The sequence below is a fragment of the Mus caroli genome, chromosome 12 (assembly GCF_900094665.2).
Source record: "Mus caroli chromosome 12, CAROLI_EIJ_v1.1, whole genome shotgun sequence".
Taxonomy (NCBI): Eukaryota; Metazoa; Chordata; class Mammalia; order Rodentia; family Muridae; genus Mus; species Mus caroli.
The window spans coordinates 98,100,304-98,170,466 of NC_034581.1; the positions used below are offsets into that span (position 1 = coordinate 98,100,304).

The window sequence follows — 70,163 nt, forward strand, 5'->3', positions numbered from 1 at the left end:
TCTTATGAAGGATTCGAGCAGGAGCTTGGTGTACCAGGGTTAGGGTGGCAGAAAAAACAAGAGTCTGCCGACTGGGGTTGTACTGGGAGTCATTTAGCATCTCTAGCAGCTGAGAGAGTTCAGCAAAATGGCCTTTCTCAACCATGCGATCAGCTTCATCTATGACCAGGCACCTACAGGAAGGAAACCTCTGTAGCACACCCCACTTCCACCCACTCGCATGCTCTCATCTGCATGCAGTGCACAGCGCCCTTCCATCACCACCCCACCATCACCACTGGGTACCCATTAACTTTTCTTATGCATGCTTAATTTTTGAGAATAGGGCCTGGATGGCCACATGATTCTTATTAGTGAGAAAGCTCTGCACACACCAACCATGCAGCCACCTGAGGCTCACTTCAGAGATGGTTAGGAGAGAAGGGGAAGGGGCCACCTCTCACCTGAGCTGCCGAAGGTTACTCAAATGAGGGTGTTTTTCTTTAACTAACTCCCAGAGCCGACCAGGGGTGGCGATCACAATCTCAGGATGGCGGTTCAGCATCCTTTGCTGTTTCTGTGTGGACATTCCACCAACTAAAATTGCTGTATTAATCCCTACAGGACAGAAAACAATAGATAACATTATTCCATCTGGCTGTTCATCCTATGGATCAGCACATGGTCACTAGCACAGCTTTCTATGCCAAGGAAATGCTGTACCATTTGGCTTGGCCTGACTCCAAGAGGGCTTACCACGTCACTCTATTTTGTGGTCTGGACCCTGTCTACTTTGCCATTTCTTTCCATTCTCTCCCCTAACCACAAGAGAAAGGCTGGATTTGAACTCGGTCACACTGATTCCCAGAGCTCTGAAGGTGAGCAGTGATGCCCACAGTGCTGGGAAGGATGGTGATGTTGTGACACACTTAAGCTCTTTAGGGTCTGGCGTTGTCTCCTCTCTAAGAGGGAACTGCTCAGGGGCCATGGGATAAAAGTGAATGCACGTGGTAACATAGCTGAGGCACTGAGCAAGTGCCTTGGACTTGAGGAAGATCTCAGCTATGCAATGTGATTTTTGTTAGGATAAACACCACACCACAAAAACACCACAAAAACAAGTACACCCAAGGCACAGAATTAAGCTTCCACCTTAAGGCAGGGATCAGCAAATTTGTTCTTAAAATGTCCAGTTACTCACAAACATGTTACAGATCTGGTCCCCTTGAGGAAACTGAACAACTACTGACTGAGTTCTAAAGGACATAATGCCCCACAGATGAGCACACTCCCCTAGAATAGGAGCCACAACTCTTCCTCTGTCATCTGGCACTCAGAGACCTGCTTAGAAACAGTTACTCAGTGAAATGAAATCTCACCTGTAAACTTGGCCACAGCATCGATGTGTTGTCTGACCTGGATGGCCAGCTCTCGAGTAGGAGTCAGGACCAGTCCGAGCAGAGGGCGCCTTGGGTGTACTTTATAAACAGCCATTTGGTCACATAACTCCTGTTTTAACTTTCCAGCCTGTTCTGCATCGAACTTTTCTTCTCCGTCCTCATTTTGCTTGGGGACAGGCTTTTCCTCTACTAAGGAAGAAGGTCCTTCACCAGCATCATCATCACAGACAAGCAGTGCCTGGGCTGAGGCAGAGGCACAGGCACTAGTCTCAGGTGTGGCCTGGACCCCAGAGTCACTGGGCTGTGCTTCAGTCTCAATTCTGGCCTCCTCAGGCAACACTCCAGATTCAGTTCTGTCCCTGCAAGGTGATCCAAGATGGGCTGTAGCTCCTAACCTCATCTCCCTTGGTGGCATTCCAGTGCTCCTTGGGATGGGTGGAGCCTTCATCTTATGCCACTGCAGCACTGAGTGAATCATCGGGATGGCAAAAGCCAGAGTTTTCCCGCTTCCTTGGAAGTAAAGCAAAAACACAGGAGTCCAACATGTGCATGTCCCTGGGAGTTCCTGCCTTTGCCTAGAAATAGGGAAACCTGAAAGCGCCATGGGCCACCCTGACCAGCCCAAAGCACCAGCACCCTGCACAGGCTCCTCCAGCGTGCAGCAGCTGGCTATCAAGGAAAGGCGCAGCAGTGTGCTGGTACTATACCTGAAGTCACCAGAGACAAAGAACAGACATCCAAGTGAGGAAATCATCAAAGACTGAAGGGACAGTCTTGTACTGTAGAGAAATCTGTACAGCACATGTGCCGAAGACCTTCTTCAGTGAAGGAGGGAATGAAATAATTCGTTCTTTTCAGAAATCTTAACATCTTTGTCTTTATGCTGAGTGTTTTCAAACTGACCTCTGAAGGCATATGGAGCCCACAACACCCAGGGGTCAAAACAAACAGGAACCCAACCTGAGAATCTGAAGTACAGGTTTTCTCCTTAACTGCCATTTTACTTTCTGCATTTCAGTTACTCATGGTTAATTATGGTTCAAAAACCTATTAAACTGACAACTCCATAAGTAAGCATTTCAAAAGTCTCAAGCCATCTATCACTCCGAGTAGTAGGGGTGGTCACTCAAACACGACCTGGCGCCATCCACACAAGACATGAATCTTCCTTCTGTCCTGTGTTTTCCCACCATACATGTTACCCTCTTGTTAGTCACTCAATGATCTCAGTTATCAGACTTTGTGCCGTGCTTAGTTTAGGTAGTTCTTACTTTACCCACTGGTCCTAGCACCTGCGAGTAGTTACCCCAGTGAGCAACTCAAGACAGGCTAAAGAGAAGCTCTCTGGTTGAAAAGATGGAAATTCTCAACTTAAGAAAAAAAGCCATTTTTTTTTTTATACATGGTTACTAAGATCTAAAATAAGAATGAATGTTCTTTCCCTGAAATTGTAAAGAAGTTAATGTTAGTTTTGCTGTTATATCAACCTGCAGAAAGTATGACCACAGAGCATGAATGCTTACAATATAAAACACATTCAATCTATAAATGTTCAGAAAAAAAATACAAACAGGGTTTAGCATCATCTATCTCATCTGTGTTTTGGGGATCTACTAGGGGACCTGAAAGGTATCCTTCCTGGATACGGTAAGAATGCCCCAGACAAAATCAATATACCATCTATGGAAGAAAAACAGTCCCAATCATAAGCTTCCAAGAGCTCTGATGGGCTTGTGAGATGGCTCAGTTGGTGCCGCTAAGCCCGAGCACCTGCGGTTACTCTCAAGATCTACATGGTGGGAGTTAGGAACTGACTCCCACAAGTTGTCCTCTGGCCTCTATATATAGGTCTTGGCTTTACAGAAATAAATGTTTTTAAAACTTTGAAAAACCGGAAAAAACTTTTATGAATAGTTTTTAAAGGAAATGACAGTTCTATGTGAAAAATAACCACACCAAGAAGCAAAAGGTTTACAAAAAACAAACAAACAAAAAAAGCAACAAAACAAAACAACAACAACAAAACAACTAAAAAATTTAAGGAAAAAAAAAAAAGACTTCATAAAAGTCAAAAGATATCTTAACAACACCTGTATTTAACAGTCTCAGAAAAACAAAACTGACAATCAGAACTACCCAGGAAAACAAATGCCTTTAAGACAAATACAAAACAAAGGCTCTTTAGACTTACAGAAGCTGAACCAATTCACTTGCAGATCTGCTATGAAGAATGCTAACTGAATGAAGTGTATCAGAAATTACAGAAACAGAAACTGTTTTCTTTTTAAACCTCTTTAAAAAAAATAATTGCTCACAGCAAAACAGTAAAAGCATATTTCAGAGTTTCCAACACAGAAACAGAAATATAAAACAAAAAGCGCAAAGGGAGATGGAGATCAGCCCTTGAGAGAGAGGTTCTTCTGACACATGTGAGGTACTGTTATCAATTGAGGGTAAACCAAGAAAATACATGTGTACAACTTGTGACATAGTCTGTGAACCCTAAATCAAACACTGAAAGATACAACAAAGCTGGCTAGTAACAAGAGAGGAGCCAGACAGTGTTGTGAGTATATTCTGGGCCTCCCTCTCAGTCCCTGAAATGAAACCCTTGGCACTTCTTGATAGGAGCATCTTTTGTTATAGTATTTAATTTCACCTCTACATTCCTGGTATAAGACACAGATGCTAAAAAACCTCAAAAGTAACAGGTGTCTTTTTTGTTAATTAGTGAGATGACCGTGAGCTAAAGACTAATTGTCTCTAGAAAAATGCCAGATGGGAACTGGTGAGAACTCACACACACACACACACACACAGAGCCTCCTGACCACCAGAGAGAGGCACTGAAGATTGAGTTCAATGTTCAGTGACAGAGGTTTTCCTCAATCAGGCCTACATAAAGGAGGCTCCATAAGAACACTACAACAATGGGATTTAAAGAGCTTCCAGGCTGGCGAGTGCATAAAAACGTGAAGCGCCTACAGTGGGCACATACAAGCCCTTTGTCCTCTAACTACCCTCAACGTTTGGTCGTGTGAATCTCTACCAGGCTTTAAGCCAGTAAACACATTTTCCTGGGCTCTGGGAGTCATTGAGAAAAGCATTAAACTCGTGTAATATACCATGAGCTCCTTAATTTGAAGCAGAGTAAATCAGGACTAGGGGCTGCTTAATAAGGAAATGGTCTTGTAAGACTAGGAGCTGAGCTTACTGTTTTGTCAGATGTGAATTGTGTCATAGGACATCTTAAGTTGAGGTAGAAAAGTAGCTGGCTTGGTAAACCCCAGAGAACCTGTTGATCAGAAGTGCATTGTGGGTACAAGCATCTTGAAACATGTCCTCTGTTGTTTTGAGACAACTCCCTGGGTCTACATCTCCCTGGCTGGCTTGGCACTTGCTGTGTAGACCAGGCTGACCTAGAACTCACAGACCCTTCTGCTTCTCAGAGGCATGCATCCATTCTGAGTGCCAACAAGACCTTTAGGCTATATGTTTAAAGGGTATATGAAATATGAGTTAATTTCATATATAGTCTTGAATCCTACCCCTAAGACATTCCATTATGTAGCTGCAAATATTAACTTCTTTAAAAATGTAAAATACTAAGTGTCTCAAATACTTAATCTATAATATCATATCACCAAAAATTTCAATCCCAAGTAAGATAACAAAGAACATATGAGATAAATAAATAAAGGCAAAACAACAGATTTAAACTCAACTGCCTTCCATAATCACATTAAGAACAAAACAATGAGCCGGGCGTGGTGGCGCACGCCTTTAATCCCAGCACTCGGGAGGCAGAGGCAGGTGGATTTCTGAGTTCGAGGCAGCCTGGTCTACAAAGTGAGCNAAAAAAAAAAAAAAAAAAAAAAAAAAAAAAAAAAGAACAAAGCAATGCTTGTCCAAAGGAAAACTACAGGAAAGTATGGAAAAGAACAGACCATACCAACATTATCCCAAAGGAGTTACAGTAATATCAAAGAGAACATTAGAACAGAGAAGTTCTGTGGGGATAAAGATGGTTATTTCACAATGAGAAGGGACCAGCTCACTCACAGATGTCACCATAATGTTGAATATATAAGTATTAGTGAATGCTAACAGACTGTCAGTCAGCCACATGAAACAAAAAGCTGGATGGTATGTTAGGTGGAAAACAATCACTCAGGGAAAAATGAATAAAAGAAAATAATGCTACTATTTTAAAATTTAAATCTGTATTTAAAAACCTTCCTAGAAAGGAAAGAGCAAGCCCAGATGAATTCTAACAAATATTTAAGGGTGAAGAAAACACCAATTATTTAAAACTACTTCTGATAGTTGAAAAGAGAACACTTCAAAAGTCACTGAGACCAGTGTTAGTTAATTCCAACATCAGACAACATTACAGGACGATTTTAAAATCAAAAATGCATGTTAAGAGTTTTTACAAGGGGCTGGAGAGATGGTTCAGCGGTTAAGGGCACTGACTGCTCTTCTGGAGGTCCTGAGTTCAAATCCCAGCAACCACATGGTGGCTCACAACCATCTATACAGAGCTCTAATGCCCTCTTCTGGTGTGTCTGAAGACAGCTACAGTGTGCTTACATATAATAACTAAATAAATCTTTAAAAAAACGTTTTTACAAATGTTCTTATTGTATGTATTCAGGTATGGAGGTTTTTGTCTGTTGATAAAGGCAAATTACATTGATTTTCAGAATGAAAACTAAACGTTCCTGAGAAATAGTGAGCTTGATCTCTGTGTGTTTATAGATTACTGCATTGGTCAAGTGCAAATATGAATAGTCATCTGTAGTTTTCTTGTAATGTTGTCTGGTGTTGGAATTAACTAACACTGGTCTCAATAACTTTTGAACCTGACACAGTCCAGCAATGCAGACATGAAGTAGTGATCTCACATAGACCTCAGAGATAGAAAGAGGGTACCAGAGTCAAGTGGGGCAGATTTCAGCCCAGAGCTGGATGTTTGCAATACATGGCTTTTGTGGTCACATTCCCAACAATCTCCTCTCCCAGTTTCTCAGCCTATGGACAATCAAGGACTGAATCCAGAAACTCTCATACCTGTGACAGACAGAACAGCCCTTACCTGTCTCAGCAGCTCCAAGGATGTCCAGTTTGTCACGGATGGCAGGGGCCAAAGTCAGAGCCTGGATTGGGGTAGGTGCAGAGAAGCCTAGGAAGCTGAGAGCGCGAAGAACAGCCTTGGGCACAAACAGGTCCCTCCAGGCAGACACGTCTGCCTTCTGGTCGTGCACCTCAGCCATCCATGTCTTCTTTGATTTTTTGGGCAATTTGGGGGAAGTGCTCTGAAAAGTATCCAATTTTTTTTTCCCTTTGTTTTTCTTCTTTCTTGGAGCAGCCTGGGCCAGGCTTTCTGATGTGGCTCCTCCGACCTTTCGATCAGAACAAGCAGTGACTTCTCCCTGAGCCTCTGGCTCGGACACTTTGAGTTCATACTCATTCTGGGCAGCACTGCCTTCGGCAGTTAGTGCCGCATCTCTCTGCTTCTTCAACTTGATCTTTTTCTTTGGGGAGCTGGACTGTCCTTCCTCCTCTTCTTCCTCTTCTGAAACAGCCTGGGCCTTTCTCTTCTTCGTCTCCTCACTTGATAACAAACGGGAGGGATTCTTGACTAAATGGTAATCTGTCAGCTCTTCAAAGCACACGAGGTCATCCATCTGTCCATCTGCAAACAGATTCGGGTCGATCGTCACTTGCTTCCATTTCCCCACAACCTTGATGCCCTTCCTCTGGAACGTGCCACGGCTTGCCAACTTTGGCTTTGAGTTTGTCTCCTTCACCTTCATGGTTGCTGAAAAGAAATGTTCTTCTGGGTTAGTGACTGTGGAGCACAGGCTCTAGGGCAACACACGCTTTCCTAAAACGTACTAGACCCTGCAAACAGCCAAGGACACAGAGATGGCTTAACTTACATTAGAGAAGATGCTCAAATCCAGAAAATAAAACACACCCACAGAATAGGTAGTTTGGCTTGGAGTAGAGGGGACACAGGCAGTAGAGTAAAGGACACATGAGCTATCTCTGGTTAGGATCCTAGCTCCAACACTTTGTATGCAACCTTCAACAATACCCCCCCACCTCCTCTCAGAATTTAGTGTTACAATCTTTCTAAATGAGAAGGGTGTGGTAATATCTAATAATAACTAATTTTACACTGTACACAAAATAAGTGAAAGTATCAAAAGAGGCTTGATAAGCCATTTTGAACACGGAGTAAGAATCTGAGATACGGTGTGCTTTCTTCTCTGGTAGAACAAGACAAGTGCCATTTCCATCATCTTTGCCTTGGCCAGATAGGTTGAAACACGTCAAGTCCTAGGTTCCACCCCCCTAGCACTGCGTAAAACCGTACATAGCCGGTATCCTGCCCTCAGGAATGGAGATAGAAGATTAGGAGCTCAAAGCCAGCCTTGGCTACACAAGACCCTGTCTTTAAAGTCTGAGTAAGCACGACTCATCTGTGTGGAAGTGGCGCCACATGGGCCCTCTCTAAATGAAAAGGGATATTGTGGAGAGAGTAAGGCAAAACTCGATTCAAATCTGGATCCTGCTGGGTGTTTGCTGCACATCTATGTGCTTTAGTTTCCTTATCTACAAATTGAGGATAATGAGATATTTGTCGCACTGGGTCCTCATCTGAATACAAAATAGTGACGCACGTCAAAAACCGCTTAACATGGCGTCGGCGAGGAGGGCATGGAACGCACGACGACCCCCCGACCCCCGCCGCACCTCGGCCCCACCTTGACAAGGTGAAGGGAACGTCACTAGAAATAGGGCGCGGGGGAGTGACCTGTGCCTTCTGCCAGAATCCCACAGGAGCTTCAAGGGAGGTTGCCGGGCCTTGATGCCCACAGCAAAGCATGAGCCACCGGCAACCAAGGTTGTGGGGACACCCGTGAGCCACGATGCTTCGAAGACATCGGGGAGCCCCTCCGCAGCCGGCCAGGGCCTGCTCCGCTCCGAACCCACAAAGAGCACTCACCGCCGCAGTCACCTCACACGCCGGGCAGTCTGCGCCAACCCGACCCGGAACTGCAGCAGCTTCAGTACTGCAGTTCCGGGGCGGAGCTCCGGGCACGCGTGCGCGCTAAGGAAGGAAGTCCCGCCTCTGTGCGGAAGCGTCTATCTGATTGGCACTCTCTCAGGACTTGGGCCGGAACTCAGAGGGCTGAGCTGGGGGGCGGGCCCTGCGTGGCCTAGGTTACGCTTCCTGTTTATGGCTTAGGCAATGTTTCGGAGCTCCTTCCTGGACGCTAGGGAGCGCAAGCGCCCGGGTAATCTCTATCTGGTTTGTGTGCAGTAGCTGTCCCACATGCATGAGTAACTGACTACCTGGAGCCTTAAAACATTTCCTTACCTAATTTACAAACCACCTAACCCTGGGTTGAAAGAGCCATGTTCTTTCCAGTTCCGTAGTGCCTTTCCTACTGCACAGAGCTGATCACAATACATCTGCCTGTTTAGTTTGATTGTTTTTTGATGTTTGCGCTGGAGATTTAAACTAGTCTTCCATGCATATAGAAGCACGCTTCCCACTGAGCCATCTCCGCAGACCTGAAAATGTATTCTTTTATTTCTTAACTTAGATCAGTTTTTTTTTCCCGTGTCAGCATTATGAGATACACACCTAACACTGAATTAGATAACAGAGTGTTGTCATTGTCAAGGGACTTTCACCTAGACGCCAAAAGGATAGACAAGAGCAAAAAGAGAAGCATGAAATTTTTATAAAAACAAAAATGCTTCCGCACACCACTCTGTATAGAGAGGGAAATAAAGGCGGGCTGGAGAGATGGCTCAGTGGTTTCAAACAGACTGCTCTTCCGAGGGATCTGTATTCAGTTCCCAGCACCCACATAGCAACTCACAACCATCCATAATTCCTGACCAGAGGATCTGATGCCCCCTTCTGGCCTCAGTGGGTGCTGCAAACATGTGGTGCACAGACATACACCTAAACACGTAAAAGAAATATCTTGTTAAAAAGAATAAAGGAGAGGCTGGTGAGATAGCTCAGCGGGTAGCGCACTGACTGCTCATCCTAAGGTCCTGAGTTCAAATCCAAGCAGCCACATGGTGGCCCACAAACACTGGTAATGAGATCTGACGCCTGCTTCTGGCATGTCTGAAGACAGCCACAGTGTACTTATTTATAATAATAAATAAACCTTTGGGTGGGAGCAAGCAGAGCAAGGGGAGTTGATCAGAGCAAGCAGGAGTCCTAAAAAAATTCAATTCCTAACAACCACATGAAGGCTCACAAACATTTGTACAGCTAAGTGTACTCATATACATAAAATAAAATAAATCTTTTTTTTTTAAAAAAAAAAAAGAGTAAAGGAAATCCTACAAACTACACATCTGAATGTGGTTAATAAAGCAGGAAATACAGAATTCAGAAACTCAATAGTAAAAGGATATGCTTACAAATGGGCAATAAACCAAAATAAGCATTTCTTAAAAGGTACAAGAAAACAATGCTGAGGACAGAAGGGGGCAGGTACTTAGTTGGAACCAGAAGTGAGAGGTTCCAGTATGAACTGCACCACAGGGTGTCTACAGATAATAAAGAGTCACTCACATTATTTTCAAAAACATCACTAAAACAGAGTTTTAATATTTACCCTTAATAATGGTAAATGTTTGAGGTCCTAGGCATGAATGCCTAATAGAAACATAATACAGTCTGCATGAATATCACCATACCACGAGGGACACTGCAAATGTGTATAGTTGTGGTTTTTATGTATCCACTACAATAAATTATTTTCATTTTTCGTGTGTATTCATGTGGCATGTGTGTGTACGTGTGTATGTGTGGGTGCACATGTGTGCACATGAGTGGAGGCCTGAGGTTGACAAGTCTCTTCCGTGATTGCTTTCCACTTCATTCTTTGAAGCAGGGTCTCTCAAATAAAGCTGGAGCTCTCTAGTATAGGCTCCTATGGTTAATTATTTTTCTCTGAGATCGTCTGTCTCCCCTATCTGAAGGCTGAAATTACAGGTGGACTACCATACCCACCCAGTATCCTCATGGGTTCTGTGGATCTGAACACTAGGTCCGTTATGCTTGTACATTGAACGCTTTTTCCCCTGACTTATCTCACCAGTCATGTAGACTTAAAGTTCCAAAAAGAAAGGGAAGAAAAAAGAAGTTCAAGTTTACTTAAGGAATTGGAGGCAGGGATGGGAGCACACAGCTTTCCTCCACACACTGAGCAGGTGAAGGCAGGAGGATCGAAAGTTCAAGGTCAACCTTGACCATACAGAGAGGTCCAGGCCAGTCTTCGTTACCCTACAACTTATCTTGCAGAAACAAATACAAAACCAACAACAAATACCCAAACCCAAAACAACCCAAGTGGTAGACTTGAGGAAAGGACAAGCACAGGAAAGCTGTAAAGAGCTACAGAAAATAGCCATGGGAGGTTGACTGCAGAGGGCAGAGAAGGATGACTACTCACAAAGCCTTCAACCACCTTGGCATGTGCTGAAATTGAACATAACAAGCCACACAACACCTTCCTGTTCTCTGTTCCATCAACTCCTGGCAGACAGTGCTGTCTGCTCCCTACAATTTCATTATCACAAACCTCAAATCCATCAGAAAAAAAAAATCTCAGTTTTAACCAGAAAAGAACACCTTTTAAAGAGTCTTGGAAATTTTTTACTTGTTTTTATTTTGTGTATGAGTGTTCCACATGTAAGCCTGGTTTCCAAAGAAGATGGCGTCTGTATGTGCTGAGAACTGTTCATGGATCCTCTAGAAGAGTAGCTAGTGCACTTAACTGCTGGATCATCTCTGAAGCCTTTATAGAGTCTTAATGAACGCCTTTGAAGTGTTTAGCATCGGTCATTGTTCAAGTGTTTTGTGTTTCAGCATACTCTGGAAACAGTATCTGCAGAAAAATTACAGTGGTCAAGAAGGATGGATCCCGCCACCACATTAATATTTTGTACTAGAAAAACATATTCGAAGCCAGGCATGGGGCGGGGGGGGCATATCTTTAATCTCAGCACTGAAGAGGCAGAGCCAGGTAGATCTCTGAGTTCAAAGCCTGAGATTGGTAGGTCTGCAGAGCCCATTCCAGCACAGCAGGGCTGTAAGAGAAACCTGTTCTAAAAAAAAGCAAAATATAAAAACAACAAAGAAGAAAAAACTTTTGTGTTCTGTAGGGTGAAAGGAAAGCTGTATGTGTGTGTTAATATTAGTTTATCATGTACACACTATCAACAGCTTATTTATCTTATGTTAACCTCTCCCAGTCTAACACCCCTTGAGGAATATCAAGCTGACCCCAGTAGACACTAATGAATTTTTAGCATTTCGAAGTCTGGGCCCAAACATCCATGGAGTCCAGCAAGAGCACCAGGGATGAGAGAGACACAAACATTGGCCATCACAATCTCAGACTGTGACTGGCCATCTGACCCTAGGGCCATGATTGAACTCCAAACTGACTGCCTTTGTGCCAGCCCTACCCGCCCATCCCCAGCCCTGTTCTCTCACACCTCCCCATCCTTTCCAGCTGTACTGGATGTTGCTGACTGGAGATAAGATATTAGATTTTAGGTTTGTGTGTGTGTGTGTGTGTGTGTGTGTGTGTGTGTGTGTGTGTCTGTGTGTGTCTGTGTGTGTCTGTGTGTGTCTGTGTGTCTGTGTATGTGTACTTGTGCAGGCATAAAAGCTCACACATGTGTGCATGTGAGAATCCAAAGTTGCCCAGGGTAAGTGTCTTCTGTCTTTAGATTTTCACTCAACACAGAGCTTACCGATTTGGCTACCCAGATTACTCTAACTCCTAACATATGCCTTCAAGTGCTGGAACTGCAAGAGGTTGCCAGACATGCCTGGCTTTCATCTGAGTGCTCGGTTCCCAACGCCAGTGCTCACACTTGCATTACTAGCTCTTTAACCAATGGCCTAACTCCACCCCCACACAACCCCAGGTTTTGGTAATTGAATATTTGACCCTTTTTTTTTTTTATGTCAATGTGGTATAGGCTAGAGAGATGATGGACCAGCAGTTCAGAGTATTGGCTGTTCTTCTAGATGACCTGGGTTCACTTGCCAGCACCCACAGGGCAGCTTACAACCAACTGTAGTTCCAGCCCTGGGGGACCCAATGGCATGCTCTGGTCTCCATGGGTACCAGACATACTGGTGGTACACAGACATACATATACACAAAACACCTATACACATAAAATGAATAAATGAGGTGTTTTCGTTTTATGTTAACCTGCTATTCTCTCATATCTTCAGATCTCTGGATCAAAGGTGGCTTACAGATTGGAATCCTGTCCCTACTCATTGGCTTTTGTAGTGAGAGGCATATGAAACTCTGGTGCTCTCCTTACAAAATTCCTCTCTTTCTTCCCAGTGGTGAGGATGAACCCTGTAGCGGCTATTCCTGGCTGTCAACTTGACTCTATCTGGAGTGAACTACAAACCAGAATTGGAAGGCTCACCTGTGATCCTAATCTGGAGGCTGGGAGATACAAGTTTCTGACCTGGATCTTGGCATGGAGATCTTGAGGCATAGTTGCTATGGATTCCAGAAGATTAAGACAGGGAGATCTCTGAGTTCAAGGTCATCTGGGACAAAGTGTGATCCAGGCATGGTGGCACACACCTTTAATCTGGACCATACCTTCTGCTGGTGACCTACATAAGGACAGTGGAAGAAGGAAGATTTACTCTCTCTCTCTCTCCTTCACCTGCTTGCCTTGTGGGACTGAACAACTGCTAGATCCTTGGACTTCCATTCACAGCTCCTGCTGACCACTGTTGGGAGTTGGACTACAGACTGCAAGTCACCAACAAATTCCCTTACTATATAGAGACTACCCATAAGTTCTATGACTCTAGAGAACCCCCACTAATACAAACCCTGTCCATGCAAGGTAAGCAATCTACCACTAAGACACATCACTAGCCTTTGGCTGTCTGATAGATGGCCCTGAGATTAAAGCCAGGTTGCCCCTGACCTCTACAACTTCAGGCTACACATTGACAAGCACTGGAATATCTGGGATACATGGCCATGCCCACTGCACCTTCTAACTGTCCAATCAAATACATCACGCCAGGCATGGTGATGCACACCTTTAATCTCAGCATTCAGGAGGCAGAGGCAGGTGGATCTCTATGATTCAGAGACCAGTCTGGTCTACCCAGTGAGTCCCAGTACAGCAGGGGCTCTGAAGAGAAACAAAAGACAAAACCAAACCAAAAATAAAGAGAGAAAGAAAGGAAGAAAGAAAGAAAAAAAGAAAGAGAGAGAGAGAGAGAAAGGAAGGGAGAGAGAGAGAAAGGAAGGAAGGAAGAAAGGAAGAAAGAAAGAGAAAAAGAAAGACACAAATCCAAATAATCTAATGATTAGGAAAATAATACTACAGAAAACCTCTTCTAGGCTGGGGATGCATCTCAATGGTAGAATGCTTGCCTAGTGAACACAGAGCCTTGGATTTTGTCCCCATTATGGAAGAAACCAGGCATGGTGATACATGCATATAATCCAGCACTCTCCCGGTGCGAGCAGAAGATTCAAGATCATCCTTAGAGGCACGCTTAGTGTAAGGCTAGCCTTAGCTAAAATTCACTTATTCTATCAAATTTTACAACATTTATTGTTGACATAACCCTCCTAAGGGCTAACGTTCTGTTTTAAGTTTAAAGAACTGTGCTTTAGAGATAAATACTATATATTATATGTGATATCAAATAATCCTGTCATCTATAAACCCCACTTGTCCAAGGTCAGACAACTTCCTGGAAGGTCTTGGTTGATATTTATGGAAGACAACAAGCCACGCGTGTTCTCACTTCAGTAAACAATACTGGTTGCCCTAACTGCACAGGCCATTCTTGATTGAAGTTAGGCAGGAAGTACATAGAAAAGAAGTCTGGATGTGTGCCTCCCATGATTGGATGTACACTTGCCCCTGATGGAATGTATGCTTGCCTCTGATTGGATGTACGCTTGCCCCTGATTGAATGTATGCTTGCCTCTGATTGGGTGAAAGTGAGAAGGACAAAGCTCTTTGCCTTTATTGTCCTGTGTGAATATTCTGTGGTTATAGCAATTACATGCCTTCCCAGTGAGGAAAACATCCACACACTTGAGGATTAGAAAAGAGAAGGTGGGCTGGAGAGGAGAGTTGGCTCACGAGTCAAAAGCACTTCTTGTTGCACAGGATGCCCATGGCGCTCCCTGCCTCTTCCAACACCAAGCACAGTGTGGTGCACAGATATATACACCCAGACACGATACTCATGCACATAAGAGAGTAAAAATAAATATACATTTTTTTTAAGGAAAAGGCTTCCTACTAGGCCTACAACTAGTAGTTGTAGTAACAGTGACAATAATAGGCTCTGGCTAATGTACAAAGATAGCTGGACACAAATGGAAGATTTTACTAACTTATTGACACCATAGGCTTAGCATTCGGCAGGAACTGTCACCCTTCAGACTCTTTCAGACCCAGCCCCAGGGTACACTTTGAATATTTAACCAGAGACAGGAGACTGAAAGTCAGGCAGCTTGGGCAGATGGGAGATTTCTACAGCAAAGGTATTGCCGGAATTATTATTATTATTATTATTATTATTTTATTTATTTATTTATTTATTTTTGGTTTTTCGAGACAGGGTTTCTCTGTATAGCCCTGGCCGTCCTGGAACTCACTTTGTAGACCAGGCTGGCCTCGAACTCAGAAATCCGCCTGCCTCTGCCTCCCAAGTGCTGGGATTAAAGGCTTGCGCCACCACACCCGGCCAATTCAGCCCTTCTTAATAAGAGGTTAGGGGGTTTGATGGCAGACTAGGACTTAAAGGTGGCTGTGACCTTGAGGTGCTCTGTTGAGATGCCCTTTAGAGCCTGTTCTTTGATATGGGGAGGGGATTAAGGTCTGACTATGAGTCAAGGTTGTTGCCCGTTGTTACAGGAATGGAGCCAGATTTGGGTTCATTCTTGGTGAACAACAGCAAAAACCTTCTCAGCCACCCTAAACTTCAATCATGGTACAAAATTTTATTTTCTACAGAGTATAAGTGTCTTAGTCGGGGTTTCTATTCCTGCACAAACATCATGACCAAGAAGCAAGTTGGGGAGGAAAGGGTTTATTCGGCTTACACTTCCACACTGCTGTTCATCACCAAAGGATGTCAGGACTGGAACTCAAGCAGGTCAGAAAGCAGGAGCTGATGCAGAGGCCACGGAGGGATGTTCTTTACTGGCTTGCCTCCCCAGGCTTGCTCAGCCTGCTCTCTTATAGAACCCAAGACTACCAGCCCAGAGATGGTTCCACCCACAAGGGGCCTTTCCCCGTTGATCACTAATTGAGAAAATGTCTTACAGTTGGATCTCATGGAGGCATTTCCTCAACTGAAGCTCCTTTCTCTGTGATAACTCCAGCTGTGTCAAGTTGACATAAAACTAGCCAGTACAATAAGAAACCAAGTGATATTTCACTTTCATTCCTTTCATATTGGAGACATTCCACTTTGTGTAACTTAATATTAAATTCGACTTCGTGCAACTTAATATTTTCTAAGTGACATTATTAATAAATGTTTACAACCTCAATTTTATTACTTCAAGTTTATCCCACAGCACTGTCACTGGAAGGGAAAAAACCCACTGGCAAACTTGTAATATTTTACAATACTTTGTAAACCGATTAACAATCAGAACCCTCAGTAAAAGAATAGTGAATTTTTCTTCCCAGCCAAAACAGATTTCGACACCGCAGTGGGGATGGAAATCTTTCTCATTGGCTGCCTTCCATCACTGAGTGTATCTGCAATCTGAGTGGATTTGTCATGCCTGGAGAGAGCTGGGGAATTCGAAACCTATCTTATTGGCTGTCTTCAGTCAGTGGGTGTATCTTCAGCTAGAGTGGATTTGTCAGGCCTGGAGAGAGCTGGGGAAATCGAAACTTCTCTCAGCCGCTGTCTTCAGTCACTGGGTGTGTCTTCCTGCACAGTGGACTTGTCAGGCCTGGAGGGAGGAGAGGAAATCGAAACCTATCTAATCCTCTAGTTTACATCATTGGGTATGTCTTCTTTGACCACAGTAGAGTTTTCCACTCTGAAATGAACTGGGTTTTCCAGAAACGAACCCAAGATCCAGCTGTTGGTAGTAGTGTGTGTGTGTGGGGGGGGAGGTGTCAGTTGGGGTCTTCAGGAAATCTTCAGTGGGTAGGTCCAGAACAGAGACCCTATTCAGATGCCCCTAGGCCTAGGAGGCAAAAGTCCTCAGAGGCTGAAGGGAGGCCAATGTACAGTCGCTCTCAGAAGTCGTCTAGTTCTTGCAAAGGCACCTATCTGTAAAGGTAATAGGTTATTTTTCCTGAGCTGGCGCAATGAGATAATTCAAGTCAGATTAATTCTATATAGGCAGTTTTATGGGGAAGCTGCTCTCAGGCAAGATCACTGGCCACAAGGACCAAGTTCTGGGACCTCATTATGGGGATAGGAGGATGAGACGGAGACATGTGCACACACCAAGAGAGAACAGAAGTCCAGGAATAGACAGTTAGACACCAGCGTGTCTGGACCATTTAGGGAAGAGGCCTGGGCTTTTGGCAGCCCAGCCTCTGGGCTGGACAGTTAAAGGGTTGGGCCAAGGTATGCCAGGGAGGGACTGAGGAATGCTGGGAGAACCTGGAGGCCAGGTCTGGAACCTGGAGGTCAGGTCTGCTTTGACATGTCAAATATGCACCTCAGTCTCTTGTCCTTGGGTCTGAAACCAAATAATGCGTGTGTTCCTAGAAGGAAGGGACCCCAGGCCCTACTAGTCTCTGAAGGCTAGAGGGTAGTTGAAGTGAGCTATAAGGGTTAAGAGTAATGTAGTCAGCCTGCCACCCGTAAGCAGCTGGACCAGGCTGGTTTGGTGCCTAAGGTCTTTGCTATGGAGCCTTCTGACCTGGAGTGAATCACTTGCACTGTCTAAAATGGCTCCTTAATCCCTACAAGAAGCAGGATCTCAGACCTTAGGGCTAGGGCCAAGCCCAGTGTGGCCACCCATTTTGAGCAGCCTCTCTCTCCAGCTGGGAGCCATTCAGTGTTTGCAGGTTCATTGGTGGAATCCAGCTCTTGGTCTCCAATCTCGTCAAAAGTCCAATTCACTCCATAGATTCGGTTCCTGTTTGGAAATTTAACTGGTCGTCATGGCATTTTCGGGCACAGGGACACTGGTGGCTTCCATTGTCTCCAAGGTGACATCTTCAGCAGCCATGGTCAAAGCTGGAGGGGCAGTCTCTGGCACCATTCTAGCTGGTTCGAAGGGTGAGTGCCCATGGAAGAATGGAGAGTGGGCTGGGGGATGGGGCCAGGGACAGCTATGGAGCATGTAGCATCCTGACCTCAGAGCTGCCCACTGTCTCACATCCCATAGTCTTGACTCTGAAAAATACCTGAGGGAGCCAAGACTAGTGTATGAGGCTGGGTCTGAGTCCCTAGAAACTCAGACCTACCTGCTTCACAGGGTCGTCCTCTGGAACTTTGGGTCCCCCCCATCTCTTCTCACTGATTCACCAACAAGGTTCACCTTTTGTGGAACTGTCAGTCCTGCTGGCTGTACAAGCCGTGGTACGGACTTAAATAAAGATAGCTCCTTCCTCCAGCTTGTGAAGGCCTCTCTGATTTTATTTATTTAATTTCCTTGCACGAATCTTCTTTCTCAGCCCCAAATTTCCAGCCTGCTGTGGAGATTTTCTTTATCATTTGTCTGGCTGAAAAGGCAATGGATAACCTTCTCAATGGATAGCATTAGGGCATCCTGTTACTTTTCTCACACTTAGAAACGAGGCTCTTAAAAACCCACCCTAAGCCGGGCAGTGGTGGTGCACACCTTTAATCCCAGCACTCAGGAAGCAGAGTCAGGCAAATTTCTGAGTTCGAGGCCAGCCTGCTCTACAAAGTGAGTTCCAGGACAGCCAGGGCTACACAGAGAAACCCTGTCTCGGAAAAAAAAAGAAAGAAAGAAAGAAAAAAAAGCAAACAAACAAACAAATAAACCCAAGAACCAACCAAACAAACAAAGCAAAAAAAAAAAAAAAAACCCACCCTAGAAGATAAAAAATCAGCCGTCTAAATCTATACAGAATCTTTGTGTAGCTTCTTTTTCTTTCTGTAGCCCAGTGGAGATACTCACAGCCCCCCACAGCAGTCTTTTCATGATGGTTTGAGGGATGCATTTCTGACCCCTCTCTGATCTGTGATTTTACCCTCCAGGGCTCATCCTGTTAACACAGAGTGCCCTGGGCTCTGCAACATCTGCACTTGGAGCACTGAAGGTTGGCACCACTTTATCCGGGTTCTCTGCCTCCACCTTGGCTGCTTCCCCCATTGGAGGTAACTGGCCCTGCATGTCCATCCCACACTCCTGCTTTGGGACCCAGGTCTACATGGAGAACAATGACAAGCCACCTCTTTCTTTCCTTTGTGCTTATCAGGAATTCAGAGGGATAGGGAATTTATCAGAGAAGGTAACTTAAGATCAGTAGAATGTCAGAGAATAGAATTTTATTGCATGCATTCACATCTTAATTGCTAGCCTATTACATTAGTTGGTTCCTTGAGTTTTTCTAGTGACCTCAGAAAAGGGTAACATTCTCTCTCTCTCTCTTTCTCTCTCTCTCTCTGCCTCTGCCTCTCCCTCCTCATCCCCTCCCTCTCCCCCTCTCCTTTTCTCTCTCCTCTTGGAATGGAGGCTCACTCTATAGCCCAGGCTAGCTCAGAGAGCACTATGGATGTAGCCCACCATGATTGACCTTAAGCTTGTCACTGGTGTGGCTTTGTTGGAGAAGAAGTGTCACAGGGGGAAGTCTTTGAGTTGCAAAAGCATCACAACTACTTGCCTGGTACCCTGTACCCTGTCACAATGATTGCTTATCCCTATGTCAGTCAAGCCCTCAGCCCTAAATTCTAGAGCCAGTACTCTGTGCTGGGAGGCTACCCACGTGTTCTATGTGTCCTACTTGACTACTGGTCTTTTTCCTTTCTTCATAGAAGCCAGGGCAGTCACCCTACTACCAGCCTGTACCTCAAGCCTCTGCTTTTGTCTGTTTTTTGTTTTGCTGTAGAGGAACCTGCCATGGTGGGCAGGGAGAAGAAAAGTGACTTCAGACTTTCCTTCTCCACAGCAGGCAAAGCAGCAAGAAGGCAGAGAAAGGAAGGACAAAGCAAAATCTACCTGAAGGGTTTTGAGTTCTCCAGAGGCCAGCTGTCAGGACCTGCTCAGGGCAGAGCTATGCCCTGGGGTCTCTCTCAGGGATAGGCACACAGGGCTCATTCCTTCCTGTGAGCTGGGTGGGGGAGGGGATAGTGACCATTCTCACAGGATTGTTTTTTCTTTCTAGCCAAGGCTGCTGTGGCTGTGCTTGGGGGAGGTAAGTGACTTCATGCAATGGGTGCAGGTTCCCTTCTAACTCTCCCTGTAAGCGTCAGAGTCAGGACATGCCCCATCTTGTCCCAGTTGGCTTTTCCAGAGGTAGTGGGGCAAACATGGTGATGAAATAGGGAACTGGTTGAAAGAAGGTACTAGAAAGAAGGAAGGAGTGTAGTGGTCTAGAGGCAGGAGAGGCCACACCTCCCTCAGTGCCCATGTCCTCCTGGGAGAGCAGTCACCTTGGGACCTGGTGCATGATTTGAATTCCTTTGAGCTCCTAATTTTTAACCTGAAAGATAAAACGGAACTGTTCATCCCATTTAGTAATTACCAAGGTGGCTCTAGGAAGGAAAAAGCACTTGGAATGTTCTAGAGTTTGCTGTGCGTTGGAGTCTGAGAGTCGCCACACATACCACATGAACACTGATCTTACTTGGAGAAGGCTACTGTGTTGAGCATTCACCCCGGGACTGATTGATCATGGCCTCAGAGAAGACTCAGGATCTAACTGCTATCTGCAACTATAATCCTACAGAGCTCTCAAGCCTGAAATCCACAAGTATCTGCGCCAAGTTATTTTACCAATCAGGATTGAGGGTTAGGAGACTTCCCTAGGAACAGGTCTCTGTTGTACATTTATCCCTTTCCCATTGGGTATGGGGAATCAAGTGTGGTAGGAGACTTGCCTTGCCTAACATTCACGTCGTAGTCTTGGCTAAGATGCCAACCAGGATGTCAGTTACTCATGTTCATGGATATTTCTGTCAGTAGGATGTCAATTCTCCAAGAGGTCTTGGGAACTTAAAAGTTTTTATAACCCCCGACTCAAGGTGGAAGTCTTATTTCAAATGGCTACTTATATTGTGCGATGTTCCTATTATGTTGGGGTCTATACCCAGAGCAACTTATATTGGCAAAACCCATAAAAGCACATAGCCATGTGCAGGAAGTGTGCTGTAGCTTATTGAGGCTACTTATACAAAGCAGTTCTACCTGCCTTCCATTGTGATTGCTTTCTAAAAACATTGAAGCATAGAACATTACAGAATATGCAAAAATTGGGCATGAGAAAGTACTACTAGTAACAGCATAGTAGAAAATTCCTTTGCTACAGTAATCACAGCATAGGAGAAAGCTCCCTTGCAACATTAGGGACAGCTTAAAATGCCTGGCTAGACAAGCAGCAGTTACTCAGGCCTAAGCACTCAGCAGGCACTGTCAGCCTGGTGGGTTCTGACATGGACCCAGCAGGGCTGGGAGATGCCTCCTCCAGTCATTCCAGTTGGGTACCACTTATGTTCTTTGTCTGAGCAAGATGTTCTGTAGAAACACTCACTCAGGGCTGCTCTATTCTCCCCACATTACTCCAAGATAGACATTGAGCCCAGCAAGTGCCTTTCTGAAGGTCTTACTCCAAATCCTAGCCTGGCAAGAACTCCACCCTCATTGATTAACATCTTCTCTCCTACTGTGCTCCCTGAATCCTGACTACCAGCACTCTAGTTCAGAGAGGGCCTCTTGTCTTTCAGAGATGGCCTCTTGCCTTGCCCTTCACCTTTGCTCTCTAGGCTTCCCCAGAGGAGGAGTTACAGGGAAGAGGAGAAGCCCTGGCTCAGTCCCCTCTGCCCATCCTCTCCTTCTCCAGACCCCTGGGAGTCCTTCAGGTTTAACAGAGTATAAGGGGGGAATGGGGGATGGGTGGATCCCTGTCGTCAGTCCACTGACATAGTTCCTCTTCCCACAGCCATGACAGTAGCTGCTGTACCACCTGCACTGAGTGCTGTGGGCTTCACCTCCTCAGGAATTGCAGCCTCCTCTCTAGCAGCTAAGATGATGTCCTTGTCAGCTATTGCTAATGGGGGTGGAGTCCCAGCTGGTGGCCTGGTGGCCATTCTGCAGTCTGCTGGTAAGTGTCATGGCAGGAGGACCAGAGGGAGGACAGGTCATAGCCCACTCTCTCTGTTTCTTTTCCTTCTTTCTGGTGTTTACCAGAGGAGGTGGAGGAGGGAGAGGATAATTGCAGGATGGTTTACCTGGGCTTAACTCTCCCCTTAGGCCTAGCCTTTTCCCTGCAGAGGGGGATGTTATCTAGATGGACTATTACCTAGTGTTCGGGTATGGAGTGTCCCCTGTAAAAGTGATAGTGCTAAACACAGACTCCAGAAACTTTGGGAAAGAGCAGGGATACTGTGGAGATCCCGTTCCTCCAGACATCCGGGTGGTCCTGGCAACTCTGCTGTTCTCTGAGTCCTTAGTTTTATTTCATCATACATTGGTCATCGTCTGTGTCTTCCCAGGAGCTGCTGGACTCTCCATGCCATCTACTGTCCTCGTGGGCTCTGCAGGGTCTGCCGCTGTGGCCAGTGTCATGAACATCTGTGAGAGTATCTACCCTTTTCTCATGGGATCAGAGGTGGCAGACATGGCGACAGAGGTGGCAGACATGGCGACAGAGGTGGTAGACATGGAGACAGGGGTGGCAGACATGGAGACAGAGGTGGCAGACATTTCAACAGAAGAGGCACTGCCCAACTTGTCTAACACAGAGAAGGATTAATTGCCCCCAGGCGACAATCTCCTAACACATATTGCCTAGGTGGAAATAAGAAATAAAACCAAGTTCTTGCCAGTCTCATTGTTCCCCTTTCTGTGTGCTACTTACACAGTCAAGGTGGGGGCCTGAGCTCTCTGCTACCTGGGCCTGAGGTCGGCTAGGCTCAACTCTTCCTCCCTCCATGTTGTCCCAGACCAACATGGTGTGGGTGCATGCTCGGCTGGAATGCATCTAAATGTGAAAACAGAAGCTGCTCTTTGCCCTGCTACTGATCCATAACTCTGAGCATGCCACCTCCTTCTTATGCAGAGGATAATGAGGAGGTGACCTCCCTGACATCTCAGACACCAGCCAGGATGGGGATCGCTGAATCCCTGTGAGTTTTGGTGGCATCGTTCTTTGAACCACTATCTCAAAGCCAGATCTGGTTTGCATTCACACCCTCCTGTTCACACTCTCCTATTCACAGCCTCCTCCCCCCTGTGTATCCAGGGATTATTGCTGGTGGCCTAGATTGAAACCTCTGTCTGAATGAGATGACCCAACGCAATGCCAAACCTCTGCCTATCCTCCAATTCCACAGCTCCACTAAGGATCTTGAATGACGCCCTTTGGATCCCTCCTGCACAGCCCTGCACAGAGATTGACGAGAAGAAATAGTTTCCCAGTCATGCTGGTTAGGGCTCAGTCTCCACTTCACACATGCAGAATGGCTCTAGCTCTGAGGGCTGTGGGAGGAATTTCCCTGGGACAGACACAGTCTTCATCCTCCCTCTAAGAAAGCAGTCCCACTACAGCAGTGTCCTCAGACCCAGAGGTTCCCACTCTCCTTTTCATGATTTATGTCTCCTTCTCAAGCAGTGATCCGGATAATAGGATAATTCAGAATCCACCCTTCCCAGAAATCCTCAGGCCCTCATCATTCTCCTCGAGACAGGATTTTGTACCCAACAGCTGACCTAGAACGAATGCCCACAGATTCTGAGCACCCACCTTTGGGTCTGGCAGAGCATCACTGCCAGACAGTGCAGCCCAGTTAAAGTGGGTTTTTTCTTCTTTGTGTGTGTCCTGACTGGGATTTTAATACTGGCCAGGACAAAGAGGCTCTGAACAGGTTTGTGCAGACCCTTCTACAAATATTGAGCCTGCTGCTAGGCAAACCCCTAGGATAAGATAGGCAATACAAGAGACCCAGGAATTCCACACTGGGCTCCCAGAGTGTGTATGTGAGTCTTACCATTGTTTACCTGAGATGCAGACACCATAAAATCAGCAAGCAGTCATCTTTGATATTGCCATTCAGGCACCCCAGATAGTAGAAGGATACTTCAGAAGTTAGAAGGGTTTGAAGATATGAATGGGTCCCAATAAATATAGATTGCTCAAATGTATCCTCCTGCCTCAAGACTTCTAGGTGTCAGTGTGGACCCTGTCCATCACTGCAGAATGTGGCCGATGAGCAATGACTGTCAGGCTTGAGTAAGGGAGTAGTCAGGAGGCTTCAACATAAGGCAGGGATTTATGCCTCCTTTCCATTTGATAAATATTATAGATGATGGTGACCTGTTTTGATTCCATCTTGTTCCTCGGGTACCAGTGCATTCCCAGTGAGCCCAGTGAATTCCCTCGTGGTTTTCTGTCTGCCTCTCAGCAGTACAGTGAGGTAGCTACAGGCTGCTTATAGCCCTGGATGTCCACAGCCAATGATGGGGAAGGACCAAGAGCTCTGGGGGTCACTGTCTTGGGTACCACTCAGCGTAGCCCCATGACAGAAACCTCTTGTTGCCCTACCTTGAATAAGTGATAAAGTGAGGTCCACAAATCCCCCCCACAAAGCCCTCATACCACACAGATTATTTCCATTAAGGCATGCTACACTCTCCGTCGAGTCAACTGGACAAGCCGAGAGGCTTAAAAGTCATTCATGAGGCAAAGAGTTTCAAGGAAGCTCTCCTGGAGTCTAGCATTCCCTACCCATACATTAATTTTCCATTCCCAAGTTAGTCTAGTGTATGGATCCACGTGCTCTCTTTCAGTATTTTCCTATTATAAGTGCTTTTGAAAATTGAATTCTGACATGGCTAAAGCCTCCCGCCAGTGTTCCAACAGTCCTAGAAATGTCCTTGAGCAAGATCATGGGCTTGGAATTCAGTAAGATTGTAAAAGCTAAATCACTCCCTTACACAGGAATTTACCATCACTAAAGAAGAAGGAAGTTTCAGTCCAAAGGAGAAACCAGAATAGATACTTAGAACTGTAGCAGAGTTACACCCATACACACGTATTTACAATGGCCTAAGGGGAAGGTAGACTATACAAGAGACTAAAATAGGAACTATGGCAAGGGCGCAAAGCCCTTGACCCTGGCTTCTAAGATTAGTGAATCTTAGGTGGAGCCCTTGTTGATCCCAGCTGTTATCAATGTATTCTATCCCAGGTGGTTCCTGTTAGACCTTTTGTGTTTGCATTCCTCTGTTTAATGTAAGATTCCAGTTACCTCAATTGTACCTTGCGAATATGTCACCCAACTTCCTTATTGTCCTCTGCATAAAAATTCTGATGCTCGATTTGAAAATTACACTCAGATTCCACAAGATCTCTCCTGTGTGTGTCTGTTTGTCGTTCATCCACGCTTTGCCTACCCGCGTGGAGAGACCCCGTTCCACACAGACACAGGGACCCAGAGGGTCTGCGACAAAGGCAGGGTCCACCTACATCCCTCTGCCTACTGACTGTGTGCCTGCCAACCTGTTACCTCCCTCTGATCTCCAGGCTGAGGCTGACTGGGAAAGTCTCAAGCCTTGAAAAACTCCCAGCCCAGAACCCCAATCAAAGAGCCACCACAGCAAAGTTAGGAACACCAGCCCATATACTTTATTTTTCATCATTCTTTGACATCAGTGAGGGTTCTGAAGGTGCCTTTTGGAACTTCATCTCCTGCATAGTCTGTACAGGCTTTGAGTTGAGCTGATAGAAGTGTCATCTCCTAAGCTCAGAGCAAGGCTCCAGCAACTGCCCCAACAGCCCCTAGGATGGCATTTGTTGATGTGGAGAGTCCAAGGACCCCTGGGAAGAAGACAGTGCAGTGACAGTCAGTGGCCTGATGCTCAGAGATGCACACCCAATTTCTGTGGGAACCGTAGGGCTGTGCTTCAGCCAGAGCTATTTAAAATTAACCAGAAGGAGAAGACAGATGCGGGCCAACTGGAATACAGGACAGAGAGCTATCCACAGAGATGCTCTCTCTATATATAGCAGGACAGAGGGGTACCCATTGTAGAAAAAACACTCAGGGAAGTTTCAGAGGGCAAGTAGCATGCCTCAGACTCCTCCCTACTTTAGCCATTCAGCACCTTTCACCCAAAGGCCACACCCCCCACCTAACTCAGAATAAATCAAAAAGTAGGGACAGAACTAGAAGACACAGGTCACTTAAGAAGGTGGGACTGGAGGGAGAGGAAAGGTGTCACCATCCTTGTCTTGGACTCTGGTCATCTTGCCTGGCCTGACACTTACCTGCTGATTGGAGTGTAGCTACCAGGCTTCCTGCTGCAACTCCACCTCCATTGGCAATTGCTGCAGCAGACATCATCTTGGCTGCTATGGAGGCAGCTGCAATGCCTGTCCCAGTGAAGCCCATAGCAGCCAGGGCGACAGGTGCCCCTACCACAGCCAGAGCTGTAAGGAGAGGATCTGGGTGAGGTAGGCTCAAGGAAATGACCCACCCAACAATTCCCTGACTGTTTCTGGGGACTTTCTATTCCTAGGAGCATGGAAGGGGATCCCAAAGTAAAGAAGGGGAGGGCAGGGAGCAGGGTGGAGGCAAAGGGGTCCGTGGAGAATGTGACAAAGCCGAGGTGTTTCCAGGCTTGAGAAGAATCATCCTTCACTGGGCCTGGGGTTGTGAGGGGTAAATAAAACCCTGCAGTGTTCAGCAGCTGCCCCTTCCCATCCTTCACCAATTCCATCTACTTGCTGCTCATCATATATGAGGCCTGGAGGGGCAGCTGGGCAGGAATCTTAAGCTCATCCCTGGAGTAGAGTTAGCACAGCCCTGGCCCCTGCTCTGCACCCAGGCAGCTCCAGAATCCAGTGGCAGTCAAGTAGTGGGAGTGGCACCCACCTCAAAGTACAATGCTCCTACCACCTTACCAGCTTAGCGAGAAACCAACCTCCTCCTACAGCAGCGCCCAGCAATTTTTCTAGGGAGAAATGGGTAGATAGAGAAGGTTAGTTTGTTGATGGCAGTGAAATCTTGGCGGATTTGGGTCAGGCAGGCCAATTCCTAGTCAAATCCAGGGGCTACTAACTCTTCATGATGAGTTGTCCTGGTAGCCGGTGAGTTGTCCTGGTAGCCGGTGAGTTGTCCTGGTAGGTAGCACAGTGCCTACTTAGACAGTGACTTAAATCTGAGGAGAGCAGGAGAGACTTTTGCCTGTGGACAAATAGGGTCATAGTCCATTCCTTTAAATGAGTCAGCTTCTTCTTGGAGGTTTGAAAGCAAAAGACCTGCCCTCCACTTATCTGTTTACCTCCTGCCTGATAACACACACAGGAGAGAGAGAGAGAGAGAGAGAGAGAGAGAGAGAGAGAGAGAGAGAGAGAGAGAGAGAGAGACTTAACAGCTGTTTGATGCTAAATCAAACAACACACCCCAAAAGTGCAAACTCTGCAAGAAGGAAGAATGTTGGCACAAAAATCATTACTCTCACATGAAGGAGGTTTATAGTTTACTGTGGAGCCTTGGTTGTGTGACCAGGTAAGTTTATGCAAGGTGCCATGTTCCCACATGAAGAGTTTTGATGAGGGTTTTGTAGTGACAAAGTCATAAATCAAGGCACTTAAAAATATATATGTATGTAAAAACAATCGTGTGTGTGTGTATTCGTGAGGACATTAAGTGAGGGGGAACAGCCAGTGGAGGAGCCCCTGTCATAGGCCTGGTGTGCTGCACACCAGTATCCCCCCGTTTGCTTGGCAGGAGCCAGGTATTTGTATATTCCAAAGGATTTGCCTAACGTTCCCAAAGACTTTAGACTGTGACACTGTGTAGACATTGTTTAGACAGGAATATTGAATGGCCATGATAAGGGCCAAGGACGTCCTGAGAGAATTCAGCTCTGAACTTTCAGCGTTTGAAATTCTCCACAATCATGGAGGTTCTAACGAGTTAAAACCCCTCACAGAGGACTCAGCCAAAGATACACAGCTTCTTTCCCGGAACGTTGGTCAGCAAAAATGTATCCGATTTCATCACTGTCTTGCAGAGGGGACTGTTTGTGTTACTCCGAGAACTCGGGGTCCCCACAGACCACCAGAGGTTCAACTCCTATGCAAAAGGAAAGCAGCTTTATTCATCTGGAGATTGGAACCCTATGACTTCTCCATTGCAGTGGGCAGGTGTGGAAGGTGCCATCTTTGACTTTTATACAGATTATGCAGGGTGAGGGCTTTTCAACTGGACAGTTACATGATTAGTTGATGAAAGAAAGATGAAATTTCAAGACCTGTAAGTCATATAAAGTACTCAGAAATTGCTGGTTGTTTGTGAGCCTAGAGGCTGACTGGGGCTGAGAATAAAGAAAAAGAAACCCAGGTATGCCCCGTAGTTAAAACATTCCTGGGAACAGCTTGACCATAAGATAAAGAGGAATGTGAGGACATAACAGGGCTATCTGAACTGAGTCAACAACTCACAGAACTCTGACACCCTGCATGTAAATGTAATTTTTCTGCTGATGTTTGAATAAGCCAATAGTGTGTCTCTATGCTGAATTCCAGACCCCTAAGCCCCTTATCCCATAAAAACCCCTAGCTTTTCAGCCTTGTGGCCGACATTCGTTATCTCCTGTGTGGGATGCACGTCAGTCCAGATCTCCATCATTAAACTCCTCATGTGATTACAGCAGGATGGATTCTCCTGTTTCTTTGGATGCTCTCTCACTCCCGAGACTAGAGTAGGGGTCCCCGAAAGGGGGTCTTACATTGACACTTCAGAAATCATAGCTTGCACAAAATTTTTAACTAGTGACAAATTTAACTAATATAGCAGTGGTGAACTTGAGTCATTTAACTTTGACAATAGTCATTTCCCTTTACCCAGGGTGAAGTGGCTATTGCTTGCTGGTGTCTTGGTTGCTGGAACAAGTTGTGCTTTTTCCAGTTACTAAGTTCACACTAAGGACATGGGAGACATAAGATGGAATCTGAACACAAAATGGATTTAGTTACGCGTGGTCCTTCAGTCTGCACATCCAGGAGCATTTGTTCCATCTCTGTCCCTCCTATGACATGCAACCAATAAAGAGAGTAGAAACTTAAGGGCTCTTTGGGAAGTCAAGTGTGTTGGCTGGCATTTTGTTGGGACAAACACATGAAAGAGTGTTTTCCTGAAGTGGACTCAGGTGAAAGGATGTTTTGCTAAATCCAGCATGTGAAAGGACACGTGATGAGGGATTCTTTCTCTAATGACATGAATGTGTAAGTCTGCCTCATATAGCATAGTTTCACTCCTTTTACTGGGATTCCAGAGAGAGAAACACATTCAAAAATTTCTGGTGGTATGCTGCAGGTTCTTGCTTCTTCCTAGGACTCAGTCTGATTGGCAGAGTGATGTACAGATTCAGGTGGAATTTTGCTAAGACTCACATGCTGAGGCAAGACCTGTGGAGGACATGGGATGTTGGGAGGGAGAATAACAAGACTCAACAGACTGTGAGAGGGACTTGCTAGTAGAACTAGCTGTGCAATGCTTCTTGGTGTAGCATCATCACTGATCTTCTTACAGAGGCACAGCAGAGAACTTCTCCTGGCATCCCTGCTGGTCTGAAACCCTCCTGCTGACTCCTGCCAATGAGTCAGCCATAATGGCTGAGGCCAGGCTGTCTCTGCTAGGTTTTCCCACCAATGATGCTATCCAGACACTATTGCCCTGGAGTACTACCATACCCATCAAGTATTTGCTAATGGACTGAGTTGCAGCTGCTGACCTGTGAGCTGAACTGCTGATTTCCTGACAACATAGATGGGACTTGCTCCAAATAACAATTTCTAAACAGGTCCACCCCGCCCCCTTATCTGTTCTTTCACTAGAAGGGAGGTTAAGGTATTTAAGGACCTTCATTAAAAGTTTGCTTTGAAAAATTAGAGGCTACAAACCCATCCTGATTACCTTGTGGATGCTGTTTTGCAAGAACTTCCTTTTACTGGACTGGCTACTTACACTTACCCAACCCCACTGATTCCCACTTAATCTTCTTACACTTTCCCTTCCACAGGGCCCCTGTTTACCACCTTAACTTTTACTCCGTGGACATCTTCTGGCTTTGCTATCCCAGGCCTCTCAGTTAAGGGTGTGTATTCTAACTCTGGCTTTTGTACCATAGCCAGGCTGAAGTGCTGACACCACAGTGGCACACCACTAGCTCCTGGTGATGTCGTCCTCTAGGAAATCTGTATCTTAGTAACCTTGTTCTACAGAAAGTGTGGTAAATTTCTGTCTTAGGCTGGGTTACCTATTGCTTTGATAAAACATAATAACTAATAGAAATCTAGGGAGGAAAGGGTTAACTTTGCTTGTACTTCCACATCACAGTTCATCACATAGGAAGTCAGCACAGGCTGTTGTAGAGCAGAGACCTCATGGTGAAGCTGATGTAGAGGCTGTGGACCAGTGCTGCTTACTGGCTTGCTCTTTCCCTGTAGACCCACAGTAGAATGAGCACTGGTAATCATGCAACAGGATCAATATTAGGCTGTCTTGAAATCTCCTCTGCCAGGGATATTAGTTCAAAACTTTCTAGGCTTGGCCTTAGGAATTTTCTTAGGACAAGGAGGAAAGTGCTTAACCCCTTTGCCACAACATCACAAGAATGGCCTCTAGCCCAGCTCTTAATAATACTCCTCTCTGAAATCTCTGGAGCTGTGTCTCTATAATCCTCATTGCTCTCAACACTACTGCCATCCAAGCTCTTACTGCAATGGCCCCTACCCTGACTAAAGCATTCAAGAGCTTTCCTAGGCCAAAGTCTCAAAGTCTTCCACGTTCCTCTCAAGTCAGCCCCTTCAGGACAGTCAGAACAAGCAACCAGGTTCTGACACCAACTTCTGTATGACTTACTTTCCTATTTCTGTGAGGAAGCACCATTAGCAAGGCAATTTATGGAAGACAGAGTTTATTGGAATTATACTTTCAGAGATGAGTTAAAGACCATCTTGTTTGGGAGCATGCAGGTCGTATGCAGGCACCTATGCAGTTAGATATGCAGGAAGAAAAAATGTTAAAGCTCAAGTATTGTTCTGTGTCGACCATACATTGTACATACATGGTACAAGCCTATTTTCCAGGTGTCATTGTCTCCTTTGGTTGTGGTGCTTGTTTTGTTTCAGTTTTAGGCAGCATTTTGCAATGTAGCCCAGGTTATCTCCGGATTGAGATCATTCTAGGTCAGCCTTATGTGTGTAGAAATGATCAGTGTGTGTCCCAATGCCCAACTTGGGTTTTTTGTTTGTTTGTTTGTTTGTTTGATTATTCTGTTGTTGATGTTATTGTTTTAACATAGAAATTTTTATAATAAGTTTATAAACTGACTATGATTGTACTCTATTTTTTGGCTCCTAATTTAAAAACAAACTGTTCCTGCTAGCTAGTTTTGACATTTCCTGTGATGGTAAACGGACACATTTTTAAAGGATGAAGGTAAAAGGTATTTCATATGCATCCATAGAGATGGCTCTCCAGTTAAGGATGCTGGATGCTCTTCCAGAAGACCTGCTTCATTCCCAGCACCCACACAGCCGATCATAATCTTCTGTAACTCTAATTCCAGGGAATCTGATCTCCTCTTCTGGCCTGCAGGGCAGCCGGCATGCACGTGGTGCACAGACATACCTGGAGGCAAAGGACCCATGCATATAACATAAAGTTGGAATTAAAAATAAAGATTATGCTTTAATTGCTGTTGTGTGACTTTTCTGGGGACACAAAAAATACACCACAAATAGGCTGTGATCTGATATACCAGAGCAGAGCCAGTCAAGTTCAGCTTGTTGAAAAGTTCAGTTTACTGAGGTATTGACAGGACCATGGGCCATTGACAGGCAGCTGTACCAAAGAACAGGCACACTTGCAGGCAAATTTCTGCTCATAGATCGCTAAGTCCTACTAGGATTACACTCAGCTGGGGCAGGAGTGGGCAGGGCAGGCTGCAAGAATCACCAGTCTTCAACAATTCCTGGACCCTAGCATAAAAAGCATCAGAGCTGACAGGCACAGGACTTTCTGAAAGGTGAACCACTCTTGGGACAGTAGGAGAGAAACTAAGACCCGGTCTTTCCCTCTCTGGCTATGTGGCATTTTTTTTTCTTTCAGGAAAATTCCATGGGCATGCCAATTACACAATGGATACCACCTGTATATCAGCTATGGTCTGTGTCCTTATCTGCTGAGCCATTGAACCTGCCTTCAATCTCTACTTCAAAGCCAGCAGAAAGTCCTGAATGAAAGATCTGAGATGCCCAAACCCTGGAGGAGTAATTCCTTCTTAGCACTGACAGCCTGAATCTATTTAAAGAAAATTATAGGCTATAGAAAAAAGAGTTTAACTCATACTCAGAGATAATACCACTTGATACAAAGTTTCACGAATTATCTACATGGCTGAATTATTAAAACCCTTTGATCAATTATTTCCACTATTAAAAAGTATGTGTAAACATAATGGTTAGGGAAATTAGAAACTGCCGAAGAGGAAAAGCTACAACTACTAACTCTAGGTGAAGAGACTGAGCCAATGACATCTCGTCCTGACTCATGTTTGCCAACACACTTCTTGACCTTCTACACCCTGACAGACACCTCTGCCTTGGCATCCCACTGGGATTTCTATTACTGACCATAGCCCGCTGTATTGACCAGAATGACCAATGTTTATACAACCTAAACATAAACTATGATAGCTGAAAAAGGTATGAATCAAAAACGTCACGTTGTGTCAGAAATAACTAGCTTCTCTCAAAACAAGAGCTGCGACACGACCCTGCCTTCAGCTAGCACTGAGGCAATCATCACAGTTGCCTTTAAGAATGTTGTAATCTCTGGCCTTCTGCACCAAAAGATTCCGAGGCATGAGCCTGCTCTTGGTTGCTGATCGAAAATAAAGAACTCACATGCATTGGCTACACCAGGGAGGCTTTCTTTATCTGTCTCAAGTGGATTGCTTCATATGGAAATGAGGAAAGTGGAAAATATCCCACAGGTGAGATTTTAAGTTATAGGAGGAGATGTGAATACAAGAAAGAAAACCAGAAAAAGTTACTTGAACAAAGTACTAGAAAAAGTAAAGAATCATTAGCATAGTAAGGAAAAGGTAACCATCAGGAATAAAACCAGGCAGCACAACATTAGCCTGGATAAGGAAGGGATGGCATCAGAAAGTACGACCTGTAAACTTGATGATAGGAAAAAAATGAAAAAAATCATTGAGAAGCTCTCATCCTGACCGAGGGAGACAGAAAACCTGAATTCGGTGGCTGTCTGCTATCAGAGACTTCCTGCTCCACACAGTCTGGAAGCACAGGATGCCCATGCTGTCTAGCAGCTGCGTGTACCAGGGAATTTTAATTCATAATTAACTTGTGATTGGCCAAGGAGATTCTAAGCCCTGGGGATGAACATATGAAATGTACCAGACATTCAGGGAAGAACTCTCCTACTTTTTCTATGTGTGCTCTTTTAGAAAATGAGAAAGAATGTTTCTTGTTCATATTGTGATGTCAGTATGAGCCTGACACCCATATCAAACAACAGCCCTTCATAAATAGAGGACTACACTTTAAGATCTCTTACAAACACACACGTAGCCAAGCAAATATCACAAACACAGATTAAGGAGGTAGGATCTGTCCATGTATAAGGGAGACAGGACTCAGAGAAAAGGGCCATCCCGAATCTCCAGGCAGGCTATGTGATGTGAGATTTGAGGACCAAGCATTGGGGAGTCTTAGAGGGAGGTCAGGAGAATGTAGGGTAGATGTATAGAGGGGCATGGCCCAGGGTTAGACCCACTTCTCTCAAGATACAAGTAGGTCTGCTCCCCACCTGTCTCTAGCCATCCCAATCATGGACCTGGGACAGGTTCTACCCCTTTAGGCAGAAGCTCTCCCCAGCTTCGGGTCCTCCCACCTTTGAAATCTCCAAGCTGTGTGCATTCAGACTGAGAGGGGGAACCGTTCCCATGTGAATCCACTCATGGTTGAGGCATGGTATAAGAAGCCTCAGATCACATGCTTGAATCCTCACTGAGAGAGTTCCCTTCGTATGTCCAGGTGGATGAACATCTGGTGAGATGGTGGCAGTCCACCATAGACTCCCCCTCGGGTCAGACCTGGGAGGGGTCAGTCCAGGGAGGGGCCTTCCTGGCAGAGGGAGACTCCTGGGGAGCAGTTCCGGGGCAGAGAGTCCTGGGAACTGCTCTTCCCATACATGGAACCTGGTCTAGACTTTGTCTGGACCTCAGCTGCCTTGAGACTCTCACAAAACCTAGTGCCAGGGGTTTGGAGTACTGAGAGGCCATCCAGTTCATAGCTTGCATGTCACATTGTGACTGGTTTCTATTTGTGCCCTCGTGACCATGGAGGTTTCTCTGTGCTTCAGCCTTTGATGTTTTCGTGTGACCGCAGGGATCAGTCCTTCTGCCATTCAGTTTTCTCACTTCTCTGGAGCTGGACTTGAGGAGCCCATGGACCTAAGATGTAACCAGAGGAGTGTCTGCTTCTCTCACCTGTACCCCTTCCCCAGGTCCTCCCATGCTGAAGTGCACGGATGCTGGTGAGAAGCTGATCTTAGCAGCTCCTTTCTCCTCCATATGGTACTCTTTTCTCATGGGCTAGAATTGAGCTCTTTAGACGGTGAGTCTCCTCTTCCAAGGTTCTTTCCACCCCACATCCAAGACAGCCCAGAAAGAACAAACCTCCTCCATGCCCCCTTCAGTTTTGTCTGTCCCTTCCTGGTGAAGGTCCCTGATCCTACAGAACATCTTGTTCACGGCTCATAATGCACAGTGTGTGGTGAGAGAACAGCTGGAACACTCTTCTCCATGTTGGGGAGCACGGTGTGGTCCTCCACCTCATACCATCTGAGTTTTTGTCCTTCCAGAGTGGGACACACAGCAGGCCTTTGACAGTGCCTCCCTGTGTGGGATTCAGCTTCCCTGTCATGGACCATCTAGGTCTCTACATGCATGGATCTCCCTTTATCTGCTTTTGACCTTGGAGCCCATGGCTGTGGACTCCTGAGAGCTGGGTCATGACTGACAATTCTCAAGCTCAAGTCTTGCTACCCCAGGGGGATCATCAGGAGGTTGGGTTTGCTCTTGCTGTTCATAGGCATCAGCTGCTCCCTGGAGCTTCTGTAGGCTTGGTGGGAAAGGAGCTCACTGAGCACTGCGTCCACCCCATCCCCAACTCCAATCTAAGGACCCTACCTCTGCTCTCTTGGCCTCCAGCTTCATCTGGGCAACCTCCCCAGGATTACTGTATGCTCTTACACACTCCACCTCCCAAAGACTCTAAGCTCCCCTCCCTATCACTGGTGCTTCTATCACTTTCTGTTTCCACCTGCTGGACAGCTCCATCCCTGATAGCTGTTTTCTTAAGCAGGTGAGGTATCTCATCATGGTTATCTGGCTTGAACCTGGCTATGGGCCATCCAGTTCTTTATAGACTGGAGATCTGCCAAGAGGCCCAGGGAAGACCTGCACCCAGACAGTCTTAGCTGAGGATGGTACCTTGGACTCAGCATGGCCTGTGGTAGGAAGTGGGCATGCAGACAGGCAGGTAGCCAGGCCCCTGAGGAATTAAGAATACTGCATTTTGGGCTTTCTACCTAAGGATGGCCGATTCACCTGCAGTAGGCTAGACTAGGGAGCAACATTCCTCCACCTCTTCGTTTCTCTCCCCTTTACTCCATTCCCTCTGTAGCTTCCTTGGCTTCTGGATGGCCGGGACCTTGAGCAAACCTTCCTCCTTTCTTCCCTCTCACCCTCCTTCTACCTTGCTCTACACCATTCCTTCTATTCCCTACTTCCCTCTCTCCCCTCTCTCAGCCTCAGTTTCCCCATCTGAAGTCATGGGTAGATTAGGTCAGTTTGTTACTGGGACTAGAGTCAGGAACCCACTTAGATGCTCAGATGCTCAGCTGATCATTATGTTTGCTCCATTGCCATTTCTGATTAACTTGTGATTCACAGTGTTGGGGCTGGATTCACCAGAGATCATCTGCAGAGACTTCTTGGACAACCCTGGGCCCCTCTTCTATTCAGAGTCCACAAGATTCCCATTTTTTTTAAAATTGACCCTTTGTTCTGTTATCCATCCAGCTTTCTACCTCTGCAGAACAGCAGCTGTGGAACCTTGTATGTCCCAGGCCCCTTGCCCATGAGACTGATTGGTCTCCCCACCCCTGTACCTTGTAGATGAGTCCCCCCCCCCTTCCCAGTAGGGCTCCTTCCACTCCTCTAGCATTACTTGAGCACTCTGAAACAAGGACCTGCCTGAAGCTGTTGAGTCAGTATTTCTAAGTCGACACTATGTCCCATGCCCCTGCCCATGGAGCCACTAGGCTACCCCGCCCTCTCCATCCTGTTAGGGTCCTATCCTGTCCTTTTCAACACTGAGCACTTATCTGTGGACTCGAGGCACTCTCTTGAGTGACTTCTACCTCAAATCCCAGGCTGTTCCTGAAGGCCTCTGGATCCTTACTGGAAAGTCTGTGTTGAAGAGGAGAGGGGTGTGTGTGTGGTGGGGAAGGAGTGAAGTTATCAGAGTAGAGGTGAAACTCACTCTCCAGCTCCTACTCTGACCATGGGTCAGCCCTCACCCTCAAAGCCCAGCCAGTGACCTCTATCCCTAGTGTCACAACTCTTGTGAGCTGTGATAGTCATGCCAAGCCTTTAGCCCTTTTTGCTTTTGAAGGCTTAGGGGCACCGCAAACGAATTCTTGTGCAGGGATACATGCTCTTAAGTGCCTGTGTGCTCAGGCCCCTGCTCGGTGGCAGGAATGGAGAGGGCCAGCCTCTCTGAGGCATTCGTTGCTTTGTTCGTTCCCAGATGAACAAGACATGCCCTGTGTAGTCTGTGAGCCTCAGTTAGAGCAGTGGTTCTCAGGCTGGGGGTCTCAGGCTGTGATCATCTGGGGAGCTAAGGACCCGTGCACATGGGTTGCACATAGATATTTACAGGATGAATCATAACCATAGCAAAATGACTGTTTTAAGGTGGCAAGAAAACTGATTTTAATGGCTGGGGGTCACTCTAAGATGAGGAAGTAGAAGTTTGAGAATCAGAGGATTAGAGGGTCAATGGGTGGTGGTCTGGAGTCTTCCTTGTCACTACCCTGAGGGCAGAGTAAAGGTAGATGGACCTATATGACCCATTTGCTCTAGGAATGGGAAACTGAGGCTCAGGCATCAAGATCTTACTCAAGGTCATGGCATGGGGTATTGTTACCCCTTTCTATTTTCCTATGATCTTTAGCCTCCTGTAAGCTGCTGCCTCTCTCTCTACCCATCCCTTCCTCTTCCATCCTCCTGCTCCTGCCATACTCCTCAGGCCCCTCCCCTCCTTTCAGGAGGATGCTCTGATGCTTGAGGAGAGGGGCTGCTTTGCAAGACCCCAGCTTTACCTCTCTGCACCCCTTCAGTCTAGAGGCAGGAAGCTATGGTTGTTTGAGGCAGCAGTGGTCAGTGGGGATGACTGGCTTAAGGGCTGTGACCCCACTGCTCCTTCCTTGAAGTAAAAGGGGGTTGTGTCAAGCTGAGTCTATAAGTTTGAGCCTTGGGCAGGTAGAGAATGCCTGTTCAGAGGCCTCCCAACCTGTTTCTGTAGAGAAGCTCCTGCCCTGAGCCTGGCCCAGGTTCCTGAATCCCAGCCACCCAGGCCCAGAATCCCCTGGACACACTCCCTCCTCCTCAGCACTCCTCCTATATCTGGCTCTCCCCTCTGACCTCCAAGTCCTGCCAGTTATGGCTGTATCAGAGTGGTAGTTCTGGAACTTTCCTATGCTAATTTAATCTGAGCCTGTCCTGCTGTTGACAAGACATGGGGAAGACATGCCAGATAGGGTAGCGGCCATGTCTTCCAGGAAGGCCTTCTGTGGTGATCTCCTTGGAGCCCATATTTTCAGGCATCACAGACCCCTGTCCAGGTTCTCTTCTGTCTGCCTGTCAGCTGCTATGTGTGTACAGAGTCTTGTTGTCCAGGTATCTACCAAGGCATTCAGATCTCTCTTCTTGTGTCCCTATGTGTGTTTTTCCCCCCTGCTGTCTCCTTTGTGGAGAGAATCCTGACTTAGAGACTCACGGCCTGCCTTGCAGGAACCTGTGCCCACCTAAGTACTTTTTGTTGGGTGAGAACCTAGGCCCAGAGTGATCAGTGATCCTGATACCAGCATTGGATTTCTGATCATGCTGTGGCAAGTGTTCCTATCTGGTTCTATCACCCTATTGTCACTGCCAGGGGTTGGCTCTTTCTGGGGACTTCATGGAGTAACTGTATCCCAAGGAGTCACCTGATGATGCAGCAGGCCTGCAGAACTGGACCCCATGTGTGTCTACTGAGCATCCCTCTTCCCTGGAGGGCCATGGAGTACCTAATGGGGGCCTATGGCTACAGTAAGGGACTCTGGGAGCAAGTAGGTATGGGAGAAGCTGCTCTCCTCTCCAGAATGCCTACAGTAGCATCCAACCCAAGTCTGACGGATGATGACTGCTCCTGAGTCTCCTTTTAGGTAGGAGGACCAGCACCTAACTACCAGGTATGCCCCAGTTCACACCTTACAGCCCTGTCCCTACCACACAGGAGCCCAGGTAAGCCTGAACCTCTAATCCCCTCAAGGATACCCTGAGCTGAAGCTGTATATCTGCAGTGCTGCTAGGCCTGCTGAGGTAGTATGAGGACATTGCCCGATGCTTGAGGTTAGGCCAGCTTTTCCCAGGTGACAAGAAATCCAGGGCCTGAGGGATTGGGTTGGGGAGAATCAGGCCATCCCCAGGACTGGACAGCTTCTAAATCCCCATTGTCTCATAAGGTCTGAGCTGGTCCCTAACCAGCTTCCTGTTCAAGAACAAGCCTTAAGTGCTTTACAACACTTACCTGGAAAATCCTGGCTTCATCAATGCAATGTTGCTGCCTCTTCCCATGGCAGCAAGAGGCTAAAGTATGTGCCCTATATTATATGAGCAAGGCATTCATGTGTATTCCGTGGGAAACCTGTCTGCTCGTGTTTATGCAAATGCTCAGCACATACACTTGGGTTACTGTCTCCCTCAAGCTTGTCCATCTTTCAGGTTGGCCTGAGTGGAAAATTGACAGTAGGTGGGACAGGGGCAGAGAGGCCTATTGAAAGGATAGAAGAGAAGTGACTCACTGTGTCTCTAGTCTAGGTCAACTCCTGCAGAAAGTCTCAAAGTCCAGATAGAGTGTGACATGAACCCATTGGCCTAAAGGGTAAGGCCTGGATGCTTAAATGTGACAAGGTCCAGAGTACCTTATAGTAAGGAATTGTTACATTAGGCTAGGGCTAGAACAGTTTCATCCATTGTGTTTTGGGTCTTGGGTGATAATAAAGCAGAGTCCAATTTTGAGAAGAGAGAGGATTTTTTCATCTTCGAGATAAAATTTCTTGACTATAGAGCCACAAGAGTGGGCTCCATTTTCTTCCCATCACTGCCTTGAATCTAAAATGGTCCAACCCCAGACATTGGCTCTTGTGTGCCTGTCTTTTGGGGCTACCTCATTTGGAGGGCAGATTTATAAGGGTCTCTTACTTGACTTGCTGGCTGCCTGCAGCCGTGGGAGCTGGTGTAGGGATGGAGGCTCATGGGAACTTCTGTATTGCCCATAACTGCATGGAGGGACTGGGATTGAGGTATCAAGTGCTCCTTGAGAAGACCTGTGTGTCCTCTTCACGACAGCGATATTCCTGTGGATGTGTGAAGGTCTCTATTTTATTTTCTGTGTGTGTTTATTTTTGTTTTGTTTTAGACAATCTCTCCACAATGGTAGCTCATGTGGGCCTTTCACTCCTCCATCCTGCCTGAGCCTCCCAGTGTTCCCGAATCTCAAGAGTCAGCCCCAGGCTAGTGCCGATTCACACTGATGGGATAACCTCCCTAAGCAGTTTCTAGGTTAAGATGGCAATCAACTGCTGACAGTTGTGTGTTGGAAACGCCTGTCACTTGTGTATACTCCTAGTGTTGGCTTCTAGGAGAGTCTCTGACACTGGCCACAACAGCTGCTGCACTCAAGGGAAGCCTCTCCTGTCCTCTTGTAGCATGCCACGACTGTCATTGGTCTCTGTCTGCGAGTGGCAGCTTTTCCCCACCTAACCTTAAAAGCCTGTGCTTAAGCTCCACATGTGAACTTACCATCTTTGAGCTGGAAGGGGAGAGCCTCTCAAGGCTGCCCATTGCAGGAACAGCAAGCAGCCTGTATGTGGATGGGCTTGGGACAATGTGTGCTCAGTGCCTTTGGTCACCACACTCTGGAGAGACCATTCCAGGAGGACTAAGATGAGCCTCCCTTTTCTGATGCATAGGTCTTTGTGCCACATGTAGAAATGAGGGCTCAGAGGTGCTTGTAAGAGCTTACCTGGCTCTGTGCTGGCCCTTGGGATGCCAGCTGATGGGAGGAAAGAGCCCCTCAAGCACAGGACACTCCAGGTTGGGGGATACCACACACCCCACCCCTGGCTGTGAGAAGGATTTAAGGAAGGGCAGACAGAAGAAACTCCAGATTTCCTTGTTTGAGTTGACCATTTAAAGTCATGGAGAGGCTGGAGAGATGGCTCAGAAGAACACTGGCTGCTCTTTCAGAGGACGCAGGCTTCCTTCCCAGCACCTGTACAGTGACCCACAATCATTTGTAACTCCAGTTCCAGGGCATCTGACTGTAGTATGACAGTCTTGGTTTTGCCATACATTCTGCCTCTGAATGTTTGGGGTATGATGGTGTGGTTGCCTAGGTAACTTGAAAATGCTTTCCTATGTGTGTATACATCTCAAGCAGGGTGGAAACGTCAACCACGCCCTATTACGTTTTTGTCCTCTTTGCTAGTTTAGCCCCCTCAGCTTGGCACGCACACACATTTGCCATCTGAGGAATCTTTATTCATAATTATCAGTGTCCATACCCCAAACTTCCTCAGGTTGTCAAGATGGAAGAAATGGAGTCAACAGATTACAAGCTATCCAGGAGCTAAATGTCACCTTGCTGGGTGTGGGTGTGGGGAGAGAGCTGCCAGCTTTCATAATGTCTTGTTCCAAATCCAGAAGCAACATTTACAACCGCTGGTCAGTGTCCCCAGGGTCTTTTCTGCTTACTGAGGGGAGCTGGGGGGTTTTGGTGATAGCCTGCTATGTGTTGGTTTGCTGGCTTTCCAAATACATCTTTATGCTTGCCCCAACAACCTGTCCTTGGGTTTTTCAGGTTTTGGATTTCTTTTCTCACCAGTGAAGACATGGACTTGGCTTTGGCAAGTGGGACAGTATGTCTAGCCAGATGGCTCTGTGAGGGCTTTGCCTAACCTAACTCCACCTCCTCCCATGAGGTCCTGTCATAGCCTCCTTTCTCAGTAGGAACTCTGGCACTTCTCCCTTCCCCTCTCTCCAATGGTCAGGGAATGGGTCCCCATGAAGGTAGCTGCAGACACTCCTCTGGAAAGATGTCTTTGCTTCTGTGGAGAACATGAATATCTCCAGGAGGAGGGCCCATGGGTTTAGGAGACTGTCTACTCGGCATCCACTTAGCAAAGATGGATAAGCACAGCTCCAAGACCCCCTCCTAGCTGTTATGTTTTTATGTCCATATGACTCTCTCAGAGCAAGGAGAAGTAATGGGGTTAACTCCTTTTAGCCTTTATACTGTTGCTTATCGAGGAGTCTAAAAGTCCAGGTTAGATCATGGCCCTCCTGTCCCTTGTGCTGTGGTTCCCTTTCCTGGTACAAAAGTTCTGGTTCTTAAGGTCAGCGGGTGTGTTCTAAACAGAAAGGGACTGCCAAGATCTCAAAGCAGGCCCATAAGAGGAAACAGCTGTGAATAGCCTGAGCTGCGCCAGCAGAGTTGGCCACCGCATTTCTCAAAATCCCGTGACTGATGTGGGGGTGAGGGGAACGCTTATCAGCTAATCACTGTTCTTTAGAAGGTCATCCACCACAGACAAAAGGACACCTGCCTAGAAACCGGCCTGACTGTGGCAGACACAGCCTGGGGACTCTATTTTACCCGAGGCAGGAAAAAAATCTGAGAGGAAGAAATCTGCCCTTTAGCTTTCAGGATCTGGCACAGCCATACTCACTGGAGAGAACCCTGTAGAGTCATGAAGGCAGCACCTCAGAATGGATTGCTACAATCGCAGTTCTTCATTCTCTAACTTGTGGGTTTTGGTCTCTATGTGTTGCATTCTTGGGAGCCCCCTGAAATATACTTTATGTCTTTTTCCCTAAAAAAAAAAAAAATTGTCTCAGTCTTCTTAGGAAAATCCTAAAATGAACTTTATCTGGCCACTATTTGGAAGTCTCCCTTGTGCTCTGGAGATCATTGCACATCGATAAGCACAGAGCTAGATCAGGAAGCCGTTACTCCAGGGACCTTCTTGGGGTGTCTGCCCTTGAACTAACTCAAACAGTATAATTGATGCAGGGCAAATAAAGAAAAGTGACAAACTCCGACTGGCCAGAACATTAGGCTCCAGGTCTCTTCTAGGCTTAGCGGTCTCTAACTAGCTTAAGGGGTCCTACAGGGCACACTCCTGAAGGGGTAAAACTCAGTAAATTAGAGAGATTGACTAAAGTAAACTGTTCCTGATAGCATCCATGGTGAAACATACAGTAAAGGACTTAGGTGTTAATATTGTCTAGTCCTAAAAAGACCAGTGCAGATATCTTCTGTTTGTCTGGAGTGCTTTCCAACAGCAAACATTCCCAGCCTAAAAGCAGGCCATCATATGTTAAGTGTGTTTGCTCTAGAGAAGACATTCTTTCAAATCTTTACTTTGGAATTATATAGCAATTAAGAATAATCTGGCCGGGCAGTGGTGGCGCATGCCTGCAATCCCAGCCCTTGGGAGGTAGAGGCAGGCAGATTTGAGTTCAAGGTCAGCCTTGTCTACAGAGTGACACAGAGAAACCCTGTCTCGAAAACAACAAAAAATCTGGGGTGAAGAGATGGCTCAGCAGTTAAGAGCACTAACTGCTCTTCCAGAAGTCCCGAGTTCAATTCCAGCAACCCCATGGTGGCTCACAGCCGTCTGTAATAGAACCTGATACCCTCTACTGGTGTGTTTGAAGACCGCAACATCGTACTCATATATAAAACAAATTGTTTTTAAAAATCTGTTTTGTTTGCATTTTCTATTTGTGACTGAATTTGTAACCCTGGACATGTAATAAAATATCAAACATAAATTCGGTGCCACTTGGATAGTCATCTGTATGTCTTTGTTCTGTGGAACTTGTGTACCTAAAGAAGCACCTGGTTGCTAGTTTAGTTGCGAAACTCCCCCTGACCATTGATATGTTTATAAGAAGATAAAGAGGCATAGAATATGCTCTATGAGGGTGTGGTGAGGTATGGGGGAGAGGGAGTACCTCGGCGGGCCCATGCCAAGGCATCCCTTCCCATGAGGGACCAGCCACACGACAGTATAGCATAGAATGGAGTTTATTCGGGGCATGGGAGGGGAGTTAAGAGAGTAGTAGAGGCAGAGAGAGAGGAAGAAGAGGAGAAGTAGAGGCCTGCCATGACCACGTGGAGAAGGGGAGAAAGGAATGGAGGGAGAGCGGGAGCAAGAGGCAAGAAAGAGAGGAGGGGGCAAGCAGTCCCTTTTATAGTGGGTCAGGCCTACCTGGCTATTGCTAGGTAACTGTGCGATAGAGTTTAGACAGAATGCTAACAACCATAGCACCTGGCTCTAACTCGGTCCTCCGGTTAGTCAACGGGGTCTGCAAGAGAGAGAGAGAGAGAGTGTGAGGATGTAGGGGAAAGAGACTCGAAGAATAGAAACAAGACAGTCTGATCAAGTCTCAAGTCTCGTTTATTGGAAGGCAACTATGGGTATCTAGGCACTCGCTGGGGAGGGCAGCTGGAGACACTTAACCACTGGTCCAGGATGTGTAGGAGAAAACAAGATGCTATCAGGGTGTGTTCAGCTGTGGTGGGATTCTTGCAAAAACATCATGCTAGGAAAACAAGTCTCTCATCGGGGTGGAAAAGTACATAGCCCGAGATGGCTGCAGAGATGACAGCCGCTTTCTGCTAAGAGTCGGCTCCCAACATGGCTCCTCCCTCCCCCTCTGACTCCTTATCTCCTCTCAGGCCAGGGCTGTCCTATCAGCAATTAGTCCCAGGTATTTTACAGCAGGAAGGGACAGAGACACTGGCCTCTTGTGTGCATGGTACTTTATGAAGAGAGCATACTCCCTCCAACTCCCCACTCTGTGACCCAAAAGGTCCCCTGGGAAGGCCCACGGCAAGGATCTCTGTAAAAACCTATGTATCTCCCTGGCTAGGTTGCTGCTCTCTACTCTAGTGAGACAGCCTGGAAGTTTGGGCCCAGTAAACCTTTTCTCTACTCCTGGAATGGTTCTGTTTGGTGGTTTTGCTGCGCTCACTTAAAGAAAAGGTAAGAGGGTCTTTGAGTTTTTTGCTAGCAACACAGTTTTCAACACTTTGAATATTTTAAAATATTGGGAACTGAGAGTGTCCACATATAAAATTCAATGACATGAAGTTTAATGTAGATTCATGATAAGAACAGCATCATAAAGTAATCCTCTTAAACTCACCAACCCAAGGTTAACTGTTTCCCATCTGCCCACTGGCCTGGCGGCAATGGCCCCACCACTTGCTCCTGTTCCTGTCCCCAGCATTAGGTTTCTAATTGTCTCCCACAACAGGGACTTCTCGAGGGGTATTTCACTGGAGTTTGAGAAAACTAGAGAGTCTCTGCTGCTAATTTTTTTTCATCTCCAGAAGGCAGCCAGGTGACTGGGGTTGGTCAAAGCAGCAGAATTCAACTAGAAGGTTTTGTAGTTGAACCTTCCGGAAGGTTCTATAGTTGGTTCTGGGCAGTCCCAGAGGATGACTGTCAAACTTGACAGATAAAAGTCTTGTCTCCAGTGGACTGATAGGATGAACACACGGATAATAGAAAGGGCCTGGAATTGAGAGGTTAAGTCAGATCTGGGAGGAGTTCCAGGAGGGAAGTGTGTGATTAGAAAATATTGTATGAAAAACGTTTTATTATATTTTTTTTATTAAATCAGATTTTAAGCAGAAAGAAGTGTTGGAAGAGGCCGTCAGGAAGGCATGCAGTAGGAAGGCACTCTGGAGCGTCTCTCCGGTAGTCACGCTTACCGATTTAGTGGTTCTGAAGTTCCAGATGAAGAAGTTGCTGAAACCTTCTTCTCTCTTTTTGGCTAATGATAACATAGGGTCTGTAGGGGTGGGATTATAATCTGAAGGCATCAAACTAGGAGCTTTTAGGTTTGCATGATAGGTTAGGATGAGTCCTTTCACTGTTAACTGGGTTGCTGGTAGTTTCCAGAAAACATCAAGTCTGCAGCTTGGAAGGGAGAAAGGTCTTCTGGTGACCCAGAGTCCAGTGTAGCCCAGAGGAGACTTTGGGGGCATTCTCCTAGCTCTGCGCTCTTATGCTCTCTTCATAAAGTAACATGCACACAAGAGGCCAGTGTCTCTGTCCCTTCCTGCTGTAAAATACCTGGGACTAGTTGACTTATAAAGAGCAGCAACATCTTACAGGGCAGATGCAGGATGCTTAAGACCAAAGTCTAAAGATGCCCCACAATCATGCTGCATCTGGGTAACCCTCACCCCCGTTCTTAGGCAGGAGGGAGGATGTGATCCGCCCTAAGCCAGTGGCATTCATTTCTACATACAGCCTTTCACCAGGTTTGTCAACCTGGGTCCCTCACAAGTGGAGACTGCTAAAACCAAGGACCCAACCACAGCCACCAAGGACACATGACTGGACAAGCGATTGTACTTCCCAGAAGACATGGGCAAGGGAGTCCTGAAGAGCCACTAAGCTGCTATCAGCAGATCCATTAAGCTGCCATCAGCACAATAGACAAGAAAGCTGAGTGTTTCCAAGAGAGAGAATTAGTCAGCAGAGGGGACAGACCACAGTGCCACACAACTTCCTGGAAGAACTCATCTGCCTAAGTTACCCCAACTCACACACACACACACTCCTGACAGTAAAGTTTGGTTGCATGTATCACTGAACCATGCTGCTTGAAGAAGCCAAGAACAGTGGTCACCCTTAGGGAAGGGAGAGAAGGGCCTGGGAGGGGAGGAAGGAGAAGGGAAGAGGTGGGGGAGAGAACAGGAAGCAGACTTCTGAGTCTTGGAGCCTATGGCTTTATAAAAGCGTTTCCAGATATTTGTGTATAATTTGTATACATGTACATATGTTTCTGCATGTACAATTATGTCTCTATTAAAAACTCAAGGGGGCTGGAGGCGGCTCGGCACTTAAGAGCTGAACAGAGTTGTTCTTGCCTAGGACCAAGTTTGGTTCCCAGCGCTTACATCAGACAGCTTACAATCGCCTGTAACCACAGCTCCAAGAGGTCCAATCCTCTTCTGATCTTTGCTGGCACCAGCGCACCCCCCACATAATTATACATACAACAAATAGGGATAATTTAACTCTACCCCCCTCTCTGTGTCCATTCTAAAAAAAATGAAAGTTTTGGGGAATGTTTTGTTTTTGATGCAGGAAATGTAGGTGCGGCCACCCAGCTGGTTGTGGGCCCTTGACAGAAAATGAGAAATTCCTTGTCAAAAGCAAAACAAGGGGTTGGAGAGGTGGCCCCGTAGGCAAGAGCATTTACTGCTCTTCAGAAGACACGGGTTTGGTTCCCCGCATCACACGGAGCTTTCCAATCGTCTGTGGGCACTCAGCAACTGCACCTGTGTGCACACGGGCAAAACACTCTGCTCGTGCACACAAAAATAAATCTAAAGCATTTAAAAACAAAACAAATCAAAAACCCTTTGTTCACCAAGTGGCGTCATTAAAAGAAAGGGCCAAGTGGAGATTAAAAAAACAAACAAACATGGCTTATAAGGCATATACTCCACAAAGACCCCAGAACTAGAAATATGGAAAGTATTCAGAGGACAGCCTGATTTCTAATGGGAAAGCTGGGTGTGGTAGTGCAGGCCTGGAATCCTCCCATGCACGAGATGGCGATAGAAAGACTCTGGCCTTGAGGCCTTCCTACTCTATAGAGTGAGATCCTGTCTTCAAACAAGATGGGAAAAAAAGAGTGTGTCTGTGTATGTTCATGTATGTGTGTGTATGTTTGTGTGTGTGTGCTTGTGTTTGTGTGTGCTTGATTGTGTGTGTATGTATGCATGTTTGTATGTGGTGTGTTTGGGTGTCCATGTATGTATGTGTGTATGTATGTGTGTGTGCTTGCGTTTGTGTGTGTATATGTGCATGTTTGTGTGTGGTGTGTTTGAATGTGTAGCTGCATATATATGTGCATGTTTCTTTGTGTATGCTTGTGTTTGTGTCTGTGAGTGTATGTGTTCATGTTTAAATACGGTGTGTTTATGTGTGCATATATGTATGTGTGCATGTTTGTGTATTTGTATGTGCGTACATGTTTGTACGTATGTGTGTGTGTATGTGCGTGCTAGGTGCTAAGTTAACAGCCTCTGTCAGGCCTACAGAACACTTACTCACACATCACCCCGCTCTGCAAGGGGTTGGAGTCTTGCAGCTAATTGTGGCCCGACTTGTAGTGTTGGGAGAATTTGCTTCTTGTATTGAAGTGCCCTCTTGTGTCCATATTTGGAACTGCAAGCACAGCAGCATTTTGTGTTGGCCAATGATGCAGGTTGGTTGGGTGGGGTGAGGCTGTTCTAAAGGCTGATCAAGTTTGTTTGTTTGGTTGCAAGGATAGCTGTGTTCTTTGGAATACCTATTTCTACCCAGCGAGCAGAGATTTCAGTATCACTGCAAAATGATGCTAAGAAGTTTCTCCGCTCACACAGCACCCCGACCTGTGCTTTCTTCCCTGTTTGGTACAGACTCCTGGAAACCATACTGTGAATGTGACCTCACTTCTCAGACCACACAGATGGGAACTCAGAAAATCCACCCCAACCAAGGTTCTTTCCCTGGGAATTTGGAAGGAGAGAAATTACAGAGACAGTCACCAGCTAGCTGGACCTGCAATGAACCACACAGAGCAGTGGAGTAGCCACAGTCTGCACTGAACGTGGGATGAGTTGAGAAAGATGATCCTCTAAGAAGAAAGGCGACAAACGTTCCCAGAGAAGCCAGAGTGCTGAGANCTCTCTCTCTCTCTTTCTCTTTCTCTTTCTCTTTCTCTTTCTCTTTCTCTTTCTCTCTCTCTCTCTCTCTCTCTCTCTCTCTCTCTCTCTCTGTCTCCAGGATTTCTCTATGTAGCCCTGGCTGTCCTGGAACTCACTCCTTGAACTCAGAAATCTGCCTGCCTCTGCTTCCCAAGTGCTGGGACTAAAGGCGTGCGCCATCACTGCCCAGCCCTTTCTGCCTTCTCATTGCTGGTCAGCCCTGAGGTGTGGGAGGCTCCTGGTGGTTCATCTTCACTGTCAACTTGACTGGATTGAAGTCACCTAGGAGTCTATCTCTCTCTCTCTTATATGTGTGTGTGTTCTAGAAATGTGGGTCTAAGGAGGGAGACAAGCCCTGAACATGGTGACGTCATCCTCTTAGGGCCTGGATCCCACGCTGAATAAACAGTAGAAAGAAGAGACCGTGAGCCGAGTGCTGGTGTTTGTCAATCTGCTTCCTGATTGTGGATGCCACGTGACTAGCAGCCTCATGCTCCCACCACCAGTGCCAGCCCTTTCCTTGTGGACCAAGCTAAACCCTTCCTTCCTTAACTTCCCGTTGTCAGACATCTTGTTATAGCAATGAGAAAAGTAACGAGCGTGGCTCCTCAACTGTATTAGCTATGCTGTGTACATCTCAGGCTACCAGAGCCCTACCAAAGCTCTTCCTGGTGGCCACTCTTCATTCCTCATTCATTCATTCATTCATTCATTCAGAAAACACTGAGACTTCCTACGTGTAAAATGCTGCTCCAGGTGTAGAGAAAAGAGCAGTGGAGGAGGTGAAATTTTTGCTCTCACATCCAAGAGATGGTCATTAAACCAACAAACAAAAACACAACCTACCAGACAGACGGTGCCAGGGCTCTGAAGACAAGCCGAGGAAGAAGACTATGTTTGCTGCAGTGTGAGTTGCTGTGTTAATAAAGTCTGAGTCCGTTTGTGCTTCTGTAACAAAATTCCTGGTTAATTCACGAGGAAGAGAAGTTAATTTCTCCACCTGGGGAGTCCAAGTCAAAGTCGGAGCCACCTAACTTTTAGCACCTGAAGTCTGTACCTTAGAGGGGGAGGAACACTGCCGCCTCGTGGTGGGAGGCAGAAATGCAGCAGAGTCCAACAACTCCATTGAGCCCTTTCAGAAAGCCGCCTAACCCCACTCACCACAGAGGAGTCTTCCTGTCCCCACTGCCTATCAAAGGGCCCATCTCTCAATGCTAACACAGTGGCAGCAGCTGGCTGCCTTTTGGAGAGGACACATTCAAACAGCAGACGCTAACAGGTCAAGAAGGCTTCTGGCCTTGAGTCACAACCTGAAGGAACAACAGAGGCACAGGGAGTCATAGAGCATGTTCAGGTCAAACGTTCCATTGAGGGAACGGCAGGCCCAAAGACCCTGAGGGAAATGGGGTTAAAGGGTGGTATCAAGTGTGGCTGGGATGTAGAGTGAGACTCTGGCCAGGGGAACATGGTGGGTCACGTCCGTCCTATACAGACTATGGACACTCAAAAGGTTTAAGCTGATGTCGTGCTCTGAATTACTTATTTTTAAGAGAATAGCTAGGCCTTGAGTTGCCTAGGGTTGCCTAGGGCATCCTGGGGGTTGGGGAGATCCATCTGGGACTCAGCCTGCAGGCGCTTCCCTGGCTGCTGGGCCTCTGTGCTGGATTGTGTGGGCCCAGGAGCCCGGTTTGCTTCGGCTTCCTGGGAAAATGGAACCTCAGTCAGAACAGGCTGGTGTGGGTCCCAGCCACTCAAGTTGCTTTGCGAGTTTCATCTTCTTTCCCCTGTGAGACAGAGAGTAGACATTTGTGCTTAGAGGGAGGAACCTCAGGGGAAGCTGAGGCAGGAGGAAGAGGGGGCTGCAGTTGCCTAGGCTGGAGGATTATACCCGGTCAGTGATCAGTCATGGGACCTGCCCAGTGTCTACTAGTTATACAACGGGAGCTGTCCTCAAACCCACAATTCCACCCACCTCCCCCAAAGTATTGACTCTCTGGGTCATTAAAGCACAATGTCACTGTCCCACTTTTGGGGGATTTGCATATTGAATAGTTGTGATTTGCAAGTCTGGATTCAGGTAGAGGTGGTTAGGGAGGGCTCTGGCAACTCCAAGAGCTGCCTGCCTCTGTCCTGTGTAAAGGGAGGATGGAGGCCCATTCTGTCCTGTGGGCGTGGGGACCTCTACGAACCAGGTTTTCTGAATTTTGAAGAGAAGTCTTACGGGAAGAAGCATTGTCAACCACAATAGGACTGGAAGACAGCTCTGTTGGTGAAGTGCTTACATTATAAACACGAAGACTAAAACCCACCTAAAAAAGCCAGGTGTGACGATACACACTTGGCATCCCAGAGCCAGAGAGGTGGAGACAGGCAGGGATAGCCAACCTAGCTTCCTTGAAGAGTTTCAGGTTAATGAGAGACCACGTGTGAAAAATAAAACAGAGTCAGGCAGTGAGGCCTCAAGCCTTTTATCCCAGCACCCGGGAGGCCAAGGCAAGTGGATCTGTGAGTTTGAGGCCAGCCTGGTCTATATAGAGCAAGTTCCAGGATGGCCAGGGCTACACAGAGAAACCCAGTCTTGAAAAAACAAAACCAACCAACCAACCAACCAAACTAAAACAAACAAAATAAAAACAGGTGGATGGCACCTGAAAAACAATATCCAAAAGGTGTCCTCTAACTACACAATACACACACACACCCTGCAACAAGTGCACTGTGGGTAATTCAACCTCAGAGAAACATGGCTTATAGGTCACCAGACTGGGGCTCCCTGCCTCAGGAGAAAAGTCCTCCCTGTGTATTCCCCTCCACACACTCTGGTGTTCCGTCAGGGTGAGATACCTCCCTCACCTTTGACTAATGAGACTGGCTTGTTGAAGACTCCCTTTGTGTCCTCTCTATCCTCAGGAATCATGTGGTGCTTTCAGTGGCTGGGGAATAGCTCAGGATACCATGGGACTGCGTTTATTTGGTCATTCAGCTCCTATACATGGATAGTGCTCACACCCAGCCATTTCGCATGAGCAGTGACACTAAGCCTTCCCAGGAAGTGTGTGGAACAGCATTGGCTCGGTACCAGGTGACCTGGCATAGTCAGTGGTGACCCATTTTCCCACTTTATTAACCTATAAAAGATGCTGTCATGGAAAGTGAATCCCAAGCCGCAAGCCCTCATTTGCACAAGAGTGGAACAGTCCCTCGCTGCACAGCCACCTGCCCTGATGCTTCCACTCCTTTGCCAAAATCCTGTCACCTGCTGTCCCGACTTTCCTGAGGGGAAAGTGATTCTTGGCTCCAGGAATACGTGGGGCCACCCTTTCCCAATGCCACCAGCTTGGATCCAAGGACTGGATCCAGGCAAGGAACAGAGATGTCCGAGGCTCTCTCCTTGGCTCTCTCTGTCCTGGCCTCCTTTCCTCCCTCCATATTTCTTCCATCTTATTTTGTCACACGGACCTACAGTGTTTTAGACTGCAGCAGCCACAAGGCTGCTGCTTGATACAGAGTTTCCCGGCTGAGCCTGGCTGGGGTATGGTTCTGGTGACGAGGGTCTAGCTGTGGTGGCTTCAGCAGCCCCAAGGCTCACAGATGTTCTGTGGATCTGCTGAGGTGGCCCTGGCCCCTGTGTTCTAAAGTCCAGCCGGATAAGAGTTCTTACAGAGAGACCAACACAGCCTCTTCACAGCGGCTACTAGGCAAGGCAGGCACCCATGAAGACAATTCCTGTATCCACACCCCTTCAAAGTCACTGCTGCTTTATTCTGACTGATGCTGTAGGATGCAGGCTGAATACAGCCAGAAGCAATCACACTCAGCATCTTAGCTTTAAAAAAGGTGTGTGTGTGTGTGTGTGTGTGTGTGTGTGTGTGTGTGTGTGTTGGGGGTCTGGGGGCCAGAAAATAACCAGTAGGAATCAGTTCTCTCTTCTACTGACTGTATCCTGGTGATCCGACTCAGGTCAGGCTTAATGGCGAAGAAGTCTACCTGCCAAATTATCTTGCTAGTCAGTCAGTCAGTGCACGCATGCGTGTGCGTGTATGTAAGGAGGTGGTGGAGAAAGGTAAAAAGGGAAATGCTATACTTAAATTTTAATTTAAAAAAGGAAAGAAAAGAGTTAAATGTTATAATGAGACCCACTACTTTGTATGCTAATATAAGAAGTAATTTTAAAAAACTTAATTTAAAAAAAAGGATACCAAATGACGGTTAGAGAGTGTATCCTTAACTTGACTTCCTTGAGCTTGAGAAAGCTCAGAGGGCCAAGCTACCCACCGTACTTGTGAAGATCAGAGGGCGTTTTCTGAGAAATAGCGCCAGCCAGGAGTTAAGGCTTTCAGGGTCGGTTCTACCACTCTAGACTTGAAACATCCATTAGAAGGGCCATTAAGCAGCAGCTGTCAGGGCAAGGCCAAGGCTGGGGAAGGGGCCTTTGGGCCAGCGCGAAGCTTTTGGTCCATCCGGAGCAGACAAATGAGCCTGTGCCAAGAGGGCTTCACACATTATCTCTGTGATGGTCGCTGCAGACCCATAAAGCTGGCATTTTAAAACCTTGAAGTGGAGTGAAGGCTTCCACCCCTGCAATTTACAAGGGCACCCTCACCCCTGGTGCTAATTACTTGAGTGGACTCTTGTGGAGAACATTTCCCAGCACTGCTGGGGAATTTGGGAATACAGGTCATGCAAGTACCCTTTTCTTCAGGCTACAGTGAGGAGACTGCTTGGTGGAAGAGCCAGTGTGCTGTGTGTTTCAGTCAATAAATGTATCCACCTGCAGCTCTGTACCCAGGGGGATCTTTGGCTCTCTGTCTCTCCTTTCTCTCACTGATTTCAGTCCTGGGTCCCCAGCCACCATCTGGGAGACACCCTGTGGCCTGGGACAGATGAAAGCTCTCCAGCTCTCCTAGTACCACCCTGAAGTCTGAGAGGCAGGCACTTGCGCCTTCAGTGGAATCTGGCCAACGGTTGGCTTGGGAGTCTGTGCCAAGGAGCTCTGGTGACTGGGAAGGGCCAGCGTGGAGGCCAGCAGGGTTGGCAGCAGGAAGCCCCGATCTATTTCTGATCTTCTCCACCATCTCATCTCCTCGGTATCCATTTCCTGCCTGGCCTCCGCCAGCCTTCCCCCACCTCTTGCTTTTCCTTCTCCCAGGGGCTGTGTGCTTGTTCTAAGGGGAACCTTGTCTGTGTGTGCTTAAGGAAACTGAGCCTCTGGTGGTTAGTGAAGCCCATGAAGGTCTTCTATGGAGGAGCTGAATTCAAACTAAGAGTGCGAGGCGTCAGACCTCACTTTCATGGTCATAGCTATGCATGTTTGCAAACTGTGGCACTCCTCACACAAATTGGGGGAAAGTGAAGATTCTGAATGAGTGGGGGGTGGAGAGGAGGGCTGGGGTTTCACATCTCTTTTCTTCTCAGACTGTTTAAAGATTTACTTATTGTTGTTTTATGTGTGTGACTATTTTTGCCTGCATGTATATATGAGTACCATGTATGTGCAGTACCAGCAGAGGGCAGAGGAAGGCTTTGGATCCCTTGGAATGCTATGTGGATGGTAGCAACGAAACCTGGGTCCTCTGCAAGGACAGCGAGTGCTCTTAGCCACTGAGCCATCTCTTCAGCCCTGGATTCTGCAGGTCTCACCAATTCTAAGAAGTTTCTGACATAAATTTTGCCTAGCAAGTATGTGTTGCTTTATCTATCTATCTATCTATCTATCTATCTATCTATCTATCTATCATCTATCATCTATCTATCTATCTATTAAAAATACATATTTATTTTTAAATACATATTTATTTTTTAAATAATTTTAAATACAAAATTATTTTAAAAAAATAATTGTTCTTGGTTCTTACTGTAACCCAGTGGGACTGGCCAGGTGGAGTGAATGCATTTGTGTCTTGTCTTCTTTTTTTATTTTGAGACAGGTTCTGTGATGGTATGAATGAGAATAGCCTCTATAGGCTCGTATATTTGAATCCTTGGTCTCCAGTTGGTGGAACTGTTTGGGAAGGATTAGGAGGAGTGGCCTTGTGGAAGGAGGTGTGGCACTGGGGGGGAGGGCTGAGGTTTCAAAAGCCAACACCATTTCCAGTCAGCTCTCTTTATCTGCCTCGTGGTTACTGTCTCAACAAGTAAGCACTCAGCCACTGCTCCAGGGCCATGCCCCCTGTCATGATGGTTACAGACTCACCCTGTGAAGCTATAAGTCCCAATAGACTCTTCCTTCTATGGATTGCCTTGACTGTGCTACTTTGTCACTGAAGTAGCAAAATAACTAAGACAGGATCTGGTGTAGCCTCAGCTGGCTTTGAACTTGCTATGAAGCTGAGGATGACCTTGAACTCGTGACTTTTCTGCCTCTTCCTCCTGACTACTAAGATTACAGAGTATAAACCACTATGTCCAGTTTACCCAGGGCTTTGTGCATACCAAGCTAGCACCCTGCTGACTGAGCCATATCCCTAGTCCACATTAATATTTTGTGAGCAGCTTGGCCAAAGTTCAGAGAGTTCAACCATGGTTGCAGTGCCCTCCCCCTGCCCCCCCCCATTGAGCAAGCAAATAACTTCAAGAATGAGCATAGGTAAATGATTCTGGTTCTTGTGCCTGGCCTATGATACTGCTCTCCCTGCAAAGATGCATAAAGTGTGGGCCCAGACTGCCAGATGAGATCCTGTTGCTGTTGCAAACCATCCCAAGTGTTGAATGTCACTTGAAACCTGCCTCTGAGAAGCAGCCTTGAGATTGTGACAACTGTTCTATTATTCTGAGGTCCTACTGTTCCTGACCTAGTGAGACACCCCAGGTTTTTTTTTTTTTAAAGAACCCTTGGAGACATTGTAAATGTCTGGAGGTGGAGACCATGCACATCATAGAGGGCAAAGCTTACTGTTTTCCCGAGCCGAATCGAGTGCACGCGGAGGGCCGTCCTTGGCAGTGAAAGTGGACCAGATAGACGATACAGTGAAAGAACAGAGGCTGCTGAGGTCTGCCAGGAGCTCTTCGGTGGAAGAAATGACCGACTCCTTGTAGGAGAACTGTGGGCTGCGCGCCAAGCACACTGAGCATAGTCAAAAAGGGGGCCAGGTTGAAGCCAGGTGCTCAACTTCTACATTTCCAATCTGGTAGGACCTGAGCTTTTATCTGCAAAGGCTGCTAGCCTTTGACAAAGGACCATGTGTTCAGGGGTTTAGATCTCAGGGAAGGAAAGAAGAAAGGAAGAAAAACACTATGTGACAGCTAAGCCCCCAGGCAGCTGAGACTGTCTAGGCTGGAAGGTTGGAAATATGGTAGACTAGCTGGGGAATAGAGGTGCTGGTCCCAAGATTGAGGATGCTGGCCCAGACTTCCCTGCTTGCTGTAAGCAGCCATGAAGTCACAGTTTGGGCCCCTGAACTGTAGTCTTAAGCCATCCACCTGGCTTTATCTCTGTGCCTTCTTGTGGACCAGATCTTATCTGACTTTTCTTAACTAGTTCAAAGGGGATCTGGAGTTAAGAGACCAGGGAGAGATCTGTATGGTTTCTATTCATCAATGGGTACCAAAGGCCCATGTGGTATAGTTTGGTCCCCAGCCTATGGCAATATTGAAAGCTGGCGTGGAAGCTCTAGATGATAGTGCCATTAGAGGGAATATGCTCTTGAAGGTGATATGGAATCCTGACTTCCTCCACCCTTCTTTCTTTCTTTTTTGGTTTTTTCAAGACAAGGTTTCTCTGTGTAGCCCTGGCTGTCCTGGAACTCACTTTGTAGACCAGGCTGGCCTCGATCTCAGAAATTTGCCTGCCTCTGCCTCCCAAGTGCTGGGATTAAAGGTGTGCGCCGCCACGCCCGGCTTTTCCTCCACCCTTCTAAGCACCTGTCATACACCCAAAGCAACATGGCCTTAACCTATTGAAACCATGAGCCCAAAGAAACGTTTCCTCTTTTTAATGTGATTGTCTCAGAGTTACTTCATCAATGCAACCTCTGACGGACACAAGGGGCTACACATAGAAGAAGGCCAAGTCTTGGACATGGCCCCAGGGGTGGGGGGTTAGCACATTCCAGCAGGCTGTCACCCCATTCAGTCCCTGTGTGGGACAGATTCTCTCTTGGTCCTCTCTTGAGCTGGTGTTTCTCTCTGCCTTGTGTTTGTCTGGCTTTGAGTGCATGTTTGTTGATTGAGTGAAGGGATTGAACTGTGCGTGCAAGCTCGCGTTGACTTTCTGGTAAACTGGTTCATTTCTTCTCGTCTATAAAACAGGTCCTGGACTCGGCACTGTGTGCTTTGAAAACACCGGGGTATTTGTTTTCTTTCTCGCTGGTTTGGAGAGTGTTGTTTTTTGTTTTATTTTGTTTTTTTAAAATTATCCTTGTGGGTAATAGCACTCTGTGTTTCTCTTGTGAAAAATTTCCCCCACGACTTCCCTGTCAGGGCCCTCAGATAGCAGAAGCCACAGCACATCACTGACTTAGGCTCTCTCAGCTCTGCTCTGCACAACCTCAGGAGCACCCGCCCTTTGTCCCTGTCATTCTGTAGCTCCAAGTCTAGGAATTTTGACACCCTCACACAGATACACATGTAGGGAAACACCAATGCATGTAAAATAAAAATAAATTATTAAAATCAAACCAAGGACCAGTGAGATGACTTACTGGGTGAAGGTGATTGCTGCCAACCAACTGGTTTTTTTTTTTTTTTTTTTTGGTTTGGTTTGTTTGTTTGTTGTTGTTGTTGTTGTTGTTGTGTGTGTGTGTGTGTGTGTGTGTGTGTTTGAGACAGGGTTTCTTTGAGTAGCCCTGGTTGGAACTTGCTTTGTAGACCAGGCTTGCCTCAAGCTCAGAGATCTACCTGCCTCTGCTTCTCTCTCTCTCTTTTTTCCCGAGGCAGGGTTTCTCTGTGTAGACCTGGCTGTCTCACTCTGTAGACCAGGCTGGCCTTGAACTTAGAAATTTGCCTGCCTCTGCCTCCCAAGTGCTGGGATTAAAGGCATTCACCACCACTGCCCGGCCTGCCTCTGTTTCTCAAGTGCTGGCCCACCAGGCTGAAAACGAACTTTTGAAAGTTGTCTTCTGATCTCCACATGTTGTTACAGGAAGCCCACCAGAGATGACCACTTGGACACAGTTTATAGCCAGTTGAAAGTCTTTATTCCAGCCAGCTGGGACTATATTCAGGGGTTTAGGACCTAAGTGTAGCCCTAGGCACTCAGACCAAGCAGCTTTTAATGGCAAAACTCACCACATCTTTTTACCTTGCTTTACAGGCGGAGGTCTGCACAAGTCGACAGTTTCACAGAAGCTGAGAGAAGTGAGCTTGAAGATCCTGATCTTTGGTTCGTAGAACAGAGTTGGGAACTTTTCCATATGGGATCCTCCATCAAAGAGATTAAATTTTAGTTCAAATTGGAATGGATGGTCTCAGCAAGAAAACAAGATGGAGGGACCTCTGCCCTGTCTTGCCCTGTCATGATTTGTGTGTATGCACACACATGCGCACATGTGTGCACAATAAATAAATGTAATGAAAATTTAAATAAATCAAGTAAATACTGGTTTGGTGTTGCCACAGTCCAGGTCTAGGCCTGGCTGACTGCCAGTTGTGTGATAAGACTGTATTCTGTGATAAGACTGTCTTCCACATACTTGCCTTGGCTGTTCAGAGCAACTAGACCTTGGAAGTTATACTTTCTCTGCTCAGGGACTTGAGGAGGACACTGTGGCTCTGAAGAGGGGACAGGACAACAACTACCTAGGGATTGGTCACAGGGATGCCTACCCTGCTGTGACAGTCAAACCTTCATATCAGGATTCTTGCAATGTCCTCTCAGCCACCCCTCACCCTTTTATTTGCTTTTGCTTTCGGGCAGTGTGTGGCCAGAGGACCACTGCATCCCTGTGTCCCAGACACCCTGGTATATTTTCCAGGAACCTTGAGGATAGATATTTAATAGTTTCAAATGTTCTACAATTCCTGCTAATCTATTTAATCTATTTAAAATGACCTTAAAACAAAGACAAACCAACCAGAAACACCCAGAAGGATCTCTGGAAGATCTGGGAGCCTGAGGAAACTGTGACCTTTGTCTTCTCGAAGCTTTGTTACGTAATATGGGGAGAGCAGTGTCAGTCAAGGACTCGAAAGAGAAGCTAGCATTACCATCTTGGGAAATGAGCAGGTGAAACTGATGAAAGGAACATTCATAGAGGTGAGATGGGGTGGAGGGAAGCCATGAGCCACCCTTCAGGACATCAGGCAGCCTGAGGGGGAGGAGAGGAGCTACTGGAAAGAGTGCTGTGAAGATGGAGTCTCTCTCTGACATGAAGGCCTAGGGGAAACAGTGTCCTGACCATACTGCCCTCTTCCTCCTGCCTCTTGTCAGTTTTTCTCTTTCATTCTCAGCTGAACCAACCAGAAAGCCAGAGGCCAGAGAACAGACCTCACGGAGGGGTCTAGGACCTGTTGAAGTCACAGTCTGGAGTGACAGATGGAGGAAGCTAGTAACCAGCTCTCCTTCAGGGCTTGCCCCCCTAGTGGATCAACGCTGAGGCTGCTCACAGGTCTCTGGACAAGGCTGAGAACAGTGTGTGTGCAGAATGAGGGCTGAGGGCATGCAAGGCAACTTTTGCCCAAAGGACCAAGGAGGACGTGCAGGGAGTGGTGGCTTCTAGTTGGGTCTTGTGGAGGTGACTAGCTGAGGATGGATGTACAAGAAATGCCCAGATGAGGCTCGGGGGAGGAGCTTAGAGCACTCTGGAACAAAAGGAGCAATAAATCTCAAGACCCAATAGTAACCAGTGGCATTGTGTGTATACCTGCCGGGAGGCTGGGGGAGGGATGGGCTGGCATTTCAGACAGGACTGGGTGGAGAAGGAGGAAGGATGTCACTGCTGGAAGAAAGAAAGCAGAAGCTAGCTGACTTTACTATCTTTGAGAAGGCCAGAAAAAACCCACTCAGAGGTCAGGAGCACTTGTGGTGGCCACCATCACAGAGCTCCTTAGGTGCACACCAGGGGCACCTGCGCCCAGTCCCTTTGCTAACCACCACACACCTGTCAGGTAAACATCACTGTCTACTTCTTATTGATGAGGAATCGGAGGCCCAGAGAGATTAGAGAACTTTATCAAAGCCACACAGTTAGGAGGCAACAGTCAAGACTTGATGCCCAACTCAACACACTTCCTGTTACATTGCTGTCCATGTTGGAAACAAAGACCTAAAATGGGGGCTTATGGAAGACTGGGTGGGATGGGAGCTTGGGGTGGGGGAGGGGAAGGGGGAGGGGGAAGGGAAGGGGGAGGGCAGACTACTCAAATTGCCAGGAAAGGTAGGGTGAGGGTGTGAGACACTGAGGAAAACTGCATTGCCCTTTGAGGGAGCAGCTCTAATGGCCACTGGCAGACAGAAGGAGAAGGTCATTCGTGGAGAGGCTACACAAAGCAAATGGCAGATACAGGAATAGAATGGTTACCAGAACTCGGCAAAGGCAAAGGGCATCCCCATTAGGGCCAACGTCTAAGTCTGGGACGAACTTTGCCATGTAAGGCTTGAGGAGAGTCTTGGGACTCGTTTCTGTGAGAACTGGATATCAGTTCAAGTTTGTGAACAGAAAAATGACAACAGCGATTAGGGAAGATTAAAATCTAAGGTACACAGTGTGCTGCCCAGACCAGGCGTTGAGAACAGCAGAGCAAGTGGCTTGTGAACACCGGTGTTGCCTGCCTTTTCCTGTAGCATCAGTCACATGTGAACACGGAGGGCCAACCTTGGAATCACAGCTAACACAGCTGGGCTTGTGGGCCTGCTTCCTTTTTTGGACTTTATGAGTTTAATGAGCACTACTATTACCTAGGAAATATATACTCACAACTAGAGACTTGTGTGTGTGTGTGTGTGTGTGTGTGTGTGTACATGTGCACTCATGTCTTGTATGTATTCACCCAGTTTAGATGCAGAACAGCGGAGGATTTTCTCCACTGAGACAAAGTGAGAGCCCAGAAGACAGTTTTGATGTGGTGTTTGCTTTTGCTCTAACAAAATTGTCGACTTAAATTTACGTTTACCAGGGGCGGTGGGGGGTATTGGGATTTGATGAATGAGGGGCAGGAGGAAGGTGGACTGAATTGCTGAGCTGATAAGCAGGGCTTGAGATGCCTGGGCAGGCAATAGAAAAAGCCAGTGGTTATTATTAATGTCTGGCCCTCAGGAGACGCTGTGTTCATCACAGGAAAGAAAGCCATTGATGCCAAATCTGTGCTGCTAAGAGGGGAAATCATAACTGTTGATCCTAAGGTGTCACCTTGTCAAGGATCCTTCTACCTTATTCAGGAATAGGTGTCTAATGAGAGGTCCCACGGGCCCAGGTGTTGATACTGATCAACATTACTGGGATCAAGGTGTTAAAAACGGTTGACTAGCAAAGCGGGGTGTTGCAGCATTTCCCACGGGCGCGTGAGCTTGAACACTCGGTTCCCAGGCAGTGGTGCTGTTTTGGAAGGCTGTAGAACCTTCAAGAGATGGAGCCTTATCAGAGAAAGTGGGCCACTGGGGGCAGGCCTTGAAGGGTTACAGCCTGGCACTATGTCTATGTCTCCTGTCTGCCTCTTGGTTGAAGATGCAATGTAGCCAGCTTCCTCCCACACCTGCTGCAGTGCCTTCCCTGTTAGGGTAGCCTACACGTCTTCTTTTTTTTTTCCCTCTGGGAAATTGGTTATTTTTTTATTAGATATTTTTTTATTTACATTTCAAATGCTATCCCAAAAGTCCCCTATACCTTTCCCCAACCCTGCTCCCCAACCCACCCACTCCTGCTTCCTGGCCCTGGCATTCTCCTGCACTGGGGCATATAATTTTCGAAAGACCAAGGGCCTCTCCTCCCAATGATGACCGACCAGGCCATCTTCTGCTACATATGCAGCTAGAGACACGAGCTCTGGGGGTACTGGTTAGTTCATATTGTTGTTCCTCCTATAGGGTTGCAGACCCCTTCAGCTCCTTGGGTGCTTTCTCTAGCTCCTCCATTGGGGTTCCTGTGTTCCATCCAATAGATGACTGTGAGCATCCACTTATGTGTTTGCCAGGCACTGGCATAGCCTCATAAGAGACAACCATATCAGGGTCCTGTCTGTAAAATCTTGCTGGCATATGCAATAGTTTCTGGGTTTGGTGGCTGTTTATGGGATGGATCTCTGGGGTGGGGCAGTCTCTGGATGGTCCTTCCTTCCATCTCAGCTCCAAACTTTGTTTCGACTACATGTCTTCTTAAAGCAGAATGCCCCGACCCCTCCTTAAATTACCTCTGTTACAGCAATGAGAAGACTGACTAATGCACGGGGCATATGATTTCCTTGTAGAAGTGGGATCTGAAAACGTCAGAGCCACTGAATAAAACAGAAGGATAGTTGCTAAGGATCAGAGGTAAGATAAGTGGGGGAGACGTCATCCAAGGATACAGGACAAAGGAGGACTTGCAGTTCTGAGATGACTGACTTCTGTAGAACCAGTGTAGAGCAAAGTGACCACACTTCTTAGTAATGCATCGATTACATCATTGCTATGTGCTAAGGGTATAGGTGTGAGGTCTCATCCACACACACAAAGCTAGGAGAGGTAACAGATGTGTTAAATAGACTGAGTGTGCTAATCATTTGAGGATGGTGAGCAAAACATGATGTTTTAAGTGCATGCAATTTTGTGGGAGTATGCATGTGTGTGTCCGTGCAAGGGATACATGTGTGGGTTCAGTGTGCATACATATGACACATGCATGGAGGTCAGGGTCATGACCTTAGGTATTAGTCCTTGGAAACTTGCCACCTTTTGTTTGAGACATAGCCTTTCATTGGTCTGGAACATCATTAAGTAGGCCAGGATGTCAGGCCTACAAGATTCCAGGATCTTCCTTGTCTCTGTCTCCCATCTTATAGTGCTGGGATTATAGGCACGTACCCTTATGCCCAGCTTTTTATTTGGGTTCTGGGGATCTGAATTCAGACCCTCACACATGAGATGCAAGAGCTGTCCCAACTGATCCATGTCCCCAGCCTGCACATAACCTTTACTTCTCAGTCATACCCTTATAAAGCTGGTGGTAGTAGATAACTTACAGTTATCTAGGGGCAGTCCATTTGATTTCCTGTGAGAAGTGATAGGTTCCTGAATGACTGTGGAATTCTGGGAAACATCAGTCACCAACAGTCTCATAGATCCCAGCTTTAGGGACATAGTGAATGTGTAACAGAGCTCCTAAGAGAAAACACTGTTGTCTCTCTTGCTCTTGAAAGAGAAGATCACTGCCATATTGCTGGTGACCTTTGTGTCCCTTGGGACTGGGGCAAGGATTGAGGTGACCATTACCCCCTCACTCTTCTGGTCTATGTACTTCATGGCTTTAAATCCAATCTATGTGCCCATGCTTGACTCATAGGTAAACAGTGTTTGAAGGAGAAAGGGGACAGAAGGTGGTTGTCTGCTGGCTGGCTCATGCAGTCAACAGGAGGTCTCTGTGGGTGGCTGTGTGGAGATTATACTGTTCTTCCTCAACCCCTCCCTGTTTTCACCTTTTTCCAGAAAATGTTCTTCAGGGTCATGGACAATAAAGGACCATGTAGGTGATGAAAAGTGAAGCCCCTCCCCCGCCACCCTATCCATTCTCCAGTGTTAAGGTCATGCAATTAAGTTGAAGTCCTAAACAGTGGTCACACACTCATACCAGGAAGAAGTGGTTGCTTAGCAACAAACACGAAGCTGTGTGAAGCAGGTTGTGTTTCATCCAGGCTGTGCGTGAGAAGGGTGAGAGCTACTGCTGCAGGCAGAAGCCTGCCCATTTCAGCAGAGAGTGGTAGTCAAGTGGCATGGCAGAGTCTGAGTGACAGGTTGTTGTCTTCTTGAAACCGCTTCCTAGTCCTGAGCTAAGTTTGTGAGCAACTGGTCTTATAGGTGCACACTTGCTTTTTCACACTGTGCTGAGTTCATAGCAAGTCTCCTGTAGTAGCTCAGAGGAGTTTAAGGTCAGCCTTAGTTTCTAGGTTCATCCATCCCTTGTGTTTTCTGTTGCTTGAGGTGAATGCCATTTTCTTTTGACCTCCTACAGTAGTCGAGTTACAGAAAGGAGAAGGCAGACAAACAAGGTCACGATTGGGCAGGCCTGTATTTGATGGACAGCTACCTGATCCAACTGTGGTCCCTGAAGATGCCCCTCTACCCTGCCCCGATCATTATGTTAAAAAGCATATCTGGGGATGGGAAACAATTAGTCAAGTGCTTTATTTGCAAGCATGAGGATCTGGCTTTGTGTACTAGAACCCACACTTAAAATAGGCAGGAGTGGGGTTGGAGAGGTGACTCAGTATGGCTAAGAGTCCATACTGTTCTTGCTGAGGACAGCACCTACACTGGGTGACATACAGCCATCTGTAACTCTAGCTCCAGGAGCACCTGGCACCTCTGGCCTCTGTAAGTGCCTGCATTTACATGCACATACTATGTATACATGTATATATATTTAAAGTCGGATGTGATGACACATGCTTGTAATCCCAGCCTCGAGGAGATAGAGACAGGTGAAGCCCCAGGGCTTCTTGGCCAGCCAACCAAGCTGAATTGGTGAGCTCCAGGCTAGTGAGAGACCATGTCTCAAAGACATGCATGGGACTCTTAAAGACAGCTCTTGATGCTGCCCTCCGGCACCCACTTACACCCAAACACATATGCACATATACCTGCACGCATATGTGCATCCCCATAGCACATACATTAGAGAGAGTATATCTTCCTTTCCATTCTATCTCAATTCTTCCTTGACCCCAGATCTGTCCACTCTGTCTCAGGCATGGCTTTGTATGAGGCTGCTGGTTTGAGGCTTGAACTTGACATCGTAAAGATGGTGTTCCTGGATGTCTGTCTCCACTCTCTGTTCTAGCAGGCCCTTTTTCTGGGTGAAGAGGTGGGAAGAAATGAAGCTAGTTGTAGTCTGTAGGGTCTGCACTGCCTGCCACGTCACTGGGACTCTAATAGCGTGGGCTGGCTGGATGAGTGAAAGAATGGAAGATCCCAGTCCGCTTCATGGCTACCACACAGACCAAGGCAGAACGTGCTGGTTTCTGTTACCTCATACTCAGAAGATTATTTTTCTGTAAATGACACTACTTTTGCCTTTTGCTAGAGAATTATAAGTTCTCACTGTTCAAATCATTGTTCTCTGTAATTATTGTGGTGACACAGGGAGAGGAGTGACGCTGCCCCCTCTTTTGAAACAGTGTGGCGGTATGAGTCAGGCATGCGCCTTAGTAAGTGTTGCTAACGTGTATTGCGGTGGAACAGGTGGTGATGCACTGCCTCTGTGCTTCTTGTGCCAAGACAAACGCCATGGCGGCACTGGCTCTCAGGAGCCTCTCAGAGCACACGGAGAAGATGCAGAGGGGGCATTCACATCCTAGCTCAGTCTGTCCCATGCTGAATGGGAGCCTGGCTCACATGGGTTTGCTTCTGAGGTGTTTTGAGACATGGGTTTAGAAGCTGGCTCTTTAAATACACGTGAGCAGGGGCTGGGAAGATGCTCAGTGGGTGCTTCTACCTGCTGAGCCCTCTAGCTTTTAGGATGGATCAGGTGATAAAAATGCTTGTTGCCTAATTGTGAGAACTGGAATTTGGATCCCCAGAACCTATGTTAATGATGTATGGGCATGGCAGCCTGTGGTCCTAGCCTTCGGGGAGAAGTGAAGATGGGATTCCTAGCAAGCTGGCTAGGTAGACTATTGGAACAGAGTGAGCTCAAGTCAGAGACCCTGCCTCAACATATGAAGTGGAGAGAGATCTGGGAAGACACTGTAGATTAACCTCTGACCTCTACATGCACAGACAGTTACAGTTCTACACATGTGAACATGCACATACACACACACACAAACGAATTGAATAAATAAAAAAACCAAAACAAGGTCGTGAAAAATCCAGTCTTCTTTAGAGTGTGGATTCACACCCTCCAGGTGGTTTAATGGTATTTGTACTGACTCTCTCCACCACAGGCGGCCTTGAGGTATCTGTCTGGAACACACACCCAGGGCCCAATCTTCTCTGCTCACACTAATGCCCCGAGTCTGAATAGGTCAAAACAGAGGCTCAAAGTTGAGATTATTAATTACAGCAGGAGAGATGGCTCAACGGCTAAGAGCACTGACTGCTCTGCCAGAGGTCCTGAGTTCAATTCCCAGCAACCACATGGTGGCTCACAACCATCTGTAATGGGATCCAGTGCACTCTTCTAGTGTGTGTCTGAAGACAGCTGCAGTGTACTCATATAAATAATTAAAAAAAATCTTTAAAAGAAAGAGAGAGAGAAGGAAAGAAGGAAAGAAAGAAAGAAAAGGAGAGAGAGAGAGAGAGAGAGAAAGAGAGAAAGAAAGAACAGTAGGACCCTCACAGCAGAAAGCCAAGCTTGTAGCATCTCTTTTTTTGTTTTTTTTTTTTTTTGGTTTTTCGAGACAGGGTTTCTCTGTGTAGCCCTGGCTGTCCTGGAACTCACTTTGTAGACCAGGCTGGCCTCGAACTCAGAAATCCGCCTGCCTCTGCCTCCCAAGTGCTGGGATTAAAGGCGCGCGCCACCACGCCCGGCTTGCTTGTAGCATCTCTTAGCTCAAGTACGTCCATGTATTCCGGACCTGTCTGATTAATGAACTAATTAGCATTCCCATCTCCTACCCCCACATCCTCAGAGGCTGCTCTGGTATGGAAACAGGGTCTCTCTATAGTCCTGGTTGGCCTGGAACTTGTCAGGTCCAAAGGAATTTCCAATTCCCCAAACTCCAAAAGGCTGTCCAAATGTCCAGAAATGAGCTCAACCTGGACTGTAGGATTATTTCTGGCAGTTAGATAAAAGCCAGCATTTCTCAGAAACTTGTGAAGTTCGTTCCTGTCTACTAAAGTGGGTCATTTCCCTTACCTGTGGCAGAAAGGACATATGGCTACCTGTGGTGCCAATTAGCATATCAAATCCTTTGTATCTCAAGTCCCTTTTTTTGCATTTCAAAGACCATGCTAGACTCCTAGCTCTTCTCACCTCCTCTGCCCTAAGCTCCCTCCAGCGCATGGCTTCCCTCCCACAACTACTTACAACCCTTTGCATAACTGGATGTTCATTGTATAACTCGGCTGTTCCCTGGGCTCTATGCTAGGCCTATTCTTTCATTGTGCTTCTCTGTTCTCCAATCGCTGTTCTCCTCCCCTCCCATGCAGACAGCCCTGGCCATGTCCGCTCTGCTGGCCGTGTTCCGTCTACTTCTTTGTCTGCTCTGGAGTCTTCTAGATGCCTTTGGTTGTTCTGCCTCTCACATCTACAAGGAAAACCTTCCCCTTAACCGTACCACAGAGCAGCCATGTTGTCAGTTTATGCAGAACTCACTATGTAGACTAGGCTAGTATTGAACTCTCTCAGAGAGATACTTGCCCCTGCCCCCTCCTGCTGAGTGCTGAGATTAAAGGTATGCACTGTCACATATGACCCAAAGGCTGCTCCCCAAGCACAAACCTTATGAACGGATGCCCAAGAATAGGCATAGTAATTCTGTGGATAAAAACTTAAAGTTGTCAGAGCCAAGAGTTTTATTGATTATTATTTTTTTTCTTATGTAAGGTTGGTTGCTCAGTTGTAGTGTTCAGCAAATTTCAGTTGTATCAATTCTGTTATGTCTTAGGGGGTGGGGACGGGCTAGACAGTCCTCAAGAGGGAAGGGAACGGAGACGGAAGAAGTGTGAAAAGTTCATGGTTGGGGAAAGAAGTCCCTTTCCAGAGAAATATTAATTTTTATGTTAATTATAAAAATAATTATATTGAGCTTGATATATTAATAACTATTCTGTCACACAGGGATTTACCTGAATAAATTTATGGAGGCAAGCAAAACTACTTTAAAAGTTTGGAGCTTGGCTGATAGTTTGTGTCTGCACGCCTTAGACTTTCCTGGGGGTGAGGGGCCAGGGCTAGTATTAATACCCAGGGACTAACAGCTATATAAACGGTTAAACTACCACCTGTCCAAAGGAGATCAGTAAGGAAGAAACAATATGAGTTTTTCAATGTGGGAATGCCTGAGGAAAACAGCATAAGGAAGTGGGTAATGGGGACCTCAGCATCAGAGACTTTTGAGACCATGGGTGGCTGGTTCTGTTATTTCCATCCTGAGGTGCTGAGGCTTAAGTGTCATGGTAACAGGGCCCAGAAGAGCAAAGGTGCTCACCGCAAGGCAGCCAGGCAGCAGAGAAGGTGAAGGAACTGAGAAGGAGGTAGACTACTTAAGATCATGCTTGCAACGAGCTATCTCTAGCCTGGCTCCTGTCCTCATCTCTACTACTCCCCCTTGAAGATTTATGTATTGTATACAAGTCCTCTGTAGCTGTCTTCAGACACACCAGAAGAGGGCGTCAGATCACATTACAGATGGTTGTGAGCCTCCGTGTGGTTGCTGGGAATTTAACTCAGGAACTCTGGAAGAGCAGTCAGTGCTCTTAACCACTGAGCCATCTCACCATCCCTCTATGAGCTCTCAATAATGCTATCAGACCATGAACTCATCCGTGTCCTCATGGTCTGACTCACTTCCCCAGAGCCCCATCTCTGATCTTTTCACAGAAGACCAAGCCTTCCACCCATGATCTTTTGGGAGAGGGGCCTTTCAAATGTAAATCATAACAGAGGCCTAATTATGTCCTTTCTGCTTCTTAAATGAAACTCAGTCTTAATTAAGAGGTTTGGGAGAAGCAGATCTGCCTTTGATTGATCCACTCAGTAAGCATTTTATTGAGGGCCTGATGGGTGCCAGGCACTGTGTCAGGCCCTGGAACGTTGAAGAGAGATTCAGCCAAGTCCTTGTCATTACTGTATTCTGAATGGTGGTTGGAACAGTGGGTGCAGTGTGGGTGGGTAGGAAGCTCCCAACCTCTTTATATTCTGTAACATGACTTTTTACAGCCCTCTGAGGGTGGAAGAAGGTTACCCCCCCCCCCATACACACACATATACATACAGAGGTTGTCGTGGCTATGCTCACCATGGTAACAGCTTAGGGAGAGCTGGAGCTCTGGTGTGGAGCCCAGCTGTTAGAGCTGCCCCCTCTGCTGTCTGCCTGCCAGTCTGATGACTCTGCACACTGCTAAGTGCACATCATTTCCCCAGATCTAAGATTTGGCTCCAGGACAGCAGGCAGATGGGACAGGGAGAGGGATAATAGAGCCACTGTGGGTTTAGTGTCAGGAACTGTGCTTGGCTTGTGGCTTCGTCTTGTCCTGATCCTCTGTATGACTGGCCATCCTAGATGGTAACAGGGTAAGGTGGACTCCAGAGCAACTGTCCTAATGGATCCTAAAGTCTTAGCTCTCTGTGCTCAATGACTGTGGCGCAGACATGCAGGTACAGTGCGTCTCAGGGTGCAGCAGGCAAAAAAAAAAGGCTAAAATGAAGCTAAAAATGAAGATTCCCAGCATCTGACTGAATCACTGTCTGGAGGTGGGGCCCAGGAACTGAACAGGAGACGTGTCTGCAGAGCCACTTCATTGGAAGTGACCTATCCATCCTTGTAGGGCTAACTAGTTAGCTCAGTGGACTCAAAAGGAGAGGATAGAATAATACGGTTTTTACAGGGAAGCACAAGGCATTGGGGTAGGGGTCCGAATGCAGGAGGTCATTCTTTGTTTACAATGGTAAGGTTCACTCCAAATGATATTCCGATCAATAAAAAGAAAAGAAAGGAGGAGGGAAAAAAAAAACCCAAAACCTCTAGCTGGGCTTATTATATTTTCTTCACAGCATTTGTGCCTACAGAGCCATCCCACTTCCCAGCCCAGTCACCAGGGCAACCATCACCCCCACCTTGACAGCTAAGCGTCATAGGCAGCTTCTTGCACCCACAGCCAGGGCCAAGGGACCCAGCCCTATAATCAGCCTCCTGCTGCCTCTGCAGGCAGCCAGCAGCAACAGCCTCACCCCATCACAGCTCCACAGACACCCTTCCTCATGCTCAAGTGAGGAAGCTAGTCCTGTTTTCCAGAAGACACCGGGCAACGGACTCTGCCAGGGTCTCTTTACTTCTGGAGGGAGGGTCTGCCCTGAAGGGGAAGCATAACCTACACAGGAGCAAAAGATACCCTCCAAAAGGGGAGTGGTGGCAGTCAACGCCTTCCCTTAGCTGAGGAGACAGCTTTGGGGGCGGTGGGAGTTGAGGAAGGGTGTGCACAACGATGAGCTGGTACGAGGCTGGGCAGCATTGGAGGGGGAAGGGAGGTGGGATCTGGGCTTCCACAGCTTCGTTGCGGTGCAATCGGTCCCAGCTGGGCCTTCAGCCTGTCCATGGTGTCCACACGCTCTTGGACTTAGGCCTAGAATGGTTTCATGAGGCCTGGCTGCTGAGCACAGGGATTGTCTGTCAGGGCTGCCAGAGGTAAATCCAGGTCCGCTAGCTCTGATGACCCACGCATGTTTTCACTGGGCTACTAAGCCCCGTTCCACCATTGCAGACCACCAGGACTTCTGGCCAGCTCTACCCCTACCCCTGTTCTCCACAATCCGGCAGCTTCTCTCACTTATCCCGCTTTGGACATTTTCTTGGTCGGCTCACCTGGCTGGGGTCTTTCCACTCCACAGGCAACAAGAACTGGCTCTTTTCAACCCTTCTTCCTTAGCTCATGGCAGCCTAGGGCCAACCCTCCTCGGGATCTGCTGCTTCCAGGCTGGGATGAAGCCTTCCACAGGGCTGAGGGTCTGGCTCCCTTCCGGGTTGCTTAAAGAACCAGCTGTGACCATTAAGCTGCAAGGGCATTCACTCTCCTGGGGCTACTTCTAGTCAGTGGGAGGTACAAGGCAGGAGAGAGCCCTCTTGCCTTAAGCTGTTCTCAGGCCTGTGCTTTCTGTGAGGCCAGTCTGGAGATGTTTTGTGTGACCTGGCTTTGAATGTGAGTGGGGGCCAGTTGCCTGGAGAGTACCTCCCACCTCCCCTTTTCACTTCTCAGCCATCATTACCTCACTTCCGGTCCCTCACCTTGCTGTTCCAGAATTGTGCCTCCCTGAGAAGCTGTTGAAAGGAAATCTTTCAGTCACAGGGTTTTCTTGACAACCTAGAAGTTAGCATTCCTATGCTAATAGACCCGAGTTCTTGTTCTGTGTTATCTTAGCCTGGCCCCCTCATCTGAGAGTGAGAGAGCGAGCTGAGGCATACAGAAGCAATTTTTCCCAAGGGTGCAGCTGGTATTTGGAGAAGTGGTTCTTGCTCCTGTCTGTAACACTTATAATAAGTGTTCACCATGTGCTAATAGGCACTGTGAATGTAGCAGTGAATAAAACTGACAAAAAAAAAATCTCTGGCTTTATGGAGTATGATATTCTGGTAGAGACCTGGAAGAGAAAAAAGACCCAT

The 70,163-nt window shown here is 46.9% G+C and overlaps 3 protein-coding genes across 7 annotated transcripts in view; 1 reads left to right on the forward strand and 2 right to left on the reverse strand.

Moving 5' to 3' along the window:
• Positions 1-8,496, reverse strand: part of Ddx24 (DEAD-box helicase 24) — an 18,764-nt gene extending 10,268 nt beyond the window's left edge. The window contains exons 1-5 of one of the 3 annotated variants that reach the window (XM_021179386.2): positions 8,398-8,496; positions 6,478-7,203; positions 1,359-1,889; positions 444-597; positions 1-173 (exon numbers count right to left, since the gene is read on the reverse strand). The exon at positions 1-173 is cut by the window's left edge and continues 343 nt beyond it. In XM_021179386.2, the coding sequence (XP_021035045.1) occupies positions 1-173; positions 444-597; positions 1,359-1,889; positions 6,478-7,198 (1,579 nt within the window). In that variant the 5' untranslated portion in view covers positions 7,199-7,203; positions 8,398-8,496. Of the gene's footprint in view, positions 174-443; positions 598-1,358; positions 1,890-6,477; positions 7,204-8,144 lie in introns of all 3 variants that reach the window. The other 2 variants (XM_029484581.1, XM_021179387.2) reach the window with 2 other exon arrangements.
• A 7,829-nt stretch (positions 8,497-16,325) lies between these two features.
• On the forward strand, positions 16,326-22,448 carry LOC110307107 (interferon alpha-inducible protein 27-like protein 2B). Of its 3 annotated transcripts, XM_029484849.1 has the most exons (7): positions 16,335-16,478; positions 17,561-17,712; positions 18,661-18,780; positions 19,512-19,646; positions 19,788-19,817; positions 21,561-21,722; positions 22,114-22,448. In XM_029484849.1, exons 2-7 carry the CDS (start codon positions 17,595-17,597, stop codon positions 22,371-22,373), a joined length of 825 nt encoding a protein of 274 aa, XP_029340709.1. In that variant the 5' UTR covers positions 16,335-16,478; positions 17,561-17,594; the 3' UTR covers positions 22,374-22,448. The 3 variants fall into 3 exon arrangements, with proteins under 3 accessions (XP_021035012.1, XP_029340709.1, XP_021035014.1); XM_021179353.2 differs by lacking the exon at positions 19,512-19,646 and having other exon boundaries at positions 16,326-16,478; XM_021179355.2 differs by lacking the exons at positions 16,335-16,478; positions 17,561-17,712; positions 18,661-18,780; positions 19,512-19,646; positions 19,788-19,817 and adding an exon at positions 20,901-21,480.
• Positions 22,449-25,221: 2,773 nt separating this feature from the next.
• On the reverse strand, positions 25,222-26,831 carry Ifi27l2 (interferon alpha inducible protein 27 like 2). Its single transcript, XM_029484850.1, has 4 exons — positions 26,681-26,831; positions 26,543-26,572; positions 25,887-26,048; positions 25,222-25,436 (listed from the first exon to the last, which is right to left on the reverse strand). Exons 1-4 carry the CDS (start codon positions 26,823-26,825, stop codon positions 25,363-25,365), a joined length of 411 nt encoding a protein of 136 aa, XP_029340710.1. The 5' UTR covers positions 26,826-26,831; the 3' UTR covers positions 25,222-25,362.
• Positions 26,832-70,163: the final 43,332 nt, after the last annotated feature.

Excerpts from the sequence above, each read along its gene's own strand:
- LOC110307107 (XM_029484849.1), top strand. The coding sequence starts at position 17,595 with ATGGCATTTTCGGGCACAGGGACACTGGTGGCTTCCATTGTCTCCAAG. Across the intron at positions 17,713-18,660 it reads CATTCTAGCTGGTTCGAAGG|GGCTCATCCTGTTAACACAG; the intron begins GTGAGTGCCCAT and ends TTTACCCTCCAG. Across the intron at positions 19,647-19,787 it reads GGGTTTTGAGTTCTCCAGAG|CCAAGGCTGCTGTGGCTGTG; the intron begins GCCAGCTGTCAG and ends TTTTCTTTCTAG.
- Ifi27l2 (XM_029484850.1), bottom strand. The coding sequence starts at position 26,825 with ATGACCCTATTTGTCCACAGGCAAAAGTCTCTCCTGCTCTCCTCAGAT. Across the intron at positions 26,573-26,680 it reads AGGACAACTCATCATGAAGA|AAAAATTGCTGGGCGCTGCT; the intron begins GTTAGTAGCCCC and ends ATTTCTCCCTAG. Across the intron at positions 26,049-26,542 it reads GGGCGCTGCTGTAGGAGGAG|CTCTGGCTGTGGTAGGGGCA; the intron begins GTTGGTTTCTCG and ends CTCTCCTTACAG.